Below are 72,089 nucleotides of genomic sequence, written 5' to 3' on the forward strand. Positions count from 1 at the left end.
GCGGCCAATGTGACGATCTGGCTTCAAGTTGATTCGATAACAAATGACGAAAACGGACGGATTTCGCAGGTTTTTACTACATATGAAGACTTTTCACAATACTCCCGTGGAACGCGGCTGCTAGTCCTCCTTTCGTGCAGAATCTTAAGGTCCTACCTCATGTCCAGGGCTCCAAAGCCAGCTAAAAAGTCAAAAATCGATACCTAAAACGTAAATTGTACTACTTCTTACTGGCTATTACATCCACTTAGAAGCTTAATCTTTGTTCTACTATGGTGCTTTTAGTGTCGCCGCATACCGCAGCACGCGACATAGCTTTGCAGACGATAAGTACAACCGTTTCAGAGAGAAGAGCGGCTACTGTGACGCACTGCTTTAAGTCGATTCGATAATAAATTACGAAAACGGACGGGTTTCTCAGGTTTTTACTACATATGAACACTTTTCGCATTCTCCCGTGCAACTCGGCTGCTAGTCCTCCTTTCATGCAGAATCTTAAGGTCATAGCTCATGTCCAAGGCACCAAAGCGAGCTAAAAAGTCAATAATCGATACCTAAAACTTGAATTGTACTACTTCTTACTGGATATTACATCAACTTAGAAGCTTCATCTGTGTTCCGCTATGTTGATTTTAGTGCCTCCGCATACCGCAGCACGCGACATAGCTTTGCAGACGATAAGTACAACCGTTTCAGAGAGAAGAGCGGCCAATGTGACGATCTGGCTTTAAGTCGATTCGATAACAAATGACAAAAACGAACGGATTTCTCAGGTTTTTACTACACATGAACACTTTTAACATTGTCCCTTGCAACTCGGCTGCTAGACCTCCTTTCATGCAGAATCTTAAGGTCCTAGCTCTTGTCCAAGGCACAAAAGCCAGCAAAAAGTCCATAATCGATACCTAAAACTTGAATTGTACCACTTCTTACTGGCTATTACATCAACTTAGAAGCTTAATCTGTGTTCTACTATGGTGCTTTTAGTGTCTCCGCATACCGCAGCACGCGACATAGCTTTGCAGACGATAAGTACAACCGTTTCAGAGAGAAGAGCGGCCAATGTGACAATCTGGCTTGAAGTCGATTCGATAATAAATTACGTAAACGGACAGATTTCTCAGGATTTTACTACACATGAACACTTTTCGCATTCTCCCGTTCAACTCGGCTGCTAGTCCTCCTTTCATGCAGAATCTTAAGGTCCTAGCTCATGTCCGAGGCACCAAAGCCAGCTAAAAAGTCAATAATCGATACCTAAAACTTGAATTGTACTACTTCTTACTGGCTATTACATCAACTTAAAAGCTTAATCTGTGTTATACTATAGTGCTTTTAGTGTCTCCGCATACCGCAGCACGCTACATAGCTTTGCAGACGATAAGTACAACCGTTTCAGAGAGAAGAGCGGCCAATGTGACGCACTGCTTTAAGTCGATTCGATAATAAATTACGAAAACGGTCGGATTTCTCAGGTTTTTACTACATATGAACACTTTTCACATCCTCCCGTGCACCTCGGCTGCTAGTCCTCCTTTCATGCAGAATCTTAAGGTCCTAGCTCATGTCCAAGGCACCAAAGCCAGCTAAAAAGTCAATAATCGATACCTAAAACTTGAATTGTACTACTTCTTACTGGCTATTACATCAACTTAGAAGCTTAATCTGTGTTCTACTATGGTGCTTTTAGTGTCTCCGCATACCGCAGCACGTGACATAGCTTTGCAGACGATAAGTACAACCGTTTCAGAGAGAAGAGCGGCCAATGTGACGCACTGCTTGAAGTCGATTCGATAATAAATTACGAAAACGGACGGATTCCGCACGTTTTTACTACATATGAACACTTTTCACATTCTCCCTTGCAACTCGGCTGCTAGTCCTCCTTTCATGCAGAATCTTAAGGTAATAGCTCGTGTCCAAGGCAACAAAGCCAGCTAAAAAGTCAATAATCGATACCTAAAACTTGAATTGTACTACTTCTTACTAGCTATTACATCAACTTAGAAGCTTCATCTGTGTTCTACTATGGTGCTTTTAGTGTCTCCGCATACCGCAGCACGCGACATAGCTTTGCAGACGATAAGTACAACCTTTACAGTGAGAAGAGCGGCCAATGTGACGATCTGGCTTTAAGTCGATTCCATAACAAATGACGAGAACGGACGGATTTCTTTGGGTTTTTACTACATATGAACACTTTTCACATTCTCCCATGCAACTCGGCTGCTAGTCCTCCTTTCATGCAGAATCTTAATTCCTAGCTCATGTCCAAGGCTCCAAAGCCAGCTAAAAAGTCAAAAATCGATACCTAAAACGTAAATTGTACTACTTCTTACTGGCTATTACATCAACTTAGAAGCTTCATCTATGTTCTACTATGGTGGTTTAGTGTCTCCGCATACCGCAGCACGCGACATAGCTTTGCAGACGAAAAGTACAACCATTTCAGAGAGAAGAGCGGCCAATGTGATAACCTGGCATTAAGTCGATTCCATAACAAATGACGAAAACGGACGGATTTCTCAGGTTTTTACTACATATGAACACATTTCACATACTCCCGTGCAACGCGGCTGCTAGTCCTCCTTTCATGCAGAATCTTAAGCTCCTAGCTCATGTCCAAGGCACCAAAGCCAGCTAAATAGTCAATAATCGATACCTAAAACTTGAACTGTACTACTTCTTACTAGCTATTACATCAACTTAGAAGCTTCATCTGTGTTCTACTATGGTGCTTTTAGTGTCTCCGCATACTGCAGCACGCGACATAGCTTTGCAGACGATAAGTACAACCGTTTCAGAGAGAAGAGCGGCCAATGTGACGATCTGGCTTTAAGTCGTTTCGATAACAAATGACGAAAACGGACGGATTTCTCAGGTTTTTACTACATATGAACACTTTTCACATACTCCCGTGCAACGCGGCTGCTAGTCCTCCTTTCATGCATAATCTTAAGCTCCTAGCTCATGTCCAAGGCACAAAAGCCAGCAAAATAGTCAATAATCGATACCTAAAACTTGAACTGTACTACTTCTTACTGGCTATTACATCAACTTAGAAGCCTCATCTGTGTTCCACTATGGTGCTTTTAGTGTCTCCGCATACCGCAGCACGCGACATAGCTTTGCAGACGATAAGTACTACCATTTCAGAGAGAAGAGCGGCCAATGTGACGATCTGGCTTTAAGTCGAGTCGATAACAAATGACGAAAACGGACGGATTTCTCAGGTTTTTTCTACACATGAACACTTTTCACATACTCCCGTGCAACGCGGCTGCTAGTTCTCCTTTCATGCAGAATCTTAAGGTCCTAGCTCATGTCCAAGGCACCAAAGCCAGCAAAATAGTCAGTAATCGATACCTAAAACTTGAATTTTACTACTTCTTACTGGCTATTACATCAACTTAGAAGCTTCATCTGTGTTCCACTATGGTGCTTTTAGTGTCTCCGCATACCGCATCACGCGACATAGCTTTGCAGACGATAAGTACAACCGTTTCAGAGAGAAGAGCGGCCAATGTGACGATCTGGCTTCAAGTTGATTCGATAACAAATGACGAAAACGGACGGATTTCGCAGGTTTTTACTACATATGAAGACTTTTCACAATACTCCCGTGGAACGCGGCTGCTAGTCCTCCTTTCGTGCAGAATCTTAAGGTCCTACCTCATGTCCAGGGCTCCAAAGCCAGCTAAAAAGTCAAAAATCGATACCTAAAACGTAAATTGTACTACTTCTTACTGGCTATTACATCCACTTAGAAGCTTAATCTTTGTTCTACTATGGTGCTTTTAGTGTCTCCGCATACCGCAGCACGCGACATAGCTTTGCAGACGATAAGTACAACCGTTTCAGAGAGAAGAGCGGCTACTGTGACGCACTGCTTTAAGTCGATTCGATAATAAATTACGAAAACGGACGGGTTTCTCAGGTTTTTACTACATATGAACACTTTTCGCATTCTCCCGTGCAACTCGGCTGCTAGTCCTCCTTTCATGCAGAATCTTAAGGTCATAGCTCATGTCCAAGGCACCAAAGCCAGCTAAAAAGTCAATAATCGATACCTAAAACTTGAATTGTACTACTTCTTACTGGATATTACATCAACTTAGAAGCTTCATCTGTGTTCCGCTATGTTGATTTTAGTGCCTCCGCATACCGCAGCACGCGACATAGCTTTGCAGACGATAAGTACAACCGTTTCAGAGAGAAGAGCGGCCAATGTGACGATCTGGCTTTAAGTCGATTCGATAACAAATGACAAAAACGAACGGATTTCTCAGGTTTTTACTACACATGAACACTTTTAACATTGTCCCTTGCAACTCGGCTGCTAGACCTCCTTTCATGCAGAATCTTAAGGTCCTAGCTCTTGTCCAAGGCACAAAAGCCAGCAAAAAGTCCATAATCGATACCTAAAACTTGAATTGTACCACTTCTTACTGGCTATTACATCAACTTAGAAGCTTAAACTGTGTTCTACTATGGTGCTTTTAGTGTCTCCGCATACCGCAGCACGCGACATAGCTTTGCAGACGATAAGTACAACCGTTTCAGAGAGAAGAGCGGCCAATGTGACAATCTGGCTTGAAGTCGATTCGATAATAAATTACGTAAACGGACAGATTTCTCAGGATTTTACTACACATGAACACTTTTCGCATTCTCCCGTTCAACTCGGCTGCTAGTCCTCCTTTCATGCAGAATCTTAAGGTCCTAGCTCATGTCCGAGGCACCAAAGCCAGCTAAAAAGTCAATAATCGATACCTAAAACTTGAATTGTACTACTTCTTACTGGCTATTACATCAACTTAAAAGCTTAATCTGTGTTATACTATAGTGCTTTTAGTGTCTCCGCATACCGCAGCACGCTACATAGCTTTGCAGACGATAAGTACAACCGTTTCAGAGAGAAGAGCGGCCAATGTGACGCACTGCTTTAAGTCGATTCGATAATAAATTACGAAAACGGTCGGATTTCTCAGGTTTTTACTACATATGAACACTTTTCACATCCTCCCGTGCACCTCGGCTGCTAGTCCTCCTTTCATGCAGAATCTTAAGGTCCTAGCTCATGTCCAAGGCACCAAAGCCAGCTAAAAAGTCAATAATCGATACCTAAAACTTGAATTGTACTACTTCTTACTGGCTATTACATCAACTTAGAAGCTTAATCTGTGTTCTACTATGGTGCTTTTAGTGTCTCCGCATACCGCAGCACGTGACATAGCTTTGCAGACGATAAGTACAACCGTTTCAGAGAGAAGAGCGGCCAATGTGACGCACTGCTTGAAGTCGATTCGATAATAAATTACGAAAACGGACGGATTCCGCACGTTTTTACTACATATGAACACTTTTCACATTCTCCCTTGCAACTCGGCTGCTAGTCCTCCTTTCATGCAGAATCTTAAGGTAATAGCTCGTGTCCAAGGCAACAAAGCCAGCTAAAAAGTCAATAATCGATACCTAAAACTTGAATTGTACTACTTCTTACTAGCTATTACATCAACTTAGAAGCTTCATCTGTGTTCTACTATGGTGCTTTTAGTGTCTCCGCATACCGCAGCACGCGACATAGCTTTGCTGACGATAAGTACAACCTTTACAGTGAGAAGAGCGGCCAATGTGACGATCTGGCTTTAAGTCGATTCCATAACAAATGACGAGAACGGACGGATTTCTTTGGGTTTTTACTACATATGAACACTTTTCACATTCTCCCATGCAACTCGGCTGCTAGTCCTCCTTTCATGCAGAATCTTAATTCCTAGCTCATGTCCAAGGCTCCAAAGCCACCTAAAAAGTCAAAAATCGATACCTAAAACGTAAATTGTACTACTTCTTACTGGCTATTACATCAACTTAGAAGCTTCATCTATGTTCTACTATGGTGGTTTAGTGTCTCCGCATACCGCAGCACGCGACATAGCTTTGCAGACGAAAAGTACAACCATTTCAGAGAGAAGAGCGGCCAATGTGATAACCTGGCATTAAGTCGATTCCATAACAAATGACGAAAACGGACGGATTTCTCAGGTTTTTACTACATATGAACACATTTCACATACTCCCGTGCAACGCGGCTGCTAGTCCTCCTTTCATGCAGAATCTTAAGCTCCTAGCTCATGTCCAAGGCACCAAAGCCAGCTAAATAGTCAATAATCGATACCTAAAACTTGAACTGTACTACTTCTTACTAGCTATTACATCAACTTAGAAGCTTCATCTGTGTTCTACTATGGTGCTTTTAGTGTCTCCGCATACCGCAGCACGCGACATAGCTTTGCAGACGATAAGTACAACCTTTACAGTGAGAAGAGCGGCCAATGTGACGATCTGGGTTTAAGTCGATTCCATAACAAATGACGAAAACGGACGGATTTCTTTAGGTTTTTACTACATATGAACACATTTCACATTCTCCCGTGCAACTCGGCTGCTAGTCCTCCTTTCATGCAGAATCTTAAGGTCCTAGCTCATGTCCAAGGCTCCAAAGCCAGCTAAAAAGTCAAAAATCGATACCTAAAACGTAAATTGTACTACTTCTTACTGGCTATTACATCAACTTAGAAGCTTCATCTATGTTCTACTATGGTGGTTTAGTGTCTCCGCATACCGCAGCACGCGACATAGGTTTGCAGACGATAAGTACAACCGTTTCAGAGAGAAGAGCGGACAATGTGACGATCTGGCTTTAAGTCGAATCTATAACAAATGACGAAAACGGACGGATTTCTCAGGTTCTTACTACATATGAACACTTTTCACATACTCCCGTGCAACGCGGCTGCTAGTCCTCTTTTCATGCAGATTCTTAAGCTCCTAGCTCATGTACAAAGGCACAAAAGCCAGCAAAGTAGTCAATAATCGATACCTAAAACTTGAACTGTACTACTTCTTACTGGCTATTACATCAACTTAGAAGCTTCATCTGTGTTCTACTATGGTGCTTTTAGTGTCTCCGTATACCGCAGCACGCAACATATCTTTGCAGACGATAAGTACAACCGTTTCAGAGAAGAGGGGCCAATGTGACAATCTGGGTTTAAGTCGATTCGATAACAAATGACGAAAACGGACGGATTTCTCAGGTTTTTACTACATATGAACACTTTTCACATTCTCCCATGCAACTCGGCTGCTAGTCCTCCTTTCATGCAGAATCTTAAGGTCCTAGCTCATGTCCAAGGCACCAAAGAATGGTAAAAAGTCAATAATCGAACCTAAGTCTTGAATTGTACTACATTTAACTGGATATTACTTCAACTTAGAAGCTTCATCTGTGTTCTACAATGGTGATTTAAGTGTCTCCGCATACCGCAGCACGCGACATAGCTTTGCAGACGATAAGTACAACCGTTTCAGAGAGAAGAGCGGCCAATGTGACGATCTGGCTTTCAGTCGATTCGATAACAAATGACGAAAACGGACGGATTTCTCTGGTTTTTACTACATATGAACACTTTTCACATACTCCCGTGCAACGCGGCTGCTAGTCCTCCCTTCATGCAGAATCTTAAGCTCCTAGCTTATGTCCAAGGCACCAAAGCCAGCTAAATAGTCAATAATCGATACCTAAATCTTGAACTGTACTACTTCTTGCTATTACATCAACTTAGAAGCTTCATGTGTGTTCTACTATGGTGCTTTTAGTGTCTCCGCATACTGCAGCACGCGACATAGCTTTGCAGACGATAAGTACAACCGTTTCAGAGAGAAGAGCGGCCAATGTGACGATCTGGCTTTAAGTCGATTCGATAACAAATGACGAAAACGGACGGATTTCTCAGGTTTTTACTACATATGAACACTTTTCACATACTCCCGTGCAACGCGGCTGCTAGTCCTCCTTTCATGCAAAATCTTAAGCTCCTAGCTCATGTCCAAGGCACAAAAGCCAGCAAAATAGTCAATAATCGATACCTAAAACTTGAACTGTACTACTTCTTACTTGCTATTACATCAACTTAGAAGCCTCATCTGTGTTCCACTATGGTGCTTTTAGTGTCTCCGCATACCGCAGCACGCGACATAGCTTTGCAGACGATAAGTACAACCGTTTCAGAGAGAAGAGCGGCCAATGTGACGATCTGGCTTCAAGTTGATTCGATAACAAATGACGAAAACGGACGGATTTCTCAGGTTTTTACTGCATATGAACACTTTTCACAATACTCCCGTGCAACGCGGCTGCTAGTCCTCCTTTCATGCAGAATCTTAAGGTCCTACCTCATGTCCAAGGCTCCAAAGCCAGCTAAAAATCAAAAATCGATACCTAAAACGTAAATTGTACTACTTCTTACTGGCTATTACATCAAATTAGAAGCTTCATCTATGTTCTACTATGGTGGTTTAGTGTCTCCGCATACCGCAGCACGCGACATAGCTTTGCAGACGATAAGTACAACCGTTTCAGAGAGAAGAGCGGCCAATGTGACGATCTGGCTTTAAGTCGATTCGATAACAAATGACGAAAACGGACGGATTTCTCAGGTTGTTACTACATATGAACACTTTTCACATACTCCCGTGCAACGCGGCTGCTAGTCCTCTTTTCATGCAGATTCTTAAGCTCCTAGCTCATGTACAATGGCACAAAAGCCAGCAAAATAGTCAATAATCGATACCTAAAACTTGAACTGTACTACTTCTTACTGGCTATTACATCAACTTAGAAGCTTCATCTGTGTTCTACTTGGTGCTTTTAGTGTCCCCGTATACCGCAGCACGCGACATAGCTTTGCAGACGATAAGTACAACCGTTTCAGAGAAGAGGGGCCAATGTGACAATCTGGGTTTAAGTCGATTCGATAACAAATGACGCAAACGGACGGATTTCTCAGGTTTTTACTACATATGAACACTTTTCACATTCTCCCATGAAACTCGGCTGCTAGTCCTCCTTTCATGCAGAATCTTAAGGTCCTAGCTCATGTCCAAGGCACCAAATAATGGTAAAAAGTCAATAATCGAACCTAAGTCTTGAATTGTACTACATTTAACTGGATATTACTTCAACTTAGAAGCTTCATCTGTGTTCTACAATGGTGATTTAAGTGTCTCCGCATACCGCAGCACGCGACATAGCTTTGCAGACGATAAGTACAACCGTTTCAGAGAGAAGAGCGGCCAATGTGACGATCTGGCTTTAAGTCGATTCGATAACAAATGACGAAAACGGACGGGTTTCTCAGGTTTTTACTACATATCAACACTTTTCGCATTCACCCGTGCAACTCGGCTGCTAGTCCTCCTTTCATGCAGAATCTTAAGGTCCTACCTCATGTCCAATGTACCAAAGCCAGCTAAAAAGTCAATAATCGATACCTAAAACTTGAATTGTACTACTTCTTACTTGCTATTACATCAACTTAGAAGCTTCATCTGTGTTCTACTATGGTGCTTTTAGTGTCTCCGCATACTGCAGCACGCGACATAGCTTTGCAGACGATAAGTACAACCGTTTCAGAGAGAAGAGCGGCCAATGTGACGATCTGGCTTTAAGTCGTTTCGATAACAAATGACGAAAACGGACGGATTTCTCAGGTTTTTACTACATATGAACACTTTTCACATACTCCCGTGCAACGCGGCTGCTAGTCCTCCTTTCATGCATAATCTTAAGCTCCTAGCTCATGTCCAAGGCACAAAAGCCAGCAAAATAGTCAATAATCGATACCTAAAACTTGAACTGTACTACTTCTTACTGGCTATTACATCAACTTAGAAGCCTCATCTGTGTTCCACTATGGTGCTTTTAGTGTCTCCGCATACCGCAGCACGCGACATAGCCTTGCAGACGATAAGTACTACCATTTCAGAGAGAAGAGCGGCCAATGTGACGATCTGGCTTTAAGTCGAGTCGATAACAAATGACGAAAACGGACGGATTTCTCAGGTTTTTTCTACACATGAACACTTTTCACATACTCCCGTGCAACGCGGCTGCTAGTTCTCCTTTCATGCAGAATCTTAAGGTCCTAGCTCATGTCCAAGGCACCAAAGCCAGCAAAATAGTCAGTAATCGATACCTAAAACTTGAATTTTACTACTTCTTACTGGCTATTACATCAACTTAGAAGCTTCATCTGTGTTCCACTATGGTGCTTTTAGTGTCTCCGCATACCGCATCACGCGACATAGCTTTGCAGACGATAAGTACAACCGTTTCAGAGAGAAGAGCGGCCAATGTGACGATCTGGCTACAAGTTGATTCGATAACAAATGACGAAAACGGACGGATTTCGCAGGTTTTTACTACATATGAAGACTTTTCACAATACTCCCGTGGAACGCGGCTTCTAGTCCTCCTTTCGTGCAGAATCTTAAGGTCCTACCTCATGTCCAGGGCTCCAAAGCCAGCTAAAAAGTCAAAAATCGATACCTAAAACGTAAATTGTACTACTTCTTACTGGCTATTACATCCACTTAGAAGCTTAATCTTTGTTCTACTATGGTGCTTTTAGTGTCTCCGCATACCGCAGCACGCGACATAGCTTTGCAGACGATAAGTACAACCGTTTCAGAGAGAAGAGCGGCTACTGTGACGCACTGCTTTAAGTCGATTCGATAATAAATTACGAAAACGGACGGGTTTCTCAGGTTTTTACTACATATGAACACTTTTCGCATTCTCCCGTGCAACTCGGCTGCTAGTCCTCCTTTCATTCAGAATCTTAAGGTCATAGCTCATGTCCAAGGCACCAAAGCCAGCTAAAAAGTCAATAATCGATACCTAAAACTTGAATTGTACTACTTCTTACTGGATATTACATCAACTTAGAAGCTTCATCTGTGTTCCGCTATGTTGATTTTAGTGCCTCCGCATACCGCAGCACGCGACATAGCTTTGCAGACGATAAGTACAACCGTTTCAGAGAGAAGAGCGGCCAATGTGACGATCTGGCTTTAAGTCGATTCGATAACAAATGACAAAAACGAACGGATTTCCCAGGTTTTTACTACATATGAACACTTTTCACATTCTCCCCCGTAACTCGGCTGCTAGTCCTCCTTTCATGCAGAATCTTAAGGACATAGCTCATGTCCAAGGCACCAAAGCCAGCTAAAAAGTCAATAATCGATATCTAAAACTTGAATTGTACTACTTCTTACTGACTATTACATCAACTTTGAAACTTCATCTGTGTTCTACTATGGTGCTTTCAGTGTCTCTGAATACTGCAGCACGCGGCATAGCTTTGCAGACGATAAGTACAACCGTTTCAGAGAGAAGAGCGGCCAATGTGACGCAATGCTTTAAGTCGATTCGATAATAAATTACGAAAACGGACGGATTTCTCATGTTTTTACTACATATGAACACTCTCCGTATCCTCCCGTGCAACTCGGCTGCTAGTCCTCCTTTCATGCAGAATCTTAAGGTCTTATCTCATGTCCAAGGCACCAAAGCCAGCTAAAAAGTCAATAATCGATACCTAAAACTTGAATTGTACTACTCCTTACTGGGTATTACATCAACTTTGAAGCTTCATCTGTGTTCTACTATGGTGCTTTCAGAGTCTCCGCATACCGCAGCACGCGACATAGCTTTGCAGACGATAAGTACAACCGTTTCAGAGAGAAGAGCGGCCAATGTGACGATCTGGCTTTATGTCGATTCGATAACAAATGACGAAAACGGACGGATTTCTCAGGTTTTTACTACATATGAAAACTTTTCACATTCTCCCATGCAACTCGGCTGCTAGTCCTCTTTTCATGCAGAATCTTAAGGTCCTAGCTCATGTCCAAGGCACCAAAGCCAGCTACAAAGTCAATAATCGTTACCTAAAACTTGAATTGTACTACTTCTTACTGGCTATTACATCAACTTAGAAGCTTCATCTGTGTTCCACTATTGTGATTTTAGTGTCTCCGCATACCGCAGCACGCGATATAGCTTTGCAGACGATAAGTACAAACGTTTCAGAAAGAAGAGCGGCCAATGTGACGATCTGGCTTTAAGTCGATTCGATAATAAATTACGTAAACGGACGGATTTCTCAGGATTAACCTACACATGAACACTTTTCGCATTCTCCCGTTCAACTCGACTGCTAGTCCTCCTTTCATGCAGAATCTTAAGGTCCTAGCTCATGTCCAAGGCACCAAAGCCAGCTAAAATGTCAATAATCGATACCTAAAACTTGAATTGTACTACTTCTTACTGGCTATTACATCAACTTAGAAGCTTAATCTGTGTTCTACTGTGGTGCTTTTAGTGTCTCCGCATACCGCACCACGCGACATAGCTTTGCAGACGATAAGTACAACCGTTTCAGAGAGAAGAGCGGCTACTGTGACGCACTGCTTTAAGTCGATTCGATAATAAATTACGAAAACGGACGGATTTCTCAGGTTTTTACTACATATGAACACTATTCGCATTCTCCCGTGCATTTCGGCTGCTAGTCCTCCTTTCATGCAGAATCTTAGGGTCCTAGCTCATGTCCAAGGCACCAAAGCCAGCTAAAAAGTAAATATTCGATACCTAAAACTTAAATTGTACGACTCCTTACTGTCTATCACATCAACTTAGAAGCTTCATCTGTGTTCTACTATGGAGCTTTTAGTGTCTCCGCATAACGCAGCACGCGACATAGCTTTGCAGACGATAAGTACAACCGTTTCAGAGAGAAGAGCGGGCAATGTGACGATCTGGCTTCAAGTTGATTCGATAACATATGACGAAAACGGACGGATTTCTCAGGTTTTTACTACATATGAACACTTTTCACATTCTCCCATGCAACTCGGCTGCTAGTCCTCCTTTCATGCAGAATCTTAAGGACATAGCTCATGTCCAAGGCACCAAAGCCAGCTAAAAAGTCAATAATCGATACCTATAACTTGAATTGTACTACTTCTTACTGGATATTACATCAACTTAGAAGCTTCATCTGTGTTCCGCTATGTTCATTTTAGTGCCTCCGCATACCGCAGCACGCGACATAGCTTTGCAGACGATAAGTACAACCGTTTCAGAGAGAAGAGCGGACAATGTGACGATCTGGCTTTAAGTCGATTCGATAACAAATGACAAAGACGAACTGATTTCTCAGGTTTTTACTACACATGAACACTTTTAACATTGTCCCTTGCAACTCGGCTGCTAGACCTCCTTTCATGCAGAATCTTAAGGTCCTAGCTCATGTCCAAGGCACAAAAGCCAGCAAAAAGTCCATAATCGAAACCTAAAACTTGAATTGTACTACTTCTTACTGGCTATTACATCAACTTAGAAGCTTAATCTGTGTTCTACTATGGTGCTTTTAGTGTCTCCGCATACCGCAGCACGCGACATAGCTTTGCAGACGATAAGTACAACCGTTTCAGAGAGAAGAGCGGCCAATGTGACGCACTGCTTTAAGTCGATTCGATAATAAATTACGAAAACGGTCGGATTTCTCAGGTTTTTACTACATATGAACACTTTTGACATCCTCCCATGCAACGCGGCTGCTAGTCCTCCTTTCATGCAGAATCTTAAGGTCCTAGCTCATGTCCGAGGCACCAAAGCCAGCTAAAAAGTCAATAATCGATACCTAAAACTTGAATTGTACTACTTCTTACTGGCTATTACATCAACTTAGAAGCTTAATCTGTGTTCTACTATGGTGCTTTTAGTGTCTCCGCATACCGCAGCAGGCGACATAGCTTTGCAGACGATAAGTACAACCGTTTCAGAGAGAAGAGCGGCCAATGTGACGCACTGCTTTCAGTCGATTCGATAATAGATTACGAAAACAGTCGGATTTCTCAGGTTTTTACTACATATGAACACTTTTCACATCCTCCCGTGCAACTCGGCTGCTAGTCCTACTTTCATGCAGAATCTTAAGGTCCTAGCTCATGTCCAAGGCACCAAAGCCAGCTAAAAAGTCAATAATCGATACCTAAAACTTGAATTGTACTACTTCTTACTGGCTATTACATCAACTTAGAAGCTTAATCTGTGTTCTACTATGGTGCTTTTAGTGTCTCCGCATACCGCAGCACGCGACATAGCTTTGCAGACGATAAGTACAACCGTTTCAGAGAGAAGAGCCACCAATGTGACGATCTGGCTTTAAGTCGATTCGATAATAAATTACGTAAACGGACAGATTTCTCAGGATTTTACTACACATGAACACTTTTCGCACTCTCCCGTTCAACTCGGCTGCTAGTCCTCCTTTCATACAGAATTTTAAGGTCCTAGCTAATGTCGAAGGCACCAAATCCAGCTAAAAAGTCAATAATCGTTACCTAAAACTTGAATTGTACTACTTCTTACTGGCTATTACATAAACTTAGAAGCTTCATCTGTGTTCCACTATGGTGATTATAGTGCCTCCGCATACCGCAGCACGCGACATAGTTTTGCAGACGATAAGTACAACCGTTTCATATAGAGGAGCGGCCATTGTGACGATCTGGCTTTAAGTCGATTCTATAACAAATGACGAAAATGGACGGATTTCTCAGGTTTTTACTACATATAAACACTTTTCACATACTCCCGTGCAACGCGGCTGCTAGTCCTCCTTTCATGCAGAATCTTAAGGACCTAGCTCACGTCCAAGGCACCAAAGCCAGCTTTAAAGTCAATAATCGATACCTAAAACTTGCATTGTACTACTTCTTACTGGCTATTACATCAACTTAGAAGCTTAATCTGTGTTCTACTATTGTGCTTTTAGTGTCTCCGCATACCGCAGCACGCGACATAGCTTTGCAGACGATAGGTACAACCGTTTCAGAGAGAAGAGCGGCCAATGTGACGCACTGCTTGAAGTCGATTCGATAATAAATTACGAAAACGGACGGACTCCTCACGTTTTTACTACATATGAACACTTTTCACATTCTCCCTTGCAACTGGGCTGCTAGTACTACTTTCATGCAGAATCTTAAGGTCCTAGCTCATGTCCAAGGCACCAAAGCCAGCAAAAAGTCCATAATCGATACCTAAAACTTGAATTGTACTACTTCTTACTTGCTATTACATCAACTTAGAAGCTTAATCTGTGTTCTACTATGGTGCTTTTAGTGTCTCCGCATACCGCAGCACGCGACATAGCTTTGCAGACGATAAGTACAACCGTTTCAGAGAGAAGAGCGGCCAATGTGACGATCTGGCTTTAAGTCGATTCGATAACAAATGACGAAAACGGACGGATTTCTCAGGTTTTTACTACATATGAACACTTTTCACATACACCCGTGCAACGCGGCTGCTAGTCCTCCTTTCATGCGAAATCTTAAGGTCCTAGCTCATGTCCAAGGCACCAAAGCCAGCTAAAAGTCAATAATCGATACCTAAAACTTGAGTTGTACTACTTCTCACTGGCTATCACATCAACTTAGAAGCTTCATATGTGTTCTACTATGGTGCTTTTTGTGTCTCCGCATACTGCAGCACGCGACATAGCTTTGAAGACGATAAGTACAACCGTTTCAGAGAGAAGAGGGGCCAATGTGACGATCTGGCTTTAAGTCGATTCGATAACAAATGACGAAAACGGACGGATTTCTCAGTTTCTTACTACATATGAACACTTTTCGCATCCTCCCGTGCAACTCGGCTGCTAGTCCTCCTTTCATGCAGAATCTTAAGGTCCTAGCTCATGTCCAAGGCACCAAAGCCAGCTAAAAAGTCAATATTCGATACCTAAAACTTGAATTGTACTGCTCCTTACTGGCTATTACATCAACTTCGAAGCTTCTTCTGTGTTCTACTATGGTGCTTTTAGTGTCTCCGCATATCGCAGCACGCGACATAGCTTTGCAGACGATAAGTACAACCGTTTCATATAGAGGAGCGGCCAATGTGACGATCTGGCTTTAAGTCGATTCGATAACAAATGACGAAAATGGACGGATTTCTCAGGTTTTTACTACATATGAACACTTTTCACATACTCCCGTGCAACGCGGCTGCTAGTCCTCCTTTCATGCGAAATCGTAAGGTCCTAGCTCATGTCCAAGGCACCAAAGCCAGCTAAAAGTCAATAATCGATACCTAAAACTTGAGTTGTACTACTTCTCACTGGCTATCACATCAACTTAGAAGCTTCATCTGTGTTCTACTATGGTGCTTTTTGTGTCTCCGCATACTGCAGCACGCGACATAGCTTTGAAGACGATAAGTACAACCGTTTCAGAGAGAAGAGGGGCCAATGTGACGATCTGGCTTTAAGTCGATTCGATAACAAATGACGAAAACGGACGGATTTCTCAGGTTCTTACTACATATGAACACTTTTCGCATCCTCCCGTGCAACTCGGCTGCTAGTCCTCCTTTTATGCTGAATCTTAAGGTCCTAGCTCATGTCCAAGGCACCAAAGCCAGCTAAAAAGTCAATAATCGATATCTAAAACTTGAGTTGTACTACTTCTTACTGGCTATTACATCAACTTTGAAGCTTCATCTGTGTTCTACTATGGTGCTTTCAGTGTCTCTGAATACTGCAGCACGCGACATAGCTTTGCAGACGATAAGTACAACCGTTTCAGAGAGGAGTGCGGCCAATGTGACGCACTGCTTTAAATCGATTCCATAATAAATTACGAACACGGACGGATTTCTCAGGTTTTTACTACATATGAACACTCTCCGTATCCTCCCGTGCAACTCGGCTGCTAGTCCTCCTTTCATGCAGAATCTTAAGGTCCTAGCCCATGTCCAAGGCACCAAAGCCAGCTAAAAAGTCAATATTCGATACCTAAAACTTGAATTGTACTACTCCTTACTGGCTATTACATCAACTTAGAAGCTTCTTCTGTGTTCTACTATGGTGCTTTTAGTGTCTCCGCATATCGCAGCACGCGACATAGCTTTGCAGACGATAAGTACAACCGTTTCAGAGAGAAGAGCGGCCAATGTGACGATCTGGCTTCATGTTGATTCGATAACAAATGACGAAAACGGACGGATTTCTCAGGTTTTTACTACATATAAACACTTTTCACATACTCCCGATCAACTCGGCAGCTAGTCGTCCTTTCATGCAGAATCTTAAGGTCCTAGCTCAGGTCCAAGGCACCAAAGCCAGCTAAAAGTCAATAATCGCTACCTAAAACTTGAATTGTACTACTTCTGACTGGCTATTACATCAACTTAGAAGCTTCATCTGTGTTCTACTATGGTGCTCTAAGTGTCTCCGCATACCGCAGCATGCGACATAGCTTTGCAGACGATAAGTACTACCGTTTCAGAGAGAAGATGGGCCAATGTGACGATCTGGCTTTAAGTCGATTCGATAACAAATGACGAAAATGGACGGATTTCTCAGGTTTTTACTACATATGAACACTTTTCACACACTCCCGTGCAACGCGGCTGCTAGTCCTCCTTTCATGCAGAATCTTAAGGTCCTAGCTCATGTCCAAGGCACCAAAGGCAGCAAAAAAGTCAATAATCGATACCTAAATCTTGAATTGTACTACTTCTTACTGGCTATTACATCAACTTAGAAGCTTCATCTGTGTTCTACTATGGTGCTTTTAGTGTCTCCGCATACCGCAGCACGCGACATAGCTTTGCAGACGATAAGTACAACCGTTTCAGAGAGAAGAGCGGGCAATGTGACGATCTGGCTTCAAGTTGAATAAATAACAAATGACAATAACGGACGGATTTCTCAGGTTTTTACTACATATGAACACTTTTCACATTCTCCCATGCAACTCGGCTGCTAGTCCTCCTTTCATGCAGAATTTAAGGACATAGCTCATGTCCAAGGCACCAAAGCCAGCTAAAAAGTCAATAATCGATATCTAAAACTTGAATTGTACTACTTCATACTGGCTATTACATCAACTTTGAAGCTTCATCTGTGTTCTACTATGGTGCTTTCAGTGTCTCTGAATACTGCAGCACGCGACATAGCTTTGCAGACGATAAGTACAACCGTTTCAGAGAGAAGAGCGGCCAATGTGACGCACTGGTTGAAGTCGATTCGATAATAAATTACGAAAACGGACGGATTCCGCACGTTTTTACTGCATATGAACACTTTTCACATTCTCCCTTGCAACTCGGCTGCTAGTCCTCCTTTCATGCAGAATCTTAAGGTAATAGCTCGTGTCCAAGGCACCAAAGCCAGCTAAAAAGTCAATAATCGATACCTAAAACTTGAATTGTACTACTTCTTACTGGCTGTTACATCAACTTAGAAGCTTAATCTGTGTTCTACTATGGTGCTTTTAGTGTCTCCGCATACCGCAGCACGCGACATAGCTTTGCAGACGATAAGTATAACCGTTTCAGAGAGAAGAGCGGCCAATGTGACGATCTGGCTTCAAGTTGATTCGATAACAAATGACGAAATCAGACGGATTTCTCAGGTTTTTACTACATATGAACACTTTTCACATTTTCCCATGCAATTCGGCTGCTAGTCATCCTTTCATGCAGAATCTTAAAGACATAGATCATGACCAGGGCACCAAAGCCAGCTAAAAAGTCAATTATCGATACCTAAAACTTGAATTGTACTACTTCTTACTGGCTATTACATCAACTTAGAAGCTTCATCTGTGTTCCGCTATGAGGATTTTAGTGCCTCCGCATACCGCAGCACGCGACATAGCTTTGCAGACGATAAGTACAACCGTTTCAGAGAGAAGAGCGGCCAATGTGACGATCTGGCTTTAAGTCGATTCGATAACAAATGACAAAAACGAACGGATTTCTCAGGTTTTTACTACATATGAACACTCTTAACATTGTCCCTTGCAACTCGGCTGCTAGTCCTCCTTTCATGCAGAATCTTAAGGTCCTAGCTCATGTCCAAGGCACCAAAGCCAGCAAAAAGTCCATAATCGATACCTAAAACCTGAATTGTACTACATCTTACTATCTATTACATAAACTTAGAAGCTTAATCTGTGTTCTACTACGGTGCTTTTAGTGTCTCCGCATACCACAGCACGCGACATAGCTTTGCAGACGATAAGTACAACCGTTTCAGAGAGAAGAGCGGCCAATGTGACGCACTGCTTTAAGTCGATTCGATAATAAATTACGAAAACGGACGGATTTCTCAGGTTTTTACTACATATGAACACTTTTCGCATCCTCCCGTGCAACTCGGCTGCTAGTCCTCCTTTCATGCAGAATTTTAAGGTCCTAGCTCATGTCCAAGGCACCAAAGCCAGCTAAAAAGTCAATATTCGATACCTAAAACTTGAATTGTACTACTCCTTACTGGCTATTACATCAACTTAGAAGCTTCATCTGTGTGCTACTATGGTGCTTTTAGTGTCTCCGCATATCGCAGCACGCGACATAGCTTTGCAGACGATAAGTACAACCGTTTCAGAGAGAAGAGCGGCCAATGTGACGATCTGGCTTCAAGTTGATTCGATAACAAATGACGAAAACAGACGGATTTCTCAGGTTTTTACTACATATGAACACTTTTCACATACTCCCGATCAACTCGGCTGCTAGTCCTCCTTTCATGCAGAATTTTGAGGTCCCAGCTCATGTCCAAGGCACCAAAGCCAGCAAAAAGTCCATAATCGATACCTAAAACTTGAATTGTACTACTTCTTACTGGCTGTTACATCAACTTAGAAGCTTAATCTGTGTTCTACTATGGTGCTTTTAGTGTCTCCGCATACCGCAGCACGTGACATAGCTTTGCAGACGATAAGTACAACCGTTTCAGAGAGAAGAGCCACCAATGTGACGATCTGGCTTTAAGTCGATTCGATAATAAATTACGTAAACGGACAGATTTCTCAGGATTTTACTACACATGAACACTTTTCGCACTCTCCCGTTCAACTCGGCTGCTAGTCCTCCTTTCATGCAGAATTTTAAGGTCCTAGCTAATGTCCAAGGCACAAAAGCCAGCTAAAAAGTCAATAATCGTTACCTAAAACTTGAATTGTACTACTTCTTACTGGCTATTACATCAACTTAGAAGCTTCATCTGTGTTCCACTATGGTGATTATAGTACCTCCGCATACCGCAGCACGCGACATAGTTTTGCAGACGATAAGTACAACCGTTTCATATAGAGGAGCGGCCAATGTGACGATCTGGCTTTAAGTCGATTCTATAACAAATGACGAAAATGGACGGATTTCTCAGGTTTTTACTACATATAAACACTTTTCACATACTCCTGTGCAACGCGGCTGCTAGTCCTCCTTTCATGCAGAATCTTAAGGACCTAGCTCACGTCCAAGGCACCAAAGCCAGCTAAAAAGTCAAAAATCGATACCTAAAACTTGCATTGTACTACTTCTTACTGGCTATTACATCAACTTAGAAGCTTAATCTGTGTTCTGCTATAGTGCTTTTAGTGTCTCCGCATACCGCGGCACGCGACATAGCTTTGCAGACGATAAGTACAACCGTATCAGAGAGAAGAGCGGCCAATGTGACGCACTGCTTGAAGTCGAATCGATAATAAATTACGAAAACGGACGGATTCCTCACGTTTTTACTACATATGAACACTTTTCACATTCTCCCTTGCAACTGGGCTGCTAGTACTCCTTTCATGCAGAATCTTAAGGTCCTAGCTCATGTCCAAGGCACCAAAGCCAGCAAAAAGTCCATAATCGATACCTAAAACTTGAATTGTACTACTTCTTACTTGCTATTACATCAACTTAGAAGCTTAATCTGTGTTCTACTATGGTGCTTTTAGTGTCTCCGCATACCGCAGCACGCGACATAGCTTTGCAGACGATAAGTACAACCGTTTCAGAGAGAAGAGCGGGCAATGTGACGATCTGGCTTCAAGTTGAATCGATAACAAATGACGAAAACGGACGGATTTCTCAGGTTTTTACTACATAAGAACACTTTTCACATTCTCCCATGCAACTCGGCTGCTAGTCCTCCTTTCATGCAGAATCTTAAGGACATAGCTCACGTCCAAGGCACCAAAGCCAGCTAAAAAGTCAATAATCGATATCTAAAACTTGAATTGTACTACTTCTTACTGGCTATTACATCAACTTTGAAGCTTCATCTGTGTTCTACTATGGTGCTTTCAGTGTCTCTGAATACTGCAGCACGCGACATAGCTTTGCAGACGATAAGTACAACCGTTTCAGAGAGAAGAGCGGCCAATGTGACGCACAGCTTTAAGTCGATTCGATAATAAATTACGAAAACGGACGGATTTCTCAGGTTTTTACTACATATGAACACTCTCCGTATCCTCCCGTGCAAATCGGCTGCTAGTCCTCCTTTCATGCTGAATCTGAAGGTCCTAGCTCATGTCCAAGGCACCAAAGCCAGCTAAAAAGTCAATATTCGATACCTAAAACTTGAATTGTACTACTCCTTACTGGCTATTACATCAACTTAGAAGCTTCTTCTGTGTTCTACTATGGTGCTTTTAGTGTCTCCGCATATCGCAGCACGCGACATAGCTTTGCAGACGATAAGTACAACCGTTTCAGAGAGAAGAGCGGCCAATGTGACGATCTGGCTTCGTGTTGATTCGATAACAAATGACGAAAACGGACGGATTTTTCAGGTTTTTACTACATATAAACACTTTTCACATACTCCCGATCAACTCGGCTGCTAGTCGTCCTTTCATGCAGAATCTTAAGGTCCTAGCTCAGGTCCAAGGCACCAAAGCCAGCTAAAAGTCAATAATCGATACCTAAAACTTGAATTGTACTACTTCTGACTGGCTATTACATCAACATAGAAGCTTCATCTGTGTTCTACTATGGTGCTTTAAGTGTCTCCGCATACCGCAGCATGCGACATAGCTTTGCAGACGATAAGTACTACCGTTTCAGAGAGAAGATGGGCCAATGTGACGATCTGGCTTTAAGTCGATTCGATAACAAATGACGAAAATGGACGGATTTCTCAGGTTTTTACTACATATGAACACTTTTCACACACTCCCGTGCAACGCGGCTGCTAGTCCTCCTTTCATGCAGAATCTTAAGGTCCTAGCTCATGTCCAAGGCACCAAAGCCATCTAAAAAGTCAATAATCGATACCTAAATCTTGAATTGTACTACTTCTTACTGGGTATTACATCAACTTTGAAGCTTCATCTGTGTTCTACTATGGTGCTTTCAGAGTCTCCGCATACCGCAGCACGCGACATAGCTTTGCAGACGATAAGTACAACCGTTTCAGAGAGAAGAGCGGCCAATGTGACGATCTGGCTTTAAGTCGATTCGATAACAAATGACGAAAACGGACGGATTTCTCAGGTTTTTACTACATATGAACACTTTTCACATTCTCCCATGCAACTCGGCTGCTAGTCCTCCTTTCATGCAGAATCATAAAGTCCTAGCTCATGTCCAAGGCAGAAAAGCCAGCTAAAAAGTCAATAATTGATACCTAAAACTTGAATTGTACTACTTCTTACTGGGTATTACTTCAACTTAGAAGCTTAATCTGTGTTCTACTATGGTGCTTTTAGTGTCTCCGCATACCGCAGCACGCGACATAGCTTTGCAGACGATAAGTACAACCGTTTCAGAGAGAAAAGCGGCCAATGTGACTCACTGCTTTAAGTCGATTCGATAATAAATTACGAAAACGGACGGATTTCTCAGGTTTTTACTACATATGAACACTTTTCGCATCCTCCCGTGCAACTCGGCTGCTAGTCCTCCTTTCATGCAGAATCTTAAGGTCCTAGCTCATGTCCAAGGCGCCAAAGCCAGCTAAAAAGTCAATATTCGATACATAAAACTTGAATTGTACTACTCCTTACTGGCTATTCCATCAACTTAGAAGCTTCATCTGTGTTCTACTCTGGTGCTTTTAGTGTCTCCGCATACCGCATCACGCGACATAGCTTTGCAGACGATAAGTACAACCGTTTCAGAGAGAAGAGCGGGCAATGTGACGATCTGGCTTCAAGTTGAATCGATAACAAATGACGAAAACGGACGGATTTCTCAGGTTTTTACTACATAAGAACACTTTTCACATTCTCCCATGCAACTCGGCTGCTAGTCCTCCTTTCATGCAGAATCTTAAGGACATAGCTCACGTCCAAGGCACCAAAGCCAGCTAAAAAGTCAATAATCGATATCTAAAACTTGAATTGTACTACTTCTTACTGGCTATTACATCAACTTTGAAGCTTCATCTGTGTTCTACTATGGTGCTTTCAGTGTCTCTGAATACTGCAGCACGCGACATAGCTTTGCAGACGATAAGTACAACCGTTTCAGAGAGAAGAGCGGCCAATGTGACGCACAGCTTTAAGTCGATTCGATAATAAATTACGAAAACGGACGGATTTCTCAGGTTTTTACTACATATGAACACTCTCCGTATCCTCCCGTGCAAATCGGCTGCTAGTCCTCCTTTCATGCTGAATCTGAAGGTCCTAGCTCATGTCCAAGGCACCAAAGCCAGCTAAAAAGTCAATATTCGATACATAAAACTTGAATTGTACTACTCCTTACTGGCTATTACATCAACTTAGAAGCTTCTTCTGTGTTCTACTATGGTGCTTTTAGTGTCTCCGCATATCGCAGCACGCGACATAGCTTTGCAGACGATAAGTACAACCGTTTCAGAGAGAAGAGCGGCCAATGTGACGATCTGGCTTCGTGTTGATTCGATAACAAATGACGAAAACGGACGGATTTTTCAGGTTTTTACTACATATGAACACTTTTCACATACTCCCGATCAACTCGGCTGCTAGTCCTCCTTTCATGCAGAATTTTGAGGTCCCAGCTCATGTCCAAGGCACCAAAGCCAGCAAAAAGTCCATAATCGATACCTAAAACTTGAATTGTACTACTTCTTACTGGCTGTTACATCAACTTAGAAGCTTAATCTGTGTTCTACTATGGTGCTTTTAGTGTCTCCGCATACCGCAGCACGTGACATAGCTTTGCAGACGATAAGTACAACCGTTTCAGAGAGAAGAGCCACCAATGTGACGATCTGGCTTTAAGTCGATTCGATAATAAATTACGTAAACGGACAGATTTCTCAGGATTTTACTACACATGAACACTTTTCGCACTCTCCCGTTCAACTCGGCTGCTAGTCCTCCTTTCATGCAGAATTTTAAGGTCCTAGCTAATGTCCAAGGCACCAAAGCCAGCTAAAAAGTCAATAATCGTTACCTAAAACTTGAATTGTACTACTTCTTACTGGCTATTACATCAACTTAGAAGCTTCATCTGTGTTCCACTATGGTGATTATAGTACCTCCGCATACCGCAGCACGCGACATAGTTTTGCAGACGATAAGTACAACCGTTTCATATAGAGGAGCGGCCAATGTGACGATCTGGCTTTAAGTCGATTCTATAACAAATGACGAAAATGGACGGATTTCTCAGGTTTTTACTACATATAAACACTTTTCACATACTCCTGTGCAACGCGGCTGCTAGTCCTCCTTTCATGCAGAATCTTAAGGACCTAGCTCACGTCCAAGGCACCAAAGCCAGCTAAAAAGTCAAAAATCGATACCTAAAACTTGCATTGTACTACTTCTTACTGGCTATTACATCAACTTAGAAGCTTAATCTGTGTTCTGCTATAGTGCTTTTAGTGTCTCCGCATACCGCGGCACGCGACATAGCTTTGCAGACGATAAGTACAACCGTATCAGAGAGAAGAGCGGCCAATGTGACGCACTGCTTGAAGTCGAATCGATAATAAATTACGAAAACGGACGGATTCCTCACGTTTTTACTACATATGAACACTTTTCACATTCTCCCTTGCAACTGGGCTGCTAGTACTCCTTTCATGCAGAATCTTAAGGTCCTAGCTCATGTCCAAGGCACCAAAGCCAGCAAAAAGTCCATAATCGATACCTAAAACTTGAATTGTACTACTTCTTACTTGCTATTACATCAACTTAGAAGCTTAATCTGTGTTCTACTATGGTGCTTTTAGTGTCTCCGCATACCGCAGCACGCGACATAGCTTTGCAGACGATAAGTACAACCGTTTCAGAGAGAAGAGCGGCCAATGTGACGATCTGGCTTTAAGTCGATTCGATAACAAATGACGAAAATGGACGGATTTCTCAGGTTTTTACTACATATGAACGCTTTTCACATACTCCCGTGCAACGCGGCTGCTAGTCCTCCTTTCATGCGAAATCTTAAGGTCCTAGCTCATGTCCAAGGCACCAAAGCCAGCTAAAAGTCAATAATCGATACCTAAAACTTGCATTGTACTACTTCTTACTGGCTATTACATCAACTTAGAAGCTTAATCTGTGTTCTACTATAGTGCTTTTAGTGTCTCCGCATACCGCAGCACGCGACATAGCTTTGCAGACGATAAGTACAACCGTTTCAGAGAGAAGAGCGGGCAATGTGACGATCTGGCTTCAAGTTGAATCGATAACAAATGACGAAAACGGACGGATTTCTCAGGTTTTTACTACATAAGAACACTTTTCACATTCTCCCATGCAACTCGGCTGCTAGTCCTCCTTTCATGCAGAATCTTAAGGACATAGCTCACGTCCAAGGCACCAAAGCCAGCTAAAAAGTCAATAATCGATATCTAAAACTTGAATTGTACTACTTCTTACTGGCTATTACATCAACTTTGAAGCTTCATCTGTGTTCTACTATGGTGCTTTTAGTGTCTCTGAATACTGCAGCACGCGACATAGCTTTGCAGACGATAAGTACAACCGTTTCAGAGAGAAGAGCGGCCAATGTGACGCACAGCTTTAAGTCGATTCGATAATAAATTACGAAAACGGACGGATTTCTCAGGTTTTTACTACATATGAACACTCTCCGTATCCTCCCGTGCAAATCGGCTGCTAGTCCTCCTTTCATGCTGAATCTGAAGGTCCTAGCTCATGTCCAAGGCACCAAAGCCAGCTAAAAAGTCAATATTCGATACCTAAAACTTGAATTGTACTACTCCTTACTGGCTATTACATCAACTTAGAAGCTTCTTCTGTGTTCTACTATGGTGCTTTTAGTGTCTCCGCATATCGCAGCACGCGACATAGCTTTGCAGACGATAAGTACAACCGTTTCAGAGAGAAGAGCGGCCAATGTGACGATCTGGCTTCGTGTTGATTCGATAACAAATGACGAAAACGGACGGATTTTTCAGGTTTTTACTACATATAAACACTTTTCACATACTCCCGATCAACTCGGCTGCTAGTCGTCCTTTCATGCAGAATCTTAAGGTCCTAGCTCAGGTCCAAGGCACCAAAGCCAGCTAAAAGTCAATAATCGATACCTAAAACTTGAATTGTACTACTTCTGACTGGCTATTACATCAACATAGAAGCTTCATCTGTGTTCTACTATGGTGCTTTCAGTGTCTCCGCATACCGCAGCATGCGACATAGCTTTGCAGACGATAAGTACTACCGTTTCAGAGAGAAGATGGGCCAATGTGACGATCTGGCTTTAAGTCGATTCGATAACAAATGACGAAAATGGACGGATTTCTCAGGTTTTTACTACATATGAACACTTTTCACACACTCCCGTGCAACGCGGCTGCTAGTCCTCCTTTCATGCAGAATCTTAAGGTCCTAGCTCATGTCCAAGGCACCAAAGCCATCTAAAAAGTCAATAATCGATACCTAAATCTTGAATTGTACTACTTCTTACTGGGTATTACATCAACTTTGAAGCTTCATCTGTGTTCTACTATGGTGCTTTCAGAGTCTCCGCATACCGCAGCACGCGACATAGCTTTGCAGACGATAAGTACAACCGTTTCAGAGAGAAGAGCGGCCAATGTGACGATCTGGCTTTAAGTCGATTCGATAACAAATGACGAAAACGGACGGATTTCTCAGGTTTTTACTACATATGAACACTTTTCACATTCTCCCATGCAACTCGGCTGCTAGTCCTCCTTTCATGCAGAATCATAAAGTCCTAGCTCATGTCCAAGGCAGAAAAGCCAGCTAAAAAGTCAATAATTGATACCTAAAACTTGAATTGTACTACTTCTTACTGGGTATTACTTCAACTTAGAAGCTTAATCTGTGTTCTACTATGGTGCTTTTAGTGTCTCCGCATACCGCAGCACGCGACATAGCTTTGCAGACGATAAGTACAACCGTTTCAGAGAGAAAAGCGGCCAATGTGACTCACTGCTTTAAGTCGATTCGATAATAAATTACGAAAACGGACGGATTTCTCAGGTTTTTACTACATATGAACACTTTTCGCATCCTCCCGTGCAACTCGGCTGCTAGTCCTCCTTTCATGCAGAATCTTAAGGTCCTAGCTCATGTCCAAGGCGCCAAAGCCAGCTAAAAAGTCAATATTCGATACATAAAACTTGAATTGTACTACTCCTTACTGGCTATTCCATCAACTTAGAAGCTTCATCTGTGTTCTACTCTGGTGCTTTTAGTGTCTCCGCATACCGCATCACGCGACATAGCTTTGCAGACGATAAGTACAACCGTTTCAGAGAGAAGAGCGGGCAATGTGACGATCTGGCTTCAAGTTGAATCGATAACAAATGACGAAAACGGACGGATTTCTCAGGTTTTTACTACATAAGAACACTTTTCACATTCTCCCATGCAACTCGGCTGCTAGTCCTCCTTTCATGCAGAATCTTAAGGACATAGCTCACGTCCAAGGCACCAAAGCCAGCTAAAAAGTCAATAATCGATATCTAAAACTTGAATTGTACTACTTCTTACTGGCTATTACATCAACTTTGAAGCTTCATCTGTGTTCTACTATGGTGCTTTCAGTGTCTCTGAATACTGCAGCACGCGACATAGCTTTGCAGACGATAAGTACAACCGTTTCAGAGAGAAGAGCGGCCAATGTGACGCACAGCTTTAAGTCGATTCGATAATAAATTACGAAAACGGACGGATTTCTCAGGTTTTTACTACATATGAACACTCTCCGTATCCTCCCGTGCAAATCGGCTGCTAGTCCTCCTTTCATGCTGAATCTGAAGGTCCTAGCTCATGTCCATGGCACCAAAGCCAGCTAAAAAGTCAATATTCGATACCTAAAACTTGAATTGTACTACTCCTTACTGGCTATTACATCAACTTAGCAGCTTCTTCTGTGTTCTACTATGGTGCTTTTAGTGTCTCCGCATATCGCAGCACGCGACATAGCTTTGCAGACGATAAGTACAACCGTTTCAGAGAGAAGAGCGGCCAATGTGACGATCTGGCTTCGTGTTGATTCGATAACAAATGACGAAAACGGACGGATTTTTCAGGTTTTTACTACATATAAACACTTTTCACATACTCCCGATCAACTCGGCTGCTAGTCGTCCTTTCATGCAGAATCTTAAGGTCCTAGCTCAGGTCCAAGGCACCAAAGCCAGCTAAAAGTCAATAATCGATACCTATAACTTTAATTGTACTACTTCTGACTGGCTATTACATCAACATAGAAGCTTCATCTGCGTTCTACTATGGTGCTTTAAGTGTCTCCGCATACCGCAGCATGCGACATAGCTTTGCAGACGATAAGTACTACCGTTTCAGAGAGAAGATGGGCCAATGTGACGATCTGGCTTTAAGTCGATTCGATAACAAATGACGAAAATGGACGGATTTCTCAGGTTTTTACTACATATGAACACTTTTCACACACTCCCGTGCAACGCGGCTGCTAGTCCTCCTTACATGCAGAATCTTAAGGTCCTAGCTCATGTCCAAGGCACCAAAGCCATCTAAAAAGTCAATAATCGATACCTAAATCTTGAATTGTACTACTTCTTACTGGGTATTACATCAACTTTGAAGCTTCATCTGTGTTCTACTATGGTGCTTTCAGAGTCTCCGCATACCGCAGCACGCGACATAGCTTTGCAGACGATAAGTACAACCGTTTCAGAGAGAAGAGCGGCCAATGTGACGATCTGGCTTTAAGTCGATTCGATAACAAATGACGAAAACGGACGGATTTCTCAGGTTTTTACTACATATGAACACTTTTCACATTCTCCCATGCAACTCGGCTGCTAGTCCTCCTTTCATGCAGAATCATAAAGTCCTAGCTCATGTCCAAGGCAGAAAAGCCAGCTAAAAAGTCAATAATTGATACCTAAAACTTGAATTGTACTACTTCTTACTGGGTATTACTTCAACTTAGAAGCTTAATCTGTGTTCTACTATGGTGCTTTTAGTGTCTCCGCATACCGCAGCACGCGACATAGCTTTGCAGACGATAAGTACAACCGTTTCAGAGAGAAGAGCGGGCAATGTGACGATCTGGCTTCAAGTTGAATCGATAACAAATGACGAAAACGGACGGATTTCTCAGGTTTTTACTACATAAGAACACTTTTCACATTCTCCCATGCAACTCGGCTGCTAGTCCTCCTTTCATGCAGAATCTTAAGGACATAGCTCACGTCCAAGGCACCAAAGCCAGCTAAAAAGTCAATAATCGATATCTAAAACTTGAATTGTACTACTTCTTACTGGCTATTACATCAACTTTGAAGCTTCATCTGTGTTCTACTATGGTGCTTTCAGTGTCTCTGAATACTGCAGCACGCGACATAGCTTTGCAGACGATAAGTACAACCGTTTCAGAGAGAAGAGCGGCCAATGTGACGCACAGCTTTAAGTCGATTCGATAAGAAATTACGAAAACGGACGGATTTCTCAGGTTTTTACTACATATGAACACTCTCCGTATCCTCCCGTGCAAATCGGCTGCTAGTCCTCCTTTCATGCTGAATCTGAAGGTCCTAGCTCATGTCCAAGGCACCAAAGCCAGCTAAAAAGTCAATATTCGATACCTAAAACTTGAATTGTACTACTCCTTACTGGCTATTACATCAACTTAGAAGCTTCTTCTGTGTTCTACTATGGTGCTTTTAGTGTCTCCGCATATCGCAGCACGCGACATAGCTTTGCAGACGATAAGTACAACCGTTTCAGAGAGAAGAGCGGCCAATGTGACGATCTGGCTTCGTGTTGATTCGATAACAAATGACGAAAACGGACGGATGTTTCAGGTTTTTACTACATATAAACACTTTTCACATACTCCCGATCAACTCGGCTGCTAGTCGTCCTTTCATGCAGAATCTTAAGGTCCTAGCTCAGGTCCAAGGCACCAAAGCCAGCTAAAAGTCAATAATCGATACCTAAAACTTGAATTGTACTACTTCTGACTGGCTATTACATCAACATAGAAGCTTCATGTGTGTTCTACTATGGTGCTTTAAGTGTCTCCGCATACCGCAGCATGCGACATAGCTTTGCAGACGATAAGTACTACCGTTTCAGAGAGAAGATGGGCCAATGTGACGATCTGGCTTTAAGTCGATTCGATAACAAATGACGAAAATGGACGGATTTCTCAGGTTTTTACTACATATGAACACTTTTCACACACTCCCGTGCAACGCGGCTGCTAGTCCTCCTTTCATGCAGAATCTTAAGGTCCTAGCTCATGTCCAAGGCACCAAAGCCATCTAAAAAGTCAATAATCGATAACTAAATCTTGAATTGTACTACTTCTTACTGGGTATTACATCAACTTTGAAGCTTCATCTGTGTTTTACTATGGTGCTTTCAGAGTCTCCGCATACCGCAGCACGCGACATAGCTTTGCAGACGATAAGTACAACCGTTTCAGAGAGAAGAGCGGCCAATGTGACGATCTGGCTTTAAGTCGATTCGATAACAAATGACGAAAACGGACGGATTTCTCAGGTTTTTACTACATATGAACACTTTTCACATTCTCCCATGCAACTCGGCTGCTAGTCCTCCTTTCATGCAGAATCATAAAGTCCTAGCTCATGTCCAAGGCAGAAAAGCCAGCTAAAAAGTCAATAATTGATACCTAAAACTTGAATTGTACTACTTCTTACTGGGTATTACTTCAACTTAGAAGCTTAATCTGTGTTCTACTATGGTGCTTTTAGTGTCTCCGCATACCGCAGCACGCGACATAGCTTTGCAGACGATAAGTACAACCGTTTCAGAGAGAAAAGCGGCCAATGTGACGCACTGCTTTAAGTCGATTCGATAATAAATTACGAAAACGGACGGATTTCTCAGGTTTTTACTACATATGAACACTTTTCGCATCCTCCCGTGCAACTCGGCTGCTAGTCCTCCTTTCATGCAGAATCTTAAGGTCCTAGCTCATGTCCAAGGCACCAAAGCCAGCTAAAAAGTCAATATTCGATACATAAAACTTGAATTGTACTACTCCTTACTGGCTATTCCATCAACTTAGAAGCTTCATCTGTGTTCTACTCTGGTGCTTTTAGTGTCTCCGCATACCGCATCACGCGACATAGGTTTGCAGACGATAAGTATAACCGTTTCAGAGAGAAGAGCGGCCAATGTGACGATCTGGCTTCAAGTCGATTCGATAACAAATGACGAAAACGGACGGATTTCTCAGGTTCTTACTACATATGAACACTTTTCGCATCCTCCCGTGCAACTCGGCTGCTAGTCCTCCTTTTATGCTGAATCTTAAGGTCCTAGCTCATGTCCAAGGCACCAAAGCCAGCTAATAAGGCAATATTCGATACCTAAAACTTGAATTGTACTACTCCTTACTGGCTATTACATCAACTTACAAGCTTCATCTGTGTTCTACTATGGTGCTTTTAGTGTCTCCGCATACCGCAGCACGCGACATAGCTTTGCAGACGATAAGTACAACCGTTTCAGAGAGAAGAGCGGGCAATGTGACGATCTGGCTTCAAGTTGAATCGATAACAAATGACGAAAACGGACGGATTTCTCAGGTTTTTACTACATATGAACACTTTTCACATTCTCCCATGCAACTCGGCTGCTAGTCCTCCTTTCATGCAGAATCTTAAGGACATAGCTCATGTCCAAGGCAAAAAAGCCAGTTAAAAGGCAATAATCGATATCTAAAACTTGAATTGTACTACTTCTTACTGGCTATTACATCAACTTTGAAGGTTCATCTGTGTTCTACTATGGTGCTTTCAGTGTCTCTGAATACTGCAGCACGCGACATAGCTTTGCAGACGATAAGTACAACCGTTTCAGAGAGAAGAGCGGCCAATGTGACGCACTGCTTTAAGTCGATTCGATAATAAATTACGAAAACGGACGGACTTCTCAGGTTTTTACTACATATGAACACTCTCCGTATCCTCCCGTGCAACTCGGCTGCTAGTCCTCCTTTCATGCAGAATCTTAAGGTCCTAGCTCATGTCCAAGGCACCAAAGCCAGCTAAAAAGTCAATATTCGATACCTAAAACTTGAATCGTACTACTCCTTACTGGCTATTACATCAACTTAGAAGCTTCTTCTCTGTTCTACTATGGTGCTTTTAGTGTCTCCGCATATCGCAGCACGCGACATAGCTTTGCAGACGATAAGTACAACCGTTTCAGAGAGAAGAGCGGCCAATGTGACGATCTGGCTTCATGTTGATTCGATAACAAATGACGAAAACGGACGGATTTCTCAGGTTTTTACTACATATAAACACTTTTCACATACTCCCGATCAACTCGGCTGCTAGTCGTCCTTTCATGCAGAATCTTAAGGTCCTAGCTCAGGTCCAAGGCACCAAAGCCAGCTAAAAGTCAATAATCGATACCTAAAACTTGAATTGTACTACTTCTGACTGGCTATTACATCAACTTAGAAGCTTCATCTGTGTTCTACTATGGTGCTTTAAGTGTCTCCGCATACTGCAGCACGCGACATAGCTTTGCAGACGCTAAGTACTACCGTTTCAGAGAGAAGATGGGCCAATGTGACGATCTGGCTTTAAGTCGATTCGATAACAAATGACGAAAATGGACGGATTTCTCAGGTTTTTACTACATATGAACACTTTTCACACACTCCCGTGCAACGCGGCTGCTAGTCCTCCTTTCATGCAGAATCTTAAGGTCCTAGCTCATGTCCAAGGCACCAAAGCCATCTAAAAAGTCAATAATCGATACCTAAATCTTGAATTGTACTACTTCTTACTTTGTATTACATCAACTTTGAAGCTTCATCTGTGTTCTACTATGGTGCTTTCAGAGTCTCCGCATACCGCAGCACGCGACATAGCTTTGCAGACGATAAGTACAACCGTTTCAGAGAGAAGAGCGGCCAATGTGACGATCTGGCTTTAAGTCGATTCGATAACAAATGACGAAAACGGACGGATTTCTCAGGTTTTTACTTCATATGAACACTTTTCACATTCTCCCATGCAACTCGGCTGCTAGTCCTAATTTCATGCAGAATCATAAAGTCCTAGCTCATGTCCAAGGCAGAAAAGCCAGCTAAAAAGTCAATAATTGATACCTAATACTTGAATTGTAGTACTTCTTACTGGGTATTACTTCAACTTAGAAGCTTAATCTGTGTTCTACTACGGTGCTTTTAGTGTCTCCGCATACCGCAGCACGCGACATAGCTTTGCAGACGATAAGTACAACCGTTTCAGAGAGAAATCGGCTACTGTGACGCACTGCTTTAAGTCGATTCGAAAATAAATTACGAAAACGGACAGATTTCTCAGGTTTTTACTACATATGAACACTTTTCGCATCCTCCCGTGCAACTCGGCTGCTAGTCCTCCTTTCATGCAGAATCTTAAGGTCCTAGCTCATGTCCAAGGCGCCAAAGCCAGCTAAAAAGTCAATATTCGATACATAAAACTTGAATTGTACTACTCCTTACTGCCTATTCCATCAACTTAGAAGCTTCATCTGTGTTCTACTATGGTGCTTTTAGTGTCTCCGCATACCGCATCACGCGACATAGGTTTGCAGGCGATAAGTATAACCGTTTCAGAGAGAAGAGCGGCCAATGTGACGATCTGGCTTCAAGTTGATTCGATAACAAATGACGAAAATGGACGGATTTCTCAGGTTTTTACTACATATGAACACTTTTCACATTTTCCCATGCATTTCGGCTGCTAGTCCTCCTTTCATGCAGAATCTTAAACACATAGATCATGACCAGGGCACCAAAGCCAGCTAAAAAGTCAATATTCGATACCTAAAACTTGAATTGTACTACTCCTTACTGGCTATTACATCAACTTAGAAGCTTCATCTGTGTGCTACTATGGTGCTTACTATCTATTACATAAACTTAGAAGCTTAATCTGTGTTCTACTACGGTGCTTTTAGTGTCTCCGCATACCACAGCACGCGACATAGTTTTGCAGAAGATAAGTACAACCGTTTCATATAGAAGAGCGGCGAATGTGACGATCTGGCTTTAAGTCGATTCTATAACAAATGACGAAAATGGACGGATTTCTCAGGTTTTTACTACAGATAAACACTTTTCACATACTCCTGTGCAACGCGGCTGCTAGTCCTCCTTTCATGCAGAATCTTAAGGACCTAGCTCACGTCCAAGGCACCAAAGCCAGCTAAAAAGTCAATAATCGATTCCTAAAACTTGCATTGTACTACTTCTTACTTGTTATTACATCAACTTAGAAGCTATATCTGTGTTCTACTATGGTGCTTTTAGTGTCACCGCATACCGCAGCACGCGACATAGCTTTGCAGACGATAAGTACAACCGTTTCAGAGAGAAGAGCGGCCAATGTGACGATCTGGCTTTAAGTCGATTCGATAACAAATGACGAAAATGGACGGATTTCTCAGGTTTTTACTACATATGAACACTTTTCACATACTCCCGTGCAACGCGGCTGCTAGTCCTCCTTTCATGCGAAATCTTAAGGTCCTAGCTCATGTCCAAGGCACCAAAGCCAGCTAAAAGTCAATAATCGATACCTAAAACTTGAGTTGTACTACTTCTCACTGGCTATCACATCAACTTAGAAGCTTCATCTGTGTTCTACTATGGTGCTTTTAGTGTCTCCGCATACTGCAGCACGCGACATAGCTTTGAAGACGATAAGTACAACCGTTTCAGAGAGAAGAGGGGCCAATGTGACGATCTGGCTTTAAGTCGATTCGATAACAAATGACGAAAACGGATGGATTTCTCAGGTTCTTACTACATATGAACACTTTTCGCATCCTCCCGTGCAACTCGGCTGCTAGTCCTCCTTTTATGCTGAATCTTAAGGTCCTAGCTCATGTCCAAGGCACCAAAGCCAGCTAAAAAGTCAATATTCGATACCTAAAACTTGAATTGTACTACTCCTTACTGGCTATTACATCAACTTAGAAGCTTCATCTGTGTTCTACTATGGTGCTTTTAGTGTCTCCGCATACCGCAGCACGCGACATAGCTTTGCAGACGATAAGTACAACCGTTTCAGAGAGAAGAGCGGGCAATGTGACGATCTGGCTTCAAGTTGAATCGATAACAAATGACGAAAACGGACGGATTTCTCAGGTTTTTACTACATATGAACACTTTTCACATTCTCCCATGCAACTCGGCTGCTAGTCCTCCTTTCATGCAGAATCTTAAGGTCCTAGCTCATGTCCAAGGCACCAAAGCCAGCTAAAAAGTCAATAATCGATATCTAAAACTTGAATTGTACTACTTCTTACTGGCTATTACATCAACTTTGAAGCTTCATCTGTGTTCTACTATGGTGCTTTCAGTGTCTCTGAATACTGCAGCACGCGACATAGCTTTGCAGACGATAAGTACTACCGTTTCAGAGAGAAGATGGGCCAATGTGACGATCTGGCTTTAAGTCGATTCGATAACAAATGACGAAAATGAACGGATTTCTCAGGTTTTTACTACATATGAACACTTTTCACACACTCCCGTGCAACGCGGCTGCTAGTCCTCCTTTCATGCAGAATCTTAAGGTCCTAGCTCATGTCCAAGGCACCAAAGCCATCTAAAAAGTCAATAATCGATACCTAAATCTTGAATTGTACTACTTCTTACTGGGTATTACATCAACTTTGAAGCTTCATCTGTGTTCTACTATGGTGCTTTTAGTGTCTCCGCATACCGCAGCACGCGACATAGCTTTGCAGACGATAAGTACAACCGTTTCAGAGAGAAAAGCGGCCAATGTGACGCACTGCTTTAAGTCGATTCGATAATAAATTACGAAAACGGACGGATTTCTCAGGTTTTTACTACATATGAACACTTTTCGCATCCTCCCGTGCAACTCGGCTGCTAGTCCTCCTTTCATGCAGAATCTTAAGGTCCTAGCTCATGTCCAAGGCGCCAAAGCCAGCTAAAAAGTCAATATTCGATACATAAAACTTGAATTGTACTACTCCTTACTGGCTATTCCATCAACTTAGAAGCTTTATCTGTGTTCCGCTATGGTGATTTTAGTGCCTCCGCATACCGCAGCACGCGACATAGCTTTGCAGACGATAAGTACAACCGTTTCAGAGAGAAGAGGGGCAAATGTGACGATCTGGCTTTAAGTCGATTCGATAACAAATGACAAAAACGAACGGATTTCTCAGGTTTTTACTACATATGAACACTTTTAACATTGTCCCTTGCAACTCGGCTGCTAGTCCTCCTTTCATGCAGAATCGTAAGGTCCTAGCTCATGTCCAAGGCACCAAAGCCAGCAAAAAGTCCATAATCGATACCTAAAACCTGAATTGTACTATTTCTTACTATCTATTACATAAACTTAGAAGCTTAATCTGTGTTCTACTACGGTGCTTTTAGTGTCTCCGCATACCACAGCATGCGACATAGCTTTGCAGACGATAAGTACAACCGTTTCAGAGAGAAGAGCGGCCAATGTGACGCACTGCTTTAAGTCGATTCGATAATAAATTACGAAAACGGACGGATTTCTCAGGTTTTTACTACATATGAACACTTTTCGCATCCTCCCGTGCAACTCGGCTGCTAGTCCTCCTTTCATGCAGAATCTTAAGGTCCTAGCTCATGTCCAAGGCACCAAAGCCAGCTAAAAAGTCAATATTCGATACCTAATACTTGAATTGTACTACTCCTTACTGGCTATTACATCAACTTAGAAGCTTCATCTGTGTGCTACTATGGTGCTTTTAGTGTCTCCGCATATCGCAGCACGCGACATAGCTTTGCAGACGATAAGTACAACCGTTTCAGAGAGAAGAGCGGCCAATGTGACGATCTGGCTTCAAGTTGATTCGATAACAAACGACGAAAACAGACGGATTTCTCAGGTTTTTACTACATATGAACACTTTTTACATACTCCCGATCAACTCGGCTGCTAGTCCTCCTTTCATGCAGAATTTTGAGGTCCTAGCTCAGGTCCAAGGCACCAAAGCCAGCTAAAAAGTTAATAATCGATACCTAAAACTTGAATTGTACTACTTCTGACTGGCTATTACATCAACTTAGAAGCTTCATCTGTGTTCTACTATGGTGCTTTTAGTGTCTCCGCATACCGCAGCACGCGACATAGCTTTGCAGACGATAAGTACAACCGTTTCAGAGAGAAGAAGGGCCAATGTGACGATCTGGCTTTAAGTCGATTCGATAACAAATGACGAAAATGGACCGATTTCTCAGGTTTTTACTACATATGAACACTTTTCACATACCCCCGTGCAACGCGGCTGCTAGTCCTCCTTTCATGCAGAATCTTAATGTCCTAGCTCATGTCCAAGGCACCAAAGCCAGCTAAAAAGTCAATATTCGATACCTAAAACTTGAATTGTACTACTCCTTACTGGCTATTACATCAACTTAGAAGCTTCATCTGTGTTCTACTATGGTGCTTTTAGTGTCTCCGGATATCGCAGCACGCGACATAGCTTTGCAGACGATAAGTACAACCGTTTCAGAGAGAAGAGCGGCCAATGTGACGATCTGGCTTCATGTTGATTCGATAACAAATGACGAAAACGGACGGATTTCTCAGGTTTTTACTATATATAAACACTTTTCACATACTCTCGATCAACTCGGCTGCTAGTCCTCCTTTCATGCAGAATCTTAAGGTCCTAGCTCAGGTCGAAGGCACCAAAGCCAGCTAAAAAGTCAATAATTGATACCTAAAACTTGGATTGTACTACTTCTTACTGGGTATTACATCAACTTAGAAGCTTAATCTGTGTTCTACTATTTTACTTTTAGTGTCTCCGCATACCGCAGCACGCGACATAGCTTTGCAGACGATAAGTACAACCGTTTCAGAGAGAAGAGCGGCCAATGTGACGCACTGCTTTTAGTCGATTTGTAAATAAATTACGAAAACGGACGGATTTCTCAGGTTTTTACTACATATGAACACTTTTCGCATCCTCCCGTGCAACTCGGCTGCTAGTCCTCCTTTCATGCAGAATCTTAAGGTCCTAGCTCATGTCCAAGGCACTAAAGCCAGCTAAAAAGTCAATATTCGATACCTAAAACTTGAATTGTACTACTCCTTACTGGCTATTACATCAACTTACAAGCTTCATCTGTGTTCTACTATGGTGCTTTTAGTGTCTCCGCATACCGCAGCACGCGACATAGCTTTGCAGACGATAAGTACAACCGTTTCAGAGAGAAGAGCGGACAATGTCACGATCTGGCTTCAAGTCGATTAGATAACAAATGACGAAAACGGATGGATTTCTCAGGTTTTTACTACATATGAACACTTTTCACATTCTCCCATGAAACTCGGCTGCTAGTCCTCCTTCCATGCAGAATCTTAAGGTCCTAGCTCATGTCCAATGTACCAAAGCCAGCTAAAATGTCAATAATCGATAAATAAAACTTGAATTGTACTACTCCTTATTGGCTATTACGTCAACTTAGAAGCTTCATCTGTGTTCTACTATAGTGCTTTTAGTGTCTCCGCATACCGAAGCACGCGACATAGCTTTGCAGACGATAAGTACAACCGTTTCAGAGAGAAGAGCGACCAATGTGACGATCTGGCTTTAAGTCGATTCGATAACAAATGACGAAAACGAACGGATTTCTCATTTTTTTACTACATATGAACACTTTTCACATACTCCCGATCAACTCGGCTGCTAGTCCTCCTTTCATGCAGAATCTTAAGGTCCTAGCTCAGGTCCAGGGCACCAAAGCCAGCTAAAAAGTCAATAATCGATACCTAAAACTTGAATTGTACTACATCTGACTGGCTATTACATCAACTTAGAAGCTTCATCTATGTTCTACTATGGTGCTTTTAGTGTTTCCGCATACCGCAGCACGCGACATAGCTTTGCAGACGATAAGTACAACCGTTTCAGAGAGAAGAGCGGCCAATGTGACGCACTGCTTTAAGTCGATTCGATAATAAATTACGAAAACGGACGGATTTCTCAGGTTTTTACTACATATGAACACTTTTCACACACTCCCGTGCAACGCGGCAGCTAGTCCTCCTTTCATGCAGAATCTTAAGGTCCTAGCTCATGTCCAAGGCACCAAAGCCAGCTAAAAAGTCAATATTCGATACCTAAAACTTGAATTGTACTACTCCTTACTGGCTATTACATCAACTTAGAAGCTTCATCTGTGTTCTACTATGGTGCTTTTAGTGTCTCCGCATATCGCAGCACGCGACATAGCTTTGCAGACGATAAGTACAACCGTTTCAGAGAGAAGAGCGGCCAATGTGACGATCTGGCTTCATGTTGATTCGATAACAAATGACGAAAACGCACGGATTTCTCAGGTTTTTACTACATATAAACACTTTTCACATACTCCCGATCAACTCGGCTGCTAGTCCTCCTTTCATGCAGAATCTTAAGGTCCTAGCTCATGTCCAAGGGTCCAAAGCCAGCTAAAAGTCAATAATCGATACCTAAAACTTGAATTGTACTACTTCTGACTGGCTATTACATCAACTTAGAAGCTTCATCTGTGTTCTACTATGATGCTTTAAGTGTCTCCGCATACCGCAGCATGCGACATAGCTTTGCAGAGGATAAGTACAACCGTTTCAGAGAGAAGTGCGGCCAATGTGACGATCTGGCTTTAAGTCGATTCGATAACAAATGACGAAAATGGACGGATTTCTCAGGTTTTTACTACATATGAACACTTTTCACACACTCCCGTGCAACGCGGCTGCTAGTCCTCCTTTCATGCAGAATCTTAAGGTCCTAGCTCATGTCCAAGGCACCAAAGCCATCTAAAAAGTCAATATTCGATACCTAAATCTTGAATTGTACTACTTCTTACTGGGTATTACATCAACTTTGAAGCTTCATCTGTGTTCTACTATGGTGCTTTCAGAGTCTCCGCATACCGCAGCACGCGACATAGCTTTGCAGACGATAAGTACAACCGTTTCAGAGAGAAGAGCGGCCAATGTGACGATCTGGCTTTAAGTCGATTCGATAACAAATGACGAAAACGGAAGGATTTCTCAGGTTTTTACTACATATGAACACTTTTCACATTCTCCCATGCAACTCGGCTGCTAGTCCTCCTTTCATGCAGAATCATAAAGTCCTAGCTCATGTCCAAGGCAGAAAAGCCAGCTAAAAAGTCAATAATTGATACCTAAAACTTGAATTGTACTACTTCTTACTGGGTATTACTTCAACTTAGAAGCTTAATCTGTGTTCCACTATGGTGCTTTTAGTGTCTCCGCATACCGCATCACGCGACATAGGTTTGCAGACGATAAGTATAACCGTTTCAGAGAGAAGAGCGGCCAATGTGACGATCTGGCTTTAAGTCGATTCGATAACAAATGACAAAAACGAACGGAATTCTCAGGTTTTTACTACATATGAACACTTTTAACATTGTCCCTTGCAACTCGGCTGCTAGTCCTCCTTTCATGCAGAATCTTAAGGTCCTAGCTCATGTCCAAGGCACCAAAGCCAGCAAAAAGTCCATAATCGATACCTAAAACCTGAATTGTACTACTTCTTACTATCTATTACATAAACTTAGAAGCTTAATCTGTGTTCTACTACGGTGCTTTTAGTGTCTCCGCATACCACAGCACGCGACATAGTTTTGCAGACGATAAGTACAACCGTTTCAGAGAGAAGAGCGGCCAATGTGACGCACTGCTTTAAGTCGATTCGATAATAAATTACGAAAACGGACGGATTTCTCAGGTTTTTACTACATATGAACACTTTTCGCATCCTCCCGTGCAACTCGGCTGCTAGTCCTCCTTTCATGCAGAATCTTAAGGTCCTAGCTCATGTCCAAGGCACCAAAGCCAGCTAAAAAGTCAATATTCGATACCTAAAACTTGAATTGTACTACTCCTTACTGGCTATTACATCAACTTAGAAGCTTCATCTGTGTGCTACTATGGTGCTTTTAGTGTCTCCGCATATCGCAGCACGCGACATAGCTTTGCAGACGATAAGTACAACCGTTTCAGAGAGAAGAGCGGCCAATGTGACGATCTGGCTTCAAGTTGATTCGTTAACAAACGACGAAAACAGACGGATTTCTCAGGTTTTTACTACATATGAACACTTTTCACATACTCCCGATCAACTCGGCTGCTAGTCCTCCTTTCATGCAGAATTTTGAGGTCCTAGCTCATGTCCAAGGCACCAAAGCCAGCTAAAAAGTTAATAATCGATACCTAAAACTTGAATTGTACTACTTCTGACTGGCTATTACATCAACTTAGAAGCTTCATCTGTGTTCTACTATGGTGCTTTTAGTGTCTCCGCATACCGCAGCACGCGACATAGATTTGCAGACGATAAGTACAACCGTTTCAGAGAGAAGAAGGGCCAATGTGACGATCTGGCTTTAAGTCGATTCGATAACAAATGACGAAAATGGACGGATTTCTCAGGTTTTTACTACATATGAACACTTTTCACATACTCCCGTGCAACGCGGCTGCTAGTCCTCCTTTCATGCAGAATCTTAAGGTCCTAGCTCATGTCCAAGGCTCCAAAGCCAGCTAAAAAGTCAATATTCGATACCTAAAACTTGAATTGTACTACTCCTTACTGGCTATTACATCAACTTAGAAGCTTCTTCTGTGTTCTACTATGGTACTTTTAGTGTCTCCGCATACCACAGCACGCGACATAGCTTTGCAGACGATAAGTACAACCGTTTCAGAGAGAAGAGCGGCCAATGTGACGATCTGGCTTTAAGTCGATTCGATAACAAATTTCGAAAACGGACGGATTTCTCAGGTTTTTACTACATATGAACACTTTTCACATTCTCCCATGCAACTCGGCTGCTAGTCCTCCTTTCATGCAGAATCATAAAGTCCTAGCTCATGTCCAAGGCAGAAAAGCCAGCTAAAAAGTCAATAATTGATACCTAAAACTTGAATTGTACTACTTCTTACTGGGTATTACTTCAACTTAGAAGCTTAATCTGTGTTCTACTATGGTGCTTTTAGTGTCTCCGCATACCGCATCACGCGACATAGGTTTGCAGACGATAAGTATAATCGTTTCAGAGAGAAGAGCGGCCAATGTGACGATCTGGCTTCAAGTTGATTCGATAACAAATGACGAAATCAGACGGATTTCTCAGGTTTTTACTACATATGAACACTTTTCACATTTTCCCATGCAATTCGGCTGCTAGTAATCCTTTCATGCAGAATCTTAAAGGCATAGATCATGACCAGGGCACCAAAGCCAGCTAATAAGTCAATTATCGATACCTAATACTTGAATTGTACTACTTCTTACTGGCTATTACATCAACTTAGAAGCTTCATCTGTGTTCCGCTATGGTGATTTTAGTGCCTCCCCATACCGCAGCACGCGACATAGCTTTGCAGACGATAAGTACAACCGTTTCAGAGAGAAGAGGGGCAAATGTGACGATCTGGCTTTAAGTCGATTCGATAATAAATTACGAAAACGGAGGTATTTCTCAGGTTTTTACTACATATGAACACTTTACACATTGTCCCTTGCAACTCGGCTGCTAGTCCTCCTTTCATGCAGAATCTTAAGGTCCTAGCTCATGTCCAAGGCACCAAAGCCAGCAAAAAGTCCATAATCGATACCTAAAACCTGAATTGTACTACTTCTTACTATCTATTACATAATCTTAGAAGCTTAATCTGTGTTCTACTACGGTGCTTTTAGTGTCTCCGCATACCACAGGACGCGACATAGTTTTGCAGACGATAAGTACAACCGTTTCAGAGAGAAGAGCGGCCAATGTGACGCACTGCTTTAAGTCGATTCGATAATAAATTACGAAAACGGACGGATTTCTCAGGTTTTTACTACATATGAACACTTTTCGCATCCTCCCGTGCAACTCGGCTGCTAGTCCTCCTTTCATGCAGAATCTTAAGGTCCTAGCTCATGTCCAAGGCACCAAAGCCAGCTAAAAAGTCAATATTCGATACCTAAAACTTGAATTGTACTACTCCTTACTGGCTATTACATCAACTTAGAAGCTTCATCTGTGTGCTACTATGGTGCTTTTAGTGTCTCCGCATATCGCAGCACGCGACATAGCTTTGCAGACGATAAGTACAACCGTTTCAGAGAGAAGAGCGGCCAATGTGACGATCTGGCTTTAAGTCTATTCGATAACAAATGACGAAAACGGACGGATTTCTCAGGTTTTTACTACATATGAACACTTTTTACATTCTCCCATGCAACTCGGCTGCTATTCCTCCTTTCATGCAGAATCTTAAGGACATAGCGCTTGTCCAAGGCACCAAAGCCAGCTAAAAAGTCAATAATCGTTACCTAAAACTTAAATTGTAATACTTCTTACTGGCTATTACATCAACTTAGAAGCTTCATCTGTGTTCCACTATGGTGATTTTAGTGTCTCCGCATACCGCAGCACGCGACATAGCTTTGCAGACGATAAGTACAACCGTTTCAGAGAGAAGAGCGGCCAATGTGACGATCTGTCTTTAAGTCGATTCGATAACAAATGACGAAAACGGACGGATTTCTCAGGATTTTACTACATATGAACACTTTTCACATTCTCCCATGCAACTCGGCTGCTAGTCCTCCTTTCATGCAGAATCATAAGGTCCAAGCTCATGTCCAAGGCACAAAAGCCAGCAAAAAGTCAATAATCGATACTTAAATCTTGAATTGTACTACTTCTTACTGGCTATTACGTCAACTTAGAAGCTTAATCTGTGTTCTACTATGGTGCTTTTAGTGTCTCCGCATACCGCAGCACGCGACATAGCTTTGCAGACGATAAGTACAACCGTTTCAGAGAGAAGAGCGGCCAATGTGACGCACTGCTTTAAGTCGATTCGATAAAAAATTACGAAAACGGACGGATTTCTCAGGTTTTTACTACATATGAACACTTTTCGCATCCTCCCGTGCAACTCGGCTGCTAGTCCTCCTTTCATGCAGAATCTTAAGGTCCTAGCTCATGTCCAAGGCACCAAAGCCAGCTAAAAAGTCAATATTCGATACCTAAAACTTGAATTGTACTACTCCTTACTCTCTATTACATCAACTTAGATCCTTCATCTGTGTTCTACTATGGTGCTTTTAGTGTCTCCGCAAACCGCAGCACGCGACATAGCTTTGCAGACGATAAGTGCAACAGTTTCAGAGAGAAGAGCGGCCAATGTGACGATCTGGCTTTAAGTCGATTCGATAACAAATGACGAAAACGGACGGATTTCTCAGGTTTTTACTACATATGAACACTTTTCACATTCTCCCATGCAACTCGGCTGCTAGTCCTCCTTTCATGCAGAATCATAAGGTCCTAGCTCATGTCCAAGGCAGAAAAGCCAGCTAAAAAGTCAATAATCGATACTTAAAACTTGAATTGTACTACTTCTTACTGGCTATTACATCAACTTAGAAGCTTAATCTGTGTTCTACTATGGTGCTTTTAGTGTCTCCGCATACCGCAGCACGCGACATAGCTTTGCAGACGATAAGTACATTCGTTCCAGAGAGAAGAGCGGCCAATGTGACGCACTGCTTTAAGTCGATTCCATAATAAATTACGAAAACGGACGGATTTCTCAGGTTTTTAGTACATATGAACACTTTTCGCATCCTCCCGTGCAACTCGGCTGCTAGTCCTCCTTTCATGCAGAATCTTAAGGTCCTAGCCCATGTCCAAGGCACCAAAGCCAGCTAAAAAGTCAATAATCGATACCTAAAACTTGAATTGTACTACTTCTCACTGGCTATCACATCAACTTAGAAGCTTCATCTGTGTTCTACTATGGTGCTTTTAGTGTCTCCGCATACTGCAGCATGCGACATAGCTTTGCAGACGATAGGTACAACCGTTTCAGAGAGAAGAGCGGCCAATGTGACGATCTGCTTTGTCGATTCGATAACAAATGGCGAAAACGGACGGATTTCTCATTTTTTTTACTACAGATGAACACTATTCACATTCTCCCATGCATCTAGGCTGCTAGTCCTCCTTTCATGCAGAATCATAAGGTCCTAGCTCATGTCCAAGGCATAAAAGCCAGCTAAAAAGTCAATAATCGATACCTAAAACTTGAATTGTACTACTTCTCACTGGCTATCACATCAACTTAGAAGCTTCATCCGTGTTCTACTATGGTGCTTTTATTGTCTCCGCATACTGCATCACGCGACATAGCTTTGCAGACGATAAGTACAACCGTTTCAGAGAGAAGAGCGGCCAATGTGACGCACTGCTTTAAGTCGATTCGATAATATATTCCGAAAACGGACTGATTTCTCAGGTTTTTACTACATATGAACACTTTTCGCATTCTCCCTTTCAACTCGGCTGCTAGTCCTCCTTTCATGCAGAATCTTAAGGACATAGCTCATGTCCAAGGCATCAAAGCCAGCTAAAAAGTCAATATTCGATACCTAAAACTTGAATTGTACTACTCCTTACTGGCTATTACATCAACTTAGATCCTTCATCTGTGTTCTACTATGGTTCTTTTAGTGTCTCCGCAAACCGCAGCACGCGACATAGCTTTGCAGACGATAACTACAACCGTTTCAGAGAGAAGAGCGGCCAATTTGACGATCTGGCTTTAAGTCGATTCGATAACAAATTACGAAAACGGACGGATTTCTCAGGTTTTTACTACATATGAACACTTTTCGCATCCTCCCATGCATCTCGGCTGCTAGTCCTCCTTTCATGCAGAATCATAAGGTCCTAGCTCATGTCCAAGGCATAAAAGCCAGCTAAAAAGTTAATAATCGATACCTAAAACTTGAATTGTACTACTTCTCACTGGCAATCACATCAACTTAGAAGCTTCATCTGTGTTCTACTATGGTGCTTTTAGTGTCTCCGCATACTGCAGCACGCGACATAGCTTTGCAGACGATAAGTACAATCGTTTCAGAGAGAAGAGCGGCCAATGTGACGCACTGCTTTAAGTCGAATCGATAATATATTCCGAAAACGGACGGATTTCTCAGGTTTTTACTACATATGAACACTTTTCGCATCCTCCCGTGCCACTCGGCTGCTAGTCCTCCTTTCATGCAGAATCTTAAGGTCCTAGCTCATGTCCAAGGCACCAAAGCCAGCAAAAAGTCAATAATCTATACCTAAAACTTGAATTGTACTACTTCGTACTGGCTATTACATCAACTTTGAACCTTCATCTGTGTTCTACTATGGTGCTTTTAGTGTCTCCGCATACCGCAGCACGCGACATAGCTTTGCAGACGATAAGTACAACCGTTTCAGAGAGAAGAGCGGCCAATGTGACGATCTGGCTTCAAGTTGATTCGATAACAAATGACTAAAACGGACAGATTTCTCAGGTTTTTACTACATATGAACACTTTTCACTTTCTCCCATACAACTCGGCTGCTATTCCTCCTTTCATGCAGAATCTTAAGGACATAGCGCATGTCCCAGGCACCAAAGCCAGCTAAAAAGTCAATAATCGATACCTAAAACTTGAATTGTACTACTTCTTACTGGCTATTACATCAACTTAAAAGCTTCATCTGTGTTCCACTATGGTGATTTTAGTGTCTCCGCATACCGCAGCACGCGACATAGCTTTGCAGACGATAAGTACAACCGTTTCAGAGAGAAGAGCGGCGAATGTGACGCACTGCTTTAAGTCGATTCGATAATAAATTACGAAAACGGACGGATTTCTCAGGTTTTTACTACATATGAAAACTTTTCGCATCCTCCCGTGCAACTCGGCTGCTAGTCCTCCTTTCATGCAGAATCTTAAGGTCCTAGCTCATGTCCAAGGCACCAAAGCCAGCTAAAAAGTCAATATTCGATACCTAAAACTTGAATTGTACTACTCCTTACTGGCTATTACATCAACTTAGATCCTTCATCTGTGTTCTACTATGGCTCTTTTAGTGTCTCCGCAAACCGCAGCACGCGACATAGCTTTGCAGACGATAACTACAACCGTTTCAGAGAGAAGAGCGTCCAATGTGACGATCTGGCTTTAAGTCGATTCGATAACAAATGACGAAAACGGACGGATTTCTCAGGTTTTTACTACATATGAACACTTTTCACATTCTCCCATGCAACTCGGCTGCTAGTCCTCCTTTCATGCAGAATCATAAGGTCCTAGCTCATGTCCAAGGCAGAAAATTCAGCTAAAAAGTCAATAATCGATACTTAAAACTTGAATTGTACTACTTCTTACTGGCTATTACATCAACTTAGAAGCTTAATCTGTGTTCTACTATGGTGCTTTTAGTGTCTCCGCATACCGCAGCACGCGACATAGCTTTGCAGACGATAAGTACAACCGTTCCAGAGAGAAGAGCGGCCAATGTGACGCACTGCTTTAAGTCGATTCCATAATAAATTACGAAAACGGACGGATTTCTCAGGTTTTTACTACATATGAACACTTTTCGCATCCTCCCGTGCAACTCGGCTGCTAGTCCTCCTTTCATGCAGAATCTTAAGGTCCTAGCCCATGTCCAAGGCACCAAAGCCAGCTAAAAAGTCAATAATCGATACCTAAAACTTGAATTGTACTACTTCTCACTGGCTATCACATCAACTTAGAAGCTTCATCTGTGTTCTACTATGGTGCTTTTAGTGTCTCCACATACTGCAGCATGCGACATAGCTTTGCAGACGATAAGTACAACCGTTTCAGAGAGAAGAGCGGCCAATGTGACGATCTGCTTTGTCGATTCGATAACAAATGACGAAAACGGCCGGATTTCTCATTTTTTTACTACAGATGAACACTATTCACATTCTCCCATGCATCTCGGCTGCTAGTCCTCCTTTCATGCAGAATAATAAGTTCGTAGCTCATGTCCAAGGCATAAAAGCCAGCTAAAAAGTCAATAAACGATACCTAAAACTTGAATTGTACTACTTCTCACTGGCTATCACATCAACTTAGAAGCTTCATCCGTGTTCTACTATGCTGCTTTTAGTGTCTCCGCATACTGCAGCACGCGACATAGCTTTGCAGACGATAAGTACAACCGTTTCAGAGAGAAGAGCGGCCAATGTGACGCACTGCTTTAAGTCGATTCGATAATATATTCCGAAAACGGACGGATTTCTCAGGTTTTTACTACATATGAACACTTTTCGCATTCTCCCTTTCAACTCGGCTGCTAGTCCTCCTTTCATGCAGAATCTTAAGGACATAGCTCATGTCCAAGGCACCAAAGCCAGCTAAAAAGTCAATAATCGATACCTAAAACTTGAATTGTACTACTTCTTACTGGCTATTACATCAACTTTGAAGCTTCATCTGAGTTCTACTATGGTGCTTTTAGTGTCTCCGCATACCGCAGCACGCGGCATAGCTTTGCAGACGATAAGTACAACGGTTTCAGAGAGAAAATCGGGCAATGTGACGATCTGGCTTCAAGTTGATTCGATAACAAATGACTAAAACGGACGGATTTCTCAGGTTTTTACTACATATGAACACCTTCCACATTCTCCAATGCAACTCGGCTGCTAGTCCTCCTTTCATGCAGAATCTTAAAGACAAAGCTCATGTCCAAGGCACCAAAGCCAGCTAAAAAGTCAATAATCGATACCTAAATTGACTACATCTTACTAGCTAATACATCAACTTAGAAGCTTCATCTGTTTTCCACTATGGTGATTTTAGTGTCTCCGCATACCGCAGCACGCGACATAGCTTTGCAGACGATAAGTACAACTGTTTCAGAGAGAAGAGAGGCCAATGTGACGATCTGGCTTTAAGTTGATTCCATAACAAATGACGAAAATGGACGGATTTCTAAGGTTTTTACTACATATGAACACTTGTCACACAGTCCCGTGCAACGCGGCTGCTAATCCTCCTTTCATGCAGAATCTTAAGGTCCTAGCTCATGTCCAAGGCGCCAAAGCCAGCTAAAAAGTCAATATTCGATACCTAAAACTTGAATTGTACTACTCCTTACTGGCCATTACATCAACTTAGAAGCTTCATCTGTGTTCTACTATGGTGCTTTTAGTGTCTCCGCATACTGCAGCACGCGACATAGCTTTGCAGACGATAAGTACAACCGTTTCAGAGAGAAGAGCGGTCAATGTGACGCACTGCTTTAAGTCGATTCGATAATAAATTACGAAAACTGACGGATTTCTCAGGTTTTTACTACTTATGAACACTTTTCGCATCCTCCCGTGCAACTCGGCTACTAGTCCTAATTTCATGCAGAATCTTAAGGTCCTAGCTCATGTCCAAGGCGCCAAAGCCAGCTAAAAAGTCAATATTCGATACCTAAAACTTGAATTGTACTACTCCTTACTGGCTATTACATCAACTTAGAAGCTTCATCTGTGTTCTACTATGGTACTTTTAGTGTCTCCGCATACCGCAGCACGCGACATAGCTTTGCAGACGATAGGTACAACCGTTTCAGAGAGAAGAGGGGCCAATGTGACGAACTGGCCTCAAGTCGATTAGATAACAAATGACGAAAATGGACGGATTTCTCAGGTTTTTACTACATATGAACACTTTTCACATACTCCCGTGCAACGCGGCTGATAGTCCTCCTTTGATGCAGAATCTTAAGGTCCTAGCTCATGTCCAAGGCACCAAAGCCAGCTAAAAAGTCAATATTCGATACCTAAAACTTGAATTGTACTACTCCTTACTGGCTATTACATCAACTTAGAAGCTTCATCTGTGTTCTACTATGGTGCTTTTAGTGTCTCCGCATACCGCAGCACGCGACATAGCTTTGCAGACGATAAGTACAACGGTTTCAGAGAGAAGAGGGGCCAATGTGACGAACTGGCTATAAGTCGATTCGATAACAAATGACGAAAATGGACGAATTTCTCAGGGTTTTACTACATATGAACACTTTTCACATACTCCCGTGCAACGCGGCTGCTAGTCCTCCTTTCATGCAGAATCTTAAGGTCCTAGCTCATGTCCTATGCACCTAAGCCAGCTAAAAAGTCAATAATCGATACCTAAAACTTGAATTGTACTACTTCTCACTGGCTATCACATCAACTTAGAACCTTCATCTGTGTTCTACTATGGTGCTTTTAGTGTCTCCGCATACCGCAGCACGCGACATAGCTTTGCAGACGATAAGTACAACCGTTTCAGATAGAAGAGCGGCCAATGTGACAATCTGGCTTTACGTCGATTCGATAACACATGACGAAAACGGACGCATTTTTCAGGTTTTTACAACATATGAACACTTTTCACATTCTCCCAAGCAACTTGGCTGCTAGTCCTCCTTCCGTGCGGAATCATAAGGTCCTACCTCATGTCCAAGGCACAAAAGCCAGCTAAAAGGTCAATAATCGATACCTAAAACTTGAATTGTACTACTTCTTACTTGCTATTACATCAACTTAGAAGCTTAATCTGTGTTCTGCTATGGTGCTTTTAGTGTCTCCGCATACCGCAGCACGCGACATAGCTTTGCAGACGATAAGTACAACTGTTTCAGAGAGAAGAGAGGCCAATGTGACGATCTGGCTTTAAGTTGATTCCATAACAAATGACGAAAATGGACGGATTTCTAAGGTTTTTACTACATATGAACACTTGTCACATAGTCCCGTGCAACGCGGCTGCTAATCCTCCTTTCATGCAGAATCTTAAGGTCCTAGCTCATGTCCAAGGCGCCAAAGCCAGCTAAAAAGTCAATATTCGATACCTAAAACTTGAATAGTACTACTCCTTACTGGCCATTACATCAACTTAGTAGCTTCATCTGTGTTCTACTATGGTGCTTTTAGTGTCTCCGCATACTGCAGCACGCGACATAGCTTTGCAGACGATAAGTACAACCGTTTCAGAGAGAAGAGCGGTCAATGTGACGCACTGCTTTAAGTCGATTCGATAATAAATTACGAAAACTGACGGATTTCTCAGGTTTTTACTACATATGAACACTTTTCGCATCCTCCCGTGCAACTCGGCTACTAGTCCTAATTTCATGCAGAATCTTAAGGTCCTAGCTCATGTCCAAGGCGCCAAAGCCAGCTAAAAAGTCAATATTCGATACCTAAAACTTGAATTGTACTACTCCTTACTGGCTATTACATCAACTTAGAAGCTTCATCTGTGTTCTACTATGGTACTTTTAGTGTCTCCGCATACCGCAGCACGCGAGATAGCTTTGCAGACGATAGGTACAACCGTTTCAGAGAGAAGAGGGGCCAATGTGACGAACTGGCCTCAAGTCGATTAGATAACAAATGACGAAAATGGACGGATTTCTCAGGTTTTTACTACATATGAACACTTTTCACATACTCCCGTGCAACGCGGCTGATAGTCCTCCTTTGATGCAGAATCTTAAGGTCCTAGCTCATGTCCAAGGCACCAAAGCCAGCTAAAAAGTCAATATTCGATACCTAAAACTTGAATTGTACTACTCCTTACTGGCTATTACATCAACTTAGAAGCTTCATCTGTGTTCTACTATGGTGCTTTTAGTGTCTCCGCATACCGCAGCACGCGACATAGCTTTGCAGACGATAAGTACAACCGTTTCAGAGAGAAGAGGGGCCAATGTGACGAACTGGCTTTAAGTCGATTCGATAACAAATGACGAAAATGGACGGATTTCTCAGGTTTTTACTACATATGAACACTTTTCACATACTCCCGTGCAACGCGGCTGCTAGTCCTCCTTTCATGCAGAATCTTAAGGTCCTAGCTCATGTCCTATGCAGCTAAGCCAGCTAAAAAGTCAATAATCGATACCTAAAACTTGAATTGTACTACTTCTCACTGGCTATCACATCAACTTAGAACCTTCATCTGTGTTCTACTATGGTGCTTTTAGTGTCTCCGCATACCGCAGCACGCGACATAGCTTTGCAGACGATAAGTACAACCGTTTCAGATAGAAGAGCGGCCAATGTGACAATCTGGCTTTACGTCGATTCGATAACACATGACGAAAACGGACGCATTTTTCAGGTTTTTACTACATATGAACACTTTTCACATTCTCCCAAGCAACTCGGCTGCTAGTCCTCCTTCCGTGCGGAATCATAAGGTCCTACCTCATGTCCAAGGCACAAAAGCCAGCTAAAAGGTCAATAATCGATACCTAAAACTTGAATTGTACTACTTCTTACTTGCTATTACATCAACTTAGAAGCTTAATCTGTGTTCTGCTATTGTGCTTTTAGTGTCTCCGCATACCGCAGCACGCGACATAGCTTTGCAGACGATAAGTACAACTGTTTCAGAGAGAAGAGAGGCCAATGTGACGATCTGGCTTTAAGTTGATTCCATAACAAATGACGAAAATGGACGGATTTCTAAGGTTTTTACTACATATGAACACTTGTCACATAGTCCCGTGCAACGCGGCTGCTAATCCTCCTTTCATGCAGAGTCATAAGGTCCTAGCTCATGTCCAAGGCACAAAAGCCAGCTAAAAAGTCAATAATCGATACCTAAAACTCCAATTGTACTACTTCTTACTGGCTATTACATCAACCTAGAAGCTTAATCTGTGTTCTACTATGGTGCTTTTAGTGTCTCTGCATATCGCAGCACGCGACATAGATTTGCAGACGATAAGTACAACCGTTTCAGAGAGAAGAGCGGCCAATGTGACGCACTGCTTTAAGTCGATTCGATAATAAATTACGAAAACGGACGGATTTCTCAGGTTTCTACTACATATGAACACTTTTCGCATCCTCCGTGCAACTCGGCTGCTAGTCCTCCTTTCATGCAGAATCTTAAGGTCCTAACTCATGTCCAAGGCCCAAAAGCCAGATAAAAAGTCAATAATCGATACCTAAAACTTGAATTGTACTACTTCTTACTGGCTATTACATCAACTTAGAAACTTCATCTGTGTTCTACTATGGTGCTTTTAGTGTCTCCGCATACCGCAGCACGCGACATAGCTTTGCAGACGATAAGTACAACCGTTTCAGAGAGAAGAGGGGCCCATGTGACGATCTGGCCTTAAGTCGATTCGATAACAAATGACGAAAACGGACGGAGTTCTCAGGTTTCTACTACATATGAACACTTTTTACATCCTCCCGTGCAACGCGGCTGCTAGTCCTCCTTTCATGCAGAATCTTTAGGTCCTAGGTCATGTCCAAGGCACCAAAGCCAGCAAAAAAGTCAATAATCGATAAATAAATCTTGAATTGTACTACTTCTTACTGGCTATTACATCAACTTTGAAGCTTCATCTGTGTTCTACTATTGTGCTTTTAGTGTCTCCGCATACCGCAGGACGCGACATAGCTTTGCAGACGATAAGTACAACCGTTTCAGAGAGAAGAGCGGCCAACGTGACGATCTGGCCTTAAGTCGATTCGATAACAAATGACGAAAACGGACGGATTTCTCAAGTTTTTACTACATATGAACACTTTTCACATTCTCCCATGTAACTCGGCTGCTAGTCCTCCTTTCATGCAGAATCATAAGGTCCTAGCTCATGCCCAAGGCACAAAAGCCAGCTAAAAAGTCAATAATCGATACCTAAAACTTGAATTGTACTACTTCTCACTGGCTATCACATCAACTTAGAAGCTTCATCTGCGTTCTACTATGGTGCTTTTAGTGTCTCCGCATACTGCAGCACGCGACATAGCTTTGCAGACGATAAGTACAACCGTTTCAGAGAGAAAAGCGGGCAATGTGACGATCTGGCTTCAAGTTGATTCGATAACAAATGACTAAAACGGACGGATTTCTCAGGTTTTTACTACATATGAACACTTTCCACATTCTCCAATGCAACTCGGCTGCTAGTCCTCCTTTCATGCAGAATCTTAAGAACATAGCTCATGTCCAAGGCACCAAAGCCAGCTAAAAAGTCAATAATCGATACCTAAATTGACTACATCTTACTAGCTATTACATCAACTTAGAAGCTTCATCTGTGTTCCACTATGGTGATTTTAGTGTCTCCGCATACCGCAGCACGCGACATAGCTTTGCAGACGATAAGTACAACCGTTTCAGAGAGAAGAGAGGCCAATGTGACGATCTGGCTTTTAGTCGATTCGATAACAAATGACGAAAATGGACGGATTTCTCAGGTTTTTACTACATATGAACACTTTTTACATTCTCCCGTGCAACTCGGCTGCTAGTCCTCCTTTCATGCAGAACCGTAAGGTCCTAGCTCATGTCCAAGGCACCAAAGCCAGCAAAAAAGTCAATAATCGATACCTAAATCTTGAATTGTACTACTTCTTACTGGCTATTACATCAACTTTGAAGCTTCATCTGTATTCTACTATGGTGCTTTTAGTGTCTCCGCATACCGCAGCACGCGACATAGCTTTGCAGACGATAAGTACAACCGTGTCAGAGAGAAGAGCGGCCAATGTGACAATCTGGCTTTAAGTCGATTCGATAACAAATGACGAAAACGGACGCATTTTTCAGGTTTTTACTACATATGAACACTTTTCACATTCTCCCAAGCAATTCGGCTGCTAGTCCTCCTTCCGTGCGGAATCATAAGGTCCTAGCTCATGTCCAAGGCACAAAAGCCAGCTAAAAGGTCAATAATCGATACCTAAAACTTGAATTGTACTACTTCTTACTGGCTATTACATCAACTTAGAAGCTTAATCTGTGTTCTACTATGGTGCTTTTAGTGTCTCCGCATACCGCAGCACGCGACATAGCTTTGCAGTCGATAAGTACAACCGTTTCAGAGAGAAGAGTGGCCCATGTGACGATCTGCCTTTAAGTCGATTCGATAACAAATGACGAAAACGGACGGATTTCTCAGGTTTTTACTACATATGAACACTTTTTACATCCTCCCGTGCAACGCGGCTGCTAGTCCTCCTTTCATGCAGAATCTTTAGGTCCTAGCTCATGTCCAAGGCACCAAAGCCAGCTAAAAAGTCAATAATCGATACCTAAAACTTGAATTCTACTACTTCTCACTGGCTATCACATCAACTTAGAAGCTTCATCTGTGTTCTACTATGGTGCTTTTAGTGTCTCCGCATACTGCAGCACGCGACATAGCTTTGCAGACGATAAGTACAACCGTTTCAGAGAGAAGAGCGGTCAATGTGACGATCTGGCTTTAAGTCGATTCGATAACAAATGACGAAAACGGACGGATTTCTCAGGTTTTTACTACATATGAACACTTTTTACATTCTCCTGTGCAACTCGGCTGCTAGTCCTCCTCTCATGCAGAATCTTAAGGTCCTAGCTCATGTCCAAGGCACCAAAGCCAGCAAAAAAGTCAATAATCGATACCTAAATCTTGAATTGTACTACTTCTTACTGGCTATTACATCAACTTAGAATCTTCATCTGTGTTCTACTATGGTGCTTTTAGTGTCTCCGCATACCGCAGCACGCGACATAGCTTTGCAGACGATAAGTACAACCGTTTCAGAGAGAAGAGGGGCAATGTGACGAACCGGCTTTAAGTCGATGCGATAACAAATGACGAAAATGGACGGATTTCTCAGGTTTTTACTACATATGAATACTTTTCACATACTCCCGTGCAACGCGGCTGCTAGTCCTCCTTTCATGCAGAATCTTAAGGTCCTAGCTCATGTCCTATGCACCTAAGCCAGCTAAAAAGTCAATAATCGATACCTAAAACTTGAATTGTACTACTTCTCACTGGCTATCACATAAACTTAGTACCTTCATCTGTGTTCTACTATGGTGCTTTTAGTGTCTCCGCATACCGCAGCACGCGACATAGCTTTGCAGACGATAAGTACAACCGTTTCAGATAGAAGAGCGGCCAATGTGACAATCTGGCTTTACGTCGATTCGATAACACATGACGAAAACGGACGCATTTTTCAGGTTTTTACAACATATGAACACTTTTCACATTCTCCCAAGCAACTCGGCTGCTAGTCCTCCTTCCGTGCGGAATCATAAGGTCCTACCTCATGTCCAAGGCACAAAAGCCAGCTAAAAGGTCAATAATCGATACCTAAAACTTGAATTGTACTACTTCTTACTTGCTATTACATCAACTTAGAAGCTTAATCTGTGTTCTACTATGGTGCTTTTAGTGTCTCCGCATACCGCAGCACGCGACATAGCTTTGCAGACGATAAGTACAACCGTTTCAGAGAGAAGAGGGGCCCATGTGACGATCTGGCTTTAAGTCGATTCGATAACAAATGACGAAAACAGACGGAGTTTTCAGGTTTTTACTACATATGAACACTTTTTACATCCTCCCGTGCAACGCGGCTGCTAGTCCTCCTTTCATGCAGAATCTTTAGGTCCTAGCTCATGTCCAAGGCACCAAAGCCAGCTAAAACGTCTATTATCGATACCTAAAACTTGAATTGTACTACTTCTTACTGGCTATTACATCAACTTAGAAGCTTCATCTGCGTTCTACTTTGGTGCTTTTAGTGTCTCCGCATACTGCAGCACGCGACATAGCTTTGCAGACGATAAGTACAACCGTTTCAGAGAGAAAAGCGGGCAATGTGACGATCTGGCTTCAAGTTGATTCGATAACAAATGACTAAAACGGACGGATTTCTCAGGTTTTTACTACATATGAACACTTTCCACATTCTCCAATGCAACTCGGCTGCTAGTCCTCCTTCCGTGCGGAATCATAAGGTCCTAGCTCATGTCCAAGGCACAAAAGCCAGCTAAAAGGTCAATAATCGATACCTAAAACTTGAATTGTACTACTTCTTACTGGCTATTACATCAACTTAGAAGCTTAATCTGTGTTCTACTATGGTGCTTTTAGTGTCTCCGCATACCGCAGCGCGCGACATAGCTTTGCAGTCGATAAGTACAACCGTTTCAGAGAGAAGAGTGGCCCATGTGACGATCTGCCTTTAAGTCGATTCGATAACAAATGACGAAAACGGACGGATTTCTCAGGTTTTTACTACATATGAACACTTTTTACATCCTCCCGTGCAACGCGGCTGCTAGTCCTCCTTTCATGCAGAATCTTTAGGTCCTAGCTCATGTCCAAGGCACCAAAGCCAGCTAAAAAGTCAATAATCGATACCTAAAACTTGAATTCTACTACTTCTCACTGGCTATCACATCAACTTAGAAGCTTCATCTGTGTTCTACTATGGTGCTTTTAGTGTCTCCGCATACTGCAGCACGCGACATAGCTTTGCAGACGATAAGTACAACCGTTTCAGAGAGAAGAGCGGTCAATGTGACGATCTGGCTTTAAGTCGATTCGATAACAAATGACGAAAACGGACGGATTTCTCAGGTTTTTACTACATATGAACACTTTTTACATTCTCCTGTGCAACTCGGCTGCTAGTCCTCCTCTCATGCAGAATCTTAAGGTCCTAGCTCATGTCCAAGGCACCAAAGCCAGCAAAAAAGTCAATAATCGATACCTAAATCTTGAATTGTACTACTTCTTACTGGCTATTACATCAACTTAGAATCTTCATCTGTGTTCTACTATGGTGCTTTTAGTGTCTCCGCATACCGCAGCACGCGACATAGCTTTGCAGACGATAAGTACAACCGTTTCAGAGAGAAGAGGGGCAATGTGACGAACCGGCTTTAAGTCGATGCGATAACAAATGACGAAAATGGACGGATTTCTCAGGTTTTTACTACATATGAATACTTTTCACATACTCCCGTGCAACGCGGCTGCTAGTCCTCCTTTCATGCAGAATCTTAAGGTCCTAGCTCATGTCCTATGCACCTAAGCCAGCTAAAAAGTCAATAATCGATACCTAAAACTTGAATTGTACTACTTCTCACTGGCTATCACATAAACTTAGAACCTTCATCTGTGTTCTACTATGGTGCTTTTAGTGTCTCCGCATACCGCAGCACGCGACATAGCTTTGCAGACGATAAGTACAACCGTTTCAGATAGAAGAGCGGCCAATGTGACAATCTGGCTTTACGTCGATTCGATAACACATGACGAAAACGGACGCATTTTTCAGGTTTTTACAACATATGAACACTTTTCACATTCTCCCAAGCAACTCGGCTGCTAGTCCTCCTTCCGTGCGGAATCATAAGGTCCTACCTCATGTCCAAGGCACAAAAGCCAGCTAAAAGGTCAATAATCGATACCTAAAACTTGAATTGTACTACTTCTTACTTGCTATTACATCAACTTAGAAGCTTAATCTGTGTTCTACTATGGTGCTTTTAGTGTCTCCGCATACCGCAGCACGCGACATAGCTTTGCAGACGATAAGTACAACCGTTTCAGAGAGAAGAGGGGCCCATGTGACGATCTGGCTTTAAGTCGATTCGATAACAAATGACGAAAACAGACGGAGTTTTCAGGTTTTTACTACATATGAACACTTTTTACATCCTCCCGTGCAACGCGGCTGCTAGTCCTCCTTTCATGCAGAATCTTTAGGTCCTAGCTCATGTCCAAGGCACCAAAGCCAGCTAAAACGTCTATTATCGATACCTAAAACTTGAATTGTACTACTTCTTACTGGCTATTACATCAACTTAGAAGCTTCATCTGCGTTCTACTTTGGTGCTTTTAGTGTCTCCGCATACTGCAGCACGCGACATAGCTTTGCAGACGATAAGTACAACCGTTTCAGAGAGAAAAGCGGGCAATGTGACGATCTGGCTTCAAGTTGATTCGATAACAAATGACTAAAACGGACGGATTTCTCAGGTTTTTACTACATATGAACACTTTCCACATTCTCCAATGCAACTCGGCTGCTAGTCCTCCTTTCATGCAGAATCTTAAGGACATAGCTCATCTCCAAGGCACCAAAGCCAGCTAAAAAGTCAATAATCGATACCTAAATTGACTACATCTTACTAGCTATTACATCAACTTAGTAGCTTCATCTGTGTTCCACTATGGTGATTTTAGTGTCTCCGCATCCTGCAGCACGCGACATAGCTTTGCAGACGATAAGTACAACTGTTTCAGAGAGAAGAGGGGCCCATGTGACGATCTGGCTTTAAGTCGATTCGATAACAAATGACGAAAACGGACGGATTTCTCAGGTTTTTACTACATATGAACACTTTTTACATTCTCCCGTGCAACTCGGCTGCTAGTCCTCCTTTCATGCAGAGTCATAAGGTCCTAGCTCATGTCCAAGGCACAAAAGCCAGCTAAAAAGTCAATAATCGATACCTAAAACTTGAATTGTACTACTCCTTACTGGCTATTACATCAACTTTGAAGCTTCATCTGTGTTCTACTAAGGTGCTTTTAGTGTCTCCGCATACCGCAGCACGCGACATAGCTTTGCAGACGATAAGTACAACCGTTTCAGAGAGAAGAGCGAATAATGTGACGATCTGGCTTTAAGTCGATTCGATAAAAAAATGACGAAAACGGACGGATTTCTCATTTTTTTTCTACATATGAACACTATTCACATTCTCCCATGCATCTCGGCTGCTAGTCCTCCTTTCATGCAGAGTCATAAGGTCCTAGCTCATGTCCAAGGCACAAATGCCAGCTAAAAAGTCAATAATCGATACCTAAAACTCCAATTGTACTACTTCTTACTGGCTATCACATCAACTTAGAAGCTTCATCTGCGTTCTACTATGGTGCTTTTAGTGTCTCCGCATACTGCAGCACGCGACATAGCTTTGCAGACGATAAGTACAACCGTTTCAGAGAGAAAAGCGGGCAATGTGACGATCTGGCTTCAAGTTGATTCGATAACAAATGACTAAAACGGACGGATTTCTCAGGTTTTTACTACATATGAACACTTTCCACATTCTCCAATGCAACTCGGCTGCTAGTATTCCTTTCATGCAGAATCTTAAGAACATAGCTCATGTCCAAGGCACCAAAGCCAGCTAAAAAGTCAATAATCGATACCTAAATTGACTACATCTTACTAGCTATTACATCAACTTAGAAGCTTCATCTGTGTTCCACTATGGTGATTTTAGTGTCTCCGCATACCGCAGCACGCGACATAGCTTTGCAGACGATAAGTACAACCGTTTCAGAGAGAAGAGAGGCCAATGTGACGATCTGGCTTTTAGTCGATTCGATAACAAATGACGAAAATGGACGGATTCCTCAGGTTTTTACTACATATGAACTTTTTTTACATTCTCCCGTGCAACTCGGCTGCTAGTCCTCCTTTCATGCAGAACCGTAAGGTCCTAGCTCATGTCCAAGGCACCAAAGCCAGCAAAAAAGTCAATAATCGATACCTAAATCTTGAATTGTACTACTTCTTACTGGCTATTACATCAACTTTGAAGCTTCATCTGTATTCTACTATGGTGCTTTTAGTGTCTCCGCATACCGCAGCACGCGACATAGCTTTGCAGACGATAAGTACAACCGTTTCAGAGAGAAGAGCGGCCAATGTGACAATCTGGCTTTAAGTCGATTCGATAACAAATGACGAAAACGGACGCATTTTTCAGGTTTTTACTACATATGAACACTTTTCACATTCTCCCAAGCAATTCGGCTGCTAGGCCTCCTTCTGTGCGGAATCATAAGGTCCTACCTCATGTCCAAGGCACAAAAGCCAGCTAAAAGGTCAATAATCGATACCTAAAACTTGAATTGTAATACTTCTTACTGGCTATTACATCAACTTAGAAGCTTAATCTGTGTTCTACTATGGTGCTTTTAGTGTCTCCGCATACCGCAGCACGCGACATAGCTTTGCAGACGATAAGTACAACCGTTTCAGAGAGAAGAGGGGCCCATGTGACGATCTGCCTTTAAGTCGATTCGATAACAAATGACGAAAACGGACGGATTTCTCAGGTTTTTACTACATATGAACACTTTTTACATCCTCCCGTGCAACGCGGCTGCTAGTCCTCCTTTCATGCAGAATCTTTAGGTCCTAGCTCATGTCCAAGGCACCAAAGCCAGCTAAAAAGTCAATAATCGATACCTAAAACTTGAATTCTACTACTTCTCACTGGCTATCACATCAACTTAGAAGCTTCATCTGTGTTCTACTATGGTGCTTTTAGTGTCTCCGCATACTGCAGCACGCGACATAGCTTTGCAGACGATAAGTACAACCGTTTCAGAGAGAAGAGGGGCCCATGTGACGATCTGGCTTTAAGTCGATTCGATAACAAATGACGAAAACGGACGGATTTCTCAGGTTTTTACTACATATGAACACTTTTTACATTCTCCTGTGCAACTCGGCTGCTAGTCCTCCTCTCATGCAGAATCTTAAGGTCCTAGCTCATGTCCAAGGCACCAAAGCCAGCAAAAAGTCAATAATCGATACCTAAATCTTGAATTGTACTACTTCTTACTGGCTATTACATCAACTTTGAAGCTTCATCTGTGTTCTACTAAGGTGCTTTTGATGTCTCCGCATACCGCAGCACGCGACATAGCTTTGCAGACGATAAGTACAACCGTTTCAGAGAGAAGAGCGACCAATGTGACGATCTGGCTTTAAGTCGATTCGATAACAAATGACGAAAACGGACGGATTTCTCATTTTTTTTCTACATATGAACACTATTCACATTCTCCCATGCATCTCGGCTGCTAGTCCTCCTTTCATGCAGAGTCATAAGGTCCTAGCTCATGTCCAAGGCACAAAAGCCAGCTAAAAAGTCAATAATCGATACCTAAAACTCCAATTGTACTACTTCTTACTGGCTATTACATCAACCTAGAAGCTTAATCTGTGTTCTACTATGGTGCTTTTAGTGTCTCCGCATACCGCAGCACGCGACATAGATTTGCAGACGATAAATACAACCGTTTCAGAGAGAAGAGCGGCCAATGTGACGCACTGCTTTAAGTCGATTCGATAATAAATTACGAAAACGGACGGATTTCTCAGGTTTCTACTACATATGAACACTTTTAGCATCCTCCGTGCAACTCGGCTGCTAGTCCTCCTTTCATGCAGAATCTTAAGGTCCTAACTCATGTCCAAGGCACAAAAGCCAGATAAAAAGTCAATAATCGATACCTAAAACTTGAATTGTACTACTTCTTACTGGCTATTACATCAACTTAGAAACTTCATCTGTGTTCTACTATGGTGCTTTTAGTGTCTCCGCATACCGCAGCACGCGACATAGCTTTGCAGACGATAAGTACAACCGTTTCAGAGAGAAGAGCGGCCAATGTGACGATCTGGCTTTAGGTCGATTCGATAACAAATGACGAAAACGGATGGATTTCTCAGGTTTTTACTACATATGAACACTTTTCACATTATTCCATGCAACTCGGCTGCTAGTCCTCCTTTCATGCAGAATCATAAGGACCTAGCACATGTCAAAGGCACCAAAGCCATCAAAAAAGTCAATAATCGATTCCTAAAACTTGAATTTTACTACTTCTTACTGGCTATTACATCAACTTAGAAGCTTCATCTGTGTTCCACTATGGTGATATTAGTGTCTCCGCATACCGCTGCACGCGACATAGTTTTGCAGACGATAAGTACAACCGTTTCAGAGAGAAGAGCGACCAATGTGACGATCTGGCTTTAAGTCGATTCGATAATAAATTACGAAAACGGACGGATTTATCAGGTTTTTACTACATATGAACACTTTTCACATTCTCCGTGCAACGCGGCTGCTAGTCCTCCTTTCGTGCACAATCTTAAGGTCCTACCTCATGTCCAAGGCACCAAAGCCAGCTAAAACGTCTATTATCGATACCTAAAACTTGAATTGTACTACTTCTTACTGGCTATTACATCAACTTACAAGCTTCATCTGTATTCTACTATGGTGATTTTAGTGTCTCCGCATACCGCAGCACGCGACATAGCTTTGCAGACGATATGTACAACCGTTTCAGAGAGAAGAGAGGCCAATGTGACGATCTGGCTTTAAGTCGATTCGATAACAAATGACGAAAACGGACGGATTTCTCAGGTTTTTACTACATATGAACACTTTTTACATTCCCCCGTGCAACTCGGCTGCTAGTCCTCCTTTCATGCAGAATCGTAGGGTCCTAGCTCATGTTCAAGGCACCAAAGCCAGCAAAAAAGTCAATAATCGATACCTAAATCTTGAATTGTACTACTTCTTACTGGCTATTAAATCAACTTTGAAGCTTCATCTATGTTCTACTATGGTGCTTTTAGTGTCTCCGCATACCGCAGCACGCGACATAGCTTTGCAGACGATAAGTACAACCGTTTCAGATATGAGAGCGGCCAATGTGACGATCTGGCTTTAAGTCGATTCGATAACAAATGACGGAGACGTACGGATTTCTCAGGTTTTTACTACATATGACCACTTTTCACATTCTCCCATGCAACTCGGCTGCTAGTCCTCCTTTCATGCAGAAAGTTAAGGTCCTAGCTCATGTCCAAGGCACAAAAGCCAGATAAAAAGTCAATAATCGATAAATAAAACTTGAATTGTACTACTTCTTACTGGCTATTACATCAACATAGAAACTTCATCTGTGTTCTACTATGGTGCTTTCAGTGTCTCCGCATACCGCAGCACGCGACATAGCTTTGCAGACGATAAGCACAACCATTTCAGAGAGAAGAGCGGCAGATGTGACGCACTGCTTTAAGTCGATTCCATAATAAATTACGAAAACGGACGTATTTCTCAGGTTTTTAATACATATGAACACTTTTCGCATCCTCCCATGCAACTCGGATGCTAGTCCTCCTTTCATGCAGAATCTTAAGGTCCTAGCTCATGTCCAAGGCACCAAAGCCAGCTAAAAAATCAATATACGATACCTAAAACTTGAATTGTACTACTCCTTACTGGCTATTACATCAACTTAGAAGCTTCATCTGTGTTCTACTATGGTGCTTTTAGTGTCTCCGCATACCGCAGCACGCGACATAGCTTTGCAGACGATAAGTACAACCGTTTCAGAGAGAAGAGGGGCCAATGTGACGAACTGGCTTTAAGTCGATTCGATAACAAATGACGAAAATGGACGGATTTCTCAGGTTTTTACTACATATGAACACTTTTCACATACTCCCGTGCAACGCGGCTGCTAGTCCTCCCTTCATGCAGAATCGTAAGGTCCTAGCTCATGTCCAAGGCACCAAAGCCAGCTAATAAGTCAATAATCGATACCTAAAACTTCAATTGTACTACTTCTCAGTGGCTATCACATCAACTTAGAAGCTTAATCTGTGTTCTACTATGGTGCTTTTAGTGTCTCCGCATACTGCAGCACGCGACATAGCCTTGCAGTTGATAAGTACAACCGTTCCAGAGAGAAGAGCGGCCAATGTGACGATCTGGCTTTAAGTCGATTCGATAACAAATGACGAAAATGGACGGATTTCTCAGGTTTTTACTACATATGAACACTTTTCACATACTCCCGTGCAACGCGGCTGCTAGTCCTCCCTTCATGCAGAATCGTAAGGTCCTAGCTCATGTCCAAGGCACCAAAGCCAGCTAAAAAGTCAATAATCGATACCTAAAACTTGAATTGTACTACTTCTCAGTGGCTATCACATCAACTTAGAAGCTTCATCTCTGTTCTACTATGGTGCTTTTAGTGTCTCCGCATACCGCAGCACGCGACATAGCCTTGCAGACGATAAGTACAACCGTTTCAGAGAGAAGAGCGGCCAATGTGACGATCTGGCTTTAAGTCGATTCGATAACAAATGACGAAAAATGACGGATTTCTCATTTTCTTACTGCATATGAACACTATTCACATTCTCCCATGCATCTCGGCTGCTAGTCCTCCTTTCATGCAGAATCATAAGGTCCTAGCTCATGTCCAAGGCACAAAAGCCAGCTAAAAAGTCAATAATCGATACCTAAAACTTGAATTGTACTACTCCTTACTGGCTATTACATCAACTTAGAATCTTCATCTGTGTTCTACTATGGTGCTTTTAGTGTCTACGCATACCGCAGCACGCGACATAGCTTTGCTGACGATAAGTACAACCGTTTCAGATATAAGAGCGGCCAATGTGACGATCTGGCTTCAAGTTGATTCGATAACAAATGACGAAAACGGAAAGATTTCTCAGGTTTTTACTACATATGAACACTTTTCAAATTCTCCCTTTCAACTCGGCTGCTAGTCCTCCTTTCATGCAGAATCTTAAGGACATAGCCCATGTCCAAGGCACCAAAGCCAGCTAAAAAGTCAATAATCGAAACCTAAAACTTGAATTGTACTACCTCTTACTGGCTATTACATCAACTTAGAAGCTTAACCTGTGTTCTAGTATGGTGCTTTTAGTGTCTCCGCATACCGCAGCACACGACATAGCTTTGCAGACGATAAGTACAACCGTTTCAGAGAGAAGAGCGGCCAATGTGACGATCTGGCTTTAAGTCGATTCGATAACAAATGACGAAAATGGACGGATTTCTCAGGTTTTTACTACATATGAACACTTTTCACATTATCCCATGCAACTCGGCTGCTAGTCCTCCTTTCATGCAGAATCTTAAGGTCCTAGCTCATGGCCAAGGCACCAAAGCCAGCAAAAAAGTCAATAATCGATACGTAAATCTTGAATTGTACTACTTCTTACTGGCTATTACATCAACTTAGAAGCTTCATCTGTGTTCTACTATGGTGTTTTTAGTGTCTACGCATACCGCAGCACGCGACATAGCTTTGCAGACGGTAAGTACAACCGTTTCAGATATAAGAGCGGCCAATGTGACGATCTGGCTTCAAGTTGATTCGATAACAAATGACGAAAACGGACGGATTTCTCAGGTTTTTACTACATATGAACACTTTTCACATTCTCCCTTTCAACTCGGCTGCTAGTCCTCCTTTCATGCAGAATCTTAAGGACATAGCTCATGTCCAAGGCACCAAAGCCAGCTAAAAAGTCAATAATCGAAACCTAAAACTTGAATTGTACTACTTCTTACTGGCTATTACATCAGCTTAGAAGCTTCATCTGTGTTCCACTATGGCGATTTTAGTGTCTCCGCATACCGCAGCACGCGACATAGCTTTGCAGACGATAAGTATAACCATTTCAGAGAGAAAAGGGGCCAATGTGACGATCTGGATATAAGTCGATTCGATAACAAATGACGAAAATGGACGGATTTCTCAGGTTTTTACTACATATGAACACTTTTCACATACTCCCATGCAACTCGGCTGCTAGTCCTCCTTTCATGCAGAATCATAAGGACCTAGCTCATGCCAAAGGCACCAAAGCCAGCTAAAATGTCAATAATCGATTCCTAAATCTTGAATTGTACTACTTCTTACTGGCTATTATATCAACTTAGAAGCTTCATCTGTGTTCCACTCTGGTGATTTTAGTGTCTCCGCATATCGCAGCACGCGACATAGCTTTGCAGACGATAAGTACAACCGTTTCAGAGAGAAGAGCGACCAATGTGACGATCTGGCTTTAAGTCGATTCGATAACAAATGACGAAAACGGACGGATTTCTCAGGTTTTTACTACATATGAACACTTTTCACATTCTCCGTGCAACGCGGCTGCTAGTCCTCCTTTCATGCAGAATCTTAAGGTCCTAGCTCATGTCCAAGGCAACATAGCCAGCAAAAAGTCAATAATCGATAACTAAAACTTGAATTGTACTACCTCTTACTGGCTATTACATCAACTTAGAAGCTTAACCTGTGTTCTAGTATGGTGCTTTTAGTGTCTCCGCATACCGCAGCACACGACATAGCTTTGCAGACGATAAGTACAACCGTTTCAGAGAGAAGAGCGGCCAATGTGACGATCTGGCTTTAAGTCGATTCGATAACAAATGACGAAAACGGACGGATTTCTCAGGTTTTTACTACATATGAACACTTTTCACATTCTCCCATGCAACTCGGCTGCTAGTCCTCCTTTCATGCAGAATCTTAAGGTCCTAGCTCATGGCCAAGGCACCAAAGCCAGCTAAAACGTCAATTATCGATACCTAAAACTTGAATTGTACTACTTCTTACTGGCTATTACATCAACTTAGAAGCTTAATCTGTGTTCTACTATGGTGCTTTTAGTGTCTCCGCATACTGCAGCACGCGACATAGCCTTGCAGACGATAAGTACAACCGTTCCAGAGAGAAGAGCGGCCAATGTGACGATCTGGCTTTAAGTCGATTCGATAACAAATGACGAAAATGGACGGATTTCTCAGGTTTTTACTACATATGAACACTTTTCACATACTCCCGTGCAACGCGGCTGCTAGTCCTCCCTTCATGCAGAATCGTAAGGTCCTAGCTCATGTCCAAGGCACCAAAGCCAGCTAAAAAGTCAATAATCGATACCTAAAACTTGAATTGTACTACTTCTCAGTGGCTATCACATCAACTTAGAAGCTTCATCTCTGTTCTACTATGGTGCTTTTAGTGTCTCCGCATACCGCAGCACGCGACATAGCCTTGCAGACGATAAGTACAACCGTTTCAGAGAGAAGAGCGGCCAATGTGACGATCTGGCTTTAAGTCGATTCGATAACAAATGACGAAAAATGACGGATTTCTCATTTTCTTACTGCATATGAACACTATTCACATTCTCCCATGCATCTCGGCTGCTAGTCCTCCTTTCATGCAGAATCATAAGGTCCTAGCTCATGTCCAAGGCACAAAAGCCAGCTAAAAAGTCAATAATCGATACCTAAAACTTGAATTGTACTACTCCTTACTGGCTATTACATCAACTTAGAATCTTCATCTGTGTTCTACTATGGTGCTTTTAGTGTCTACGCATACCGCAGCACGCGACATAGCTTTGCTGACGATAAGTACAACCGTTTCAGATATAAGAGCGGCCAATGTGACGATCTGGCTTCAAGTTGATTCGATAACAAATGACGAAAACGGAAAGATTTCTCAGGTTTTTACTACATATGAACACTTTTCAAATTCTCCCTTTCAACTCGGCTGCTAGTCCTCCTTTCATGCAGAATCTTAAGGACATAGCCCATGTCCAAGGCACCAAAGCCAGCTAAAAAGTCAATAATCGAAACCTAAAACTTGAATTGTACTACCTCTTACTGGCTATTACATCAACTTAGAAGCTTAACCTGTGTTCTAGTATGGTGCTTTTAGTGTCTCCGCATACCGCAGCACACGACATAGCTTTGCAGACGATAAGTACAACCGTTTCAGAGAGAAGAGCGGCCAATGTGACGATCTGGCTTTAAGTCGATTCGATAACAAATGACGAAAATGGACGGATTTCTCAGGTTTTTACTACATATGAACACTTGTCACATTATCCCATGCAACTCGGCTGCTAGTCCTCCTTTCATGCAGAATCTTAAGGTCCTAGCTCATGGCCAAGGCACCAAAGCCAGCAAAAAAGTCAATAATCGATACGTAAATCTTGAATTGTACTACTTCTTACTGGCTATTACATCAACTTAGAAGCTTCATCTGTGTTCTACTATGGTGTTTTTAGTGTCTACGCATACCGCAGCACGCGACATAGCTTTGCAGACGATAAGTACAACCGTTTCAGATATAAGAGCGGCCAATGTGACGATCTGGCTTCAAGTTGATTCGATAACAAATGACGAAAACGGACGGATTTCTCAGGTTTTTACTACATATGAACACTTTTCACATTCTCCCTTTCAACTCGGCTGCTAGTCCTCCTTTCATGCAGAATCTTAAGGACATAGCTCATGTCCAAGGCACCAAAGCCAGCTAAAAAGTCAATAATCGAAACCTAAAACTTGAATTGTACTACGTCTTACTGGCTATTACATCAGCTTAGAAGCTTCATCTGTGTTCCACTATGGCGATTTTAGTGTCTCCGCATACCGCAGCACGCGACATAGCTTTGCAGACGATAAGTATAACCATTTCAGAGAGAAAAGGGGCCAATGTGACGATCTGGATATAAGTCGATTCGATAACAAATGACGAAAATGGACGGATTTCTCAGGTTTTTACTACATATGAACACTTTTCACATACTCCCATGCAACTCGGCTGCTAGTCCTCCTTTCATGCAGAATCATAAGGACCTAGCTCATGCCAAAGGCACCAAAGCCAGCTAAAAAGTCAATAATCGATTCCTAAATCTTGAATTGTACTACTTCTTACTGGCTATTATAACAACTTAGAAGCTTCATCTGTGTTCCACTCTGGTGATTTTAGTGTCTCCGCATATCGCAGCACGCGACATAGCTTTGCAGACGATAAGTACAACCGTTTCAGAGAGAAGAGCGACCAATGTGACGATCTGGCTTTAAGTCGATTCGATAACAAATGACGAAAACGGACGGATTTCTCAGGTTTTTACTACATATGAACACTTTTCACATTCTCCGTGCAACGCGGCTGCTAGTCCTCCTTTCATGCAGAATCTTAAGGTCCTAGCTCATGTCCAAGGCAACATAGCCAGCAAAAAGTCAATAATCGATAACTAAAACTTGAATTGTACTACCTCTTACTGGCTATTACATCAACTTAGAAGCTTAACCTGTGTTCTAGTATGGTGCTTTTAGTGTCTCCGCATACCGCAGCACACGACATAGCTTTGCAGACGATAAGTACAACCGTTTCAGAGAGAAGAGCGGCCAATGTGACGATCTGGCTTTAAGTCGATTCGATAACAAATGACGAAAACGGACGGATTTCTCAGGTTTTTACTACATATGAACACTTTTCACATTCTCCCATGCAACTCGGCTGCTAGTCCTCCTTTCATGCAGAATCTTAAGGTCCTAGCTCATGGCCAAGGCACCAAAGCCAGCTAAAACGTCAATTATCGATACCTAAAACTTGAATTGTACTACTTCTTACTGGCTATTACATCAACTTAGAAGCTTAATCTGTGTTCTACTATGGTGCTTTTAGTGTCTCCGCATACCGCAGCACGCGACATAGCTTTGCAGACGATAAGTACAACCGTTTCAGAGAGAAGAGGGGCCCATGTGACGATCTGCCTTTAAGTCGATTCGATAACAAATGACGAAAACGGACGGATTTCTCAGGTTTTTACTACATATGAACACTTTTTACATCCTCCCGTGCAACGCGGCTGCTAGTCCTCCTTTCATGCAGAATCTTTAGGTCCTAGCTCATGTCCAAGGCACCAAAGCCAGCTAAAAAGTCAATAATCGATACCTAAAACTTGAATTCTACTACTTCTCACTGGCTATCACTTCAACTTAGAAGCTTCATCTGTGTTCTACTATGGCGCTTTTAGTGTCTCCGCATACTGCAGCACGCGACATAGCTTTGCAGACGATAAGTACAACCGTTTCAGAGAGAAGACTGGCCCATGTGACGATCTGGCTTTAAGTCGATTCGATAACAAATGACGAAAACGGACGGATTTCTCAGGTTTTTACTACATATGAACACTTTTTACATTCTCCTGTGCAACTCGGCTGCTAGTCCTCCTCTCATGCAGAATCTTAAGGTCCTAGCTCATGTCCAAGGCACCAAAGCCAGCAAAAAAGTCAATAATCGATACCTAAATCTTGAATTGTACTACTTCTTACTGGCTATTACATCAACTTTGAAGCTTCATCTGTTATCTACTAAGGTGCTTTTGATGTCTCCGCATACCGCAGCACGCGACATAGCTTTGCAGACGATAAGTACAACCGTTTCAGAGAGAAGAGCGACCAATGTGACGATCTGGCTTTAAGTCGATTCGATAACAAATGACGAAAACGGACGGATTTCTCATTTTTTTTCTACATATGAACACTATTCACATTCTCCCATGCATCTCGGCTGCTAGTCCTCCTTTCATGCAGAGTCATAAGGTCCTAGCTCATGTCCAAGGCACAAAAGCCAGCTAAAAAGTCAATAATCGATACCTAAAACTCCAATTGTACTACTTCTTACTGGCTATTACATCAACCTAGAAGCTTAATCTGTGTTCTACTATGGTGCTTTTAGTGTCTCCGCATACCGCAGCACGCGACATAGATTTGCAGACGATAAGTACAACCGTTTCAGAGAGAAGAGCGGCCAATGTGACGCACTGCTTTAAGTCGATTCGATAATAAATTACGAAAACGGACGGATTTCTCAGGTTTCTACTACATATGAACACTTTTAGCATCCTCCGTGCAACTCGGTTGCTAGTCCTCCTTTCATGCAGAATCTTAAGGTCCTAACTCATGTCCAAGGCACAAAAGCCAGATAAAAAGTCAATAATCGATACCTAAAACTTGAATTGTACTACTTCTTACTGGCTATTACATCAACTTAGAAACTTCATCTGTGTTCTACTATGGTGCTTTTAGTGTCTCCGCATACCGCAGCACGCGACATAGCTTTGCAGACGATAAGTACAACCGTTTCAGAGAGAAGAGCGGCCAATGTGACGATCTGGCTTTAGGTCGATTCGATAACAAATGACGAAAACGGATGGATTTCTCAGGTTTTTACTACATATGAACACTTTTCACATTATTCCATGCAACTCGGCTGCTAGTCCTCCTTTCATGCAGAATCAGAAGGACCTAGCTCATGTCAAAGGCACCAAAGCCATCAAAAAAGTCAATAATCGATTCCTAAAACTTGAATTTTACTACTTCTTACTGGCTATTACATCAACTTAGAAGCTTCATCTGTGTTCCACTATGGTGATATTAGTGTCTCCGCATACCGCTGCACGCGACATAGTTTTGCAGACGATAAGTACAACCGTTTCAGAGAGAAGAGCGACCAATGTGACGATCTGGCTTTAAGTCGATTCGATAATAAATTACGAAAACGGACGGATTTATCAGGTTTTTACTACATATGAACACTTTTCACATTCTCCGTGCAACGCGGCTGCTAGTCCTCCTTTCGTGCACAATCTTAAGGTCCTACCTCATGTCCAAGGCACCAAAGCCAGCTAAAACGTCTATTATCGATACCTAAAACTTGAATTGTACTACTTCTTACTGGCTATTACATCAACTTACAAGCTTCATCTGTATTCTACTATGGTGATTTTAGTGTCTCCGCATACCGCAGCACGCGACATAGCTTTGCAGACGATAAGTACAACCGTTTCAGAGAGAAGAGAGGCCAA

This window comes from Schistocerca gregaria, unplaced genomic scaffold (assembly GCF_023897955.1).
Source record: "Schistocerca gregaria isolate iqSchGreg1 unplaced genomic scaffold, iqSchGreg1.2 ptg000327l, whole genome shotgun sequence".
Lineage (NCBI taxonomy): Eukaryota > Metazoa > Arthropoda > Insecta > Orthoptera > Acrididae > Schistocerca > Schistocerca gregaria.